This window comes from Rhea americana, unplaced genomic scaffold (assembly GCF_003343005.1).
Source record: "Rhea americana isolate MKP2758 unplaced genomic scaffold, rheAme1 scaffold_259, whole genome shotgun sequence".
Lineage (NCBI taxonomy): Eukaryota > Metazoa > Chordata > Aves > Rheiformes > Rheidae > Rhea > Rhea americana.
In genome coordinates, this window is record NW_028186378.1 from 402,599 (window position 1) to 474,687 (window position 72,089).

The following is a 72,089-nucleotide window of genomic DNA, read 5'->3' on the forward strand; positions in this document are numbered from 1 at the left end:
GGAAAAGCACTTATGAGGGTTCACTCTCCCATCTCACTTATTTCTCTAACATGACAGACAGAAGCCCTGTGTGTTCCCTAGAGAAGCCTGCTCCACAGAAAGCACATGCTGAAGAAGTCACAGGAGAGAAACTTGCATTGAGAGAAAGCTTTTTCCACCCAGGACAGAAAAAACCTCACTAGCTACTAGTCTATAGCATGGGCTACCTGCTCAGCACTACTAGTACATAGTTAATCCATTAAATAGCCTCCAACCACACCCCAGGAGTCCCACCACCCTAGGCATTTGTTGCACGGTCCTAGAGCTCTGCCAGCAGAAAAGGTCCTACATCAATTCAATCCCAGTTCAGACCAGAACCCTGCCTTACTTTTTTCATAAAGCAGATGGGAAGAAAATCCAGCAGAAAATTGCTRCCCTAAGCTCCAGCACCCAACTAACTGCTCCCAAGCCAGCCAGGGCTTTTATAGGCAGCAGCTGGGGCTGCTCAGCCSTGATGCCACACAGAGCACCTGGAGAAGACGCACTCGCCTCTGAAACTGCCTCTTTCCTTGCTGTTATAATAAGGTTTCTGTATCTACTGTCACTGTGAAATGCACATCTTGGAAGAATGCCATTTCTTCCTTAAATAAATAGTAATTCAACAGCCAGCAGACTTCCTAGTGCTCTGGAAAGCCAGACTTGCCCTTTGGCTCCCTATCCAATTTCTACTTTTTTCCCTTGATGTCTCTCCTCCCCCTGTGAAGCTCACCTGGTCCCTCATCTCTGCAGTGGCAACAGGCAGTTTCTGCAGAGAGGCTGTGAGGTGGCACCATCCTCATGCTGGGTTAATGTGATCAAACCTAAAGCCACAAGAAGGACTGATCAGGCTGATCCTATTCGCCATCCTAGCTGTTCCTTCCAGCATGCAGCACACCCAGAGCAGCTTTCCAAGAGCAGCTGCTCAAAAAGSAGTAATTCCCCTGCGTCCTCCTCTCCCATCCTCCCTATGAGTCAAGTCCTTCCTGCCTCCCTCAGCTTGCTTGAGCTCAGCACCTCGGGAAGGCAAGACGTAAATCTGCGGCAATGTCACACTTACGCATGGGTATTTTGAGTCATCAGCATTCGCAACAGGTGCTCCCTGCATGTTGCCGATAGGGCTGAGAACTTGGATCTTCCAGCAGCTGGCACAGAGACGTTAGATGTGAATCTCCGGATGGTAATGGATGGCTCAGAAAGGGCTTTGAGGCTCTTTGTATTTCTCAAGCGTGTCAGTGATATTTTTTTATTTATCCCTCTGAGACCTAGAAGATTGGATCTGTGAAGACTAATACACCAGGCTTCACAGGCAAGCGAGTTTAAAAGGATGACTTCATAGGATTTTTCATAATTCTCAAACCATAACATTTTTTGCAGGACATGCCATGGTATTTGCAATAACACATGATAATGGGGTGTAGCTTGAAGATTTTACTGGCAATAGCTTGGCTCAGTTAGCATTAGTCAGTGTTGCCAGCGTGCAAATAAAGCTCGTAGTCTTGGCTCACATTTTTTGCAGAAACCATCTATTACCAGACAGAGCGCTGTACCCTGCCCGCCAAATCACTGCAGCTAAATTGCCAGCGGGTGCGTGGTCCGGTGGCACTTGCACTCACACATACCATGCCTCAGGGCATCACTCATTAAAAGCAAAGAAAGACTGCAAGTGATAAATGTGTGCTGGGATGTAGGATTCGAGGGCCTCTAATTCCTTCTTTAACTGGGAAACAGAGGGAGAGGAAGAGAACTGGAAGGTAACACCCATTTCCCCACGCTTTCAATCTTTCCCTACAGGAAAAGCAAAATTTTCCAACAGTCACTTTTAGCTAGGAAGGTGAAGGTTTCCCATGACAAATTCCATGGGAAAATCCCTAGTTTTCTGGGAAGCAGTCATAGAACAGCTATTCTGCAAGAGGATGACACATTTTTAGGCCATTGGAGTAGGAGATGGGTGGGCGGCAGCCGAAGAACTGGGCTCAGCTGCGACTGCACCGTTGGGTGACCTTGGAGAATCACCACCATGCTGTTCTCCCATCTGTAAGATGGGTATAAAAAAGTGTCACACACGAGGTAGCTGGATTATTATTAATAGAGGCCTCTGKCTGGCAGTTATTGTATAAAAACAGCTAAAGCAGTGGCCAAAACGAAACATTTTGACTATATGGAATGGAAATGTTTCCACAATTTCCTGTCACAAATGTAGGTGAAATTGATACGTTCTCACAAAATGTTTGGATTTCCTTCAATTGCCATTTTTGGCCAGATCCAAGAGCAGCAGCAGCAGCAGCATGGGTTTGGTTTAAACACTATCAGCTAGTAGTTAGAAGGGATTTTCTCCAGCAYTGCTATAAATTACTTCCTAGGTCCACTGGTAAAACCCTAGTTAGAAAGGCAAACCAGCCTTATGGGGGATTACGTTGCCTTGCTACCGCATGTTAAAGGCTGCAGTTAAAATCCAGGGAGAACAGATTTCTGCTACCCTTAATGTRCAGTACCAAGGCAGTGTGAAAAGGGAGATTATGCTTTGGTGAAGCAAATGAAAGCAGAAGCAAAAAATATGTGATCCCTCTTAGAGGCAGGGGAATGGACCGTAGGAGCTCTTGTCTTCTTCTCCAGCCCTCTTTTTAATAGCGAAATGGATACATCTTGTTCTCATTTTGACTTTTATAAAATCTGATATGGCTGTGCAACATCATTAAAAGGTCATTTGGAAACAAACACACACAAAAAAGCCCWACCAAAAATCTTTGTAAGCTGATTTTTCTCCTGGGAAGTTTTCGTTTTGATAAAGGGGCGTTTACCACAGGGGGAAAAAAAAAAGAAAAAAAAAAGAAAATCATTCCCTTGGAAGGCATTCAAGCAGCTCTCGTGTCCCTTGACTATGGGCTTGCCGCAATCTCGGATGCAGCAGCAGCACAGCGGTGGAAAGCCGATGCTGCACTTTTAACTCACTGCTGTATCAACCCTTTCATCAGGCCCATAGGCCGATGGCTCTGTTCCCCGACCTGTGAGGACAGTATTTGACCTAGGATGGGTGTTGGCCACCTACACTAACGCTACGCCCAAGTTTCCATATGTGCCTTCAGCAGATGTGGTGCTGCATCCTGATCGAAAATCCACAGCTAAGTGGATTTCGTCCAGCCAGAACGGGCAGCAGTGATAATTGTTTCTCGCCTGAGATCATTTTCCTTCTGCAGGCCATTGGGCTGATGTATTGAAAACTCTTAAAAAAAAAAAAAAAAGAGAGAGAGAGAGAGAAAGAAAGAAAGAGGAGGAGACCAAGAGCTCCATTTGCTAGTTTTAGAGAAGCCAAACTGGGATGGATTACTTGCGCTTGGATGGAACATAATTAAAAGGAATTTGTGAAAGGTACACACGGGGAAATTCCTAACAACATAAAAGGGAGGAAGGGATGGCTCATAAAAAAGTGATTCCCTCTGTTTTTTTTGGCAGCCCAGCCAAGCTCCCCAAATGCGTGGCCGTAAAAGGACTCCATGCTGAGCAGAAGACGGTAACAAGCAGGTGTTACGGAAAATGACCCTTCCCTAAGCAAACAGATTTGATATTCCTGCCATCTCCGTGCATCCTACGTCTGCTCCTTAAATCTCTTTCCAATGAGCAGATGCAGCCCTAACCTTGTGTGTGACAAATGCCGGATTCAGCCGTGGCGCATTTGCAGCAGAGCTTGCTTGCGTCCCCGGGCCTGGGCTTCACCGACAGGTCCACCAAGGCCACCAAGATTTAACTGCCACTGCTTGCTTGGACGTACCCATCACCTGGAATAGCTAGGCAGCAGGTAGTGCACCAGTCAAGGGAAGTTTAGCTTCTGAATGCGCACAATTTATAATTAATTTGTAATTTATACCCAAAGGATGGATGAGTTGAGCCTGAAATCCCCAGCTCTAAAAAACACCTTAAAGGTTACAAAGATTTCAGTTATTACATTTAATAGGGGGCTGTATCAGCCCCCAGATCAGCAGGAATATTTTCCTGCCCCGTGTCAATGTAATATGAGTTTAAATGCGTTGGAATTTCTCAGGTAACCTTAGGTAGTGGTTGGWTTTGAGCATAAAAAATGCAAAACTAGTTTTTAATTGGGTCATACTCAGGTGCCTGATACTCAGATCTGATTTTTACGTCTTCAACCTGGTATCAATATGAATTACACTTCAGTATCAGAAAAAAAGGGGGAGGAAGGGGATATCCCATCATTGCATTGCTATGCAAAACTCGGTTATATTACACCACAGTAATGAATGAAATCTTCACAATCTTAATTCATTTTTTCTTATTCCTGAGCATCTATAATTTTAAGCAAAAATGTAAAAATTCAACTAAATAACTAAATGTGACTAAATACGTGTTGCTGCGTCCTTCTCTGCCTGATCTTTCGMTAAGGGTGGAAATGGTACATCCAGCAAGGTTTGGGATTTTTTTTAATATTTTTTTTTCTGCATATAGCTGTACTTCTGTGTTTACACTGAAGAAAGCAGGCTGGAAAACGTGCCTTGCGCTTGGAGCAGACAGTGCGGCAGGTGCTCACCTTTCCCGTTAGTTCCCGTGAGAGTTCATGTCTCTGCCTGGGACAAGAGCGTTTCATTTTCTGCTGCACGGATGAATCTTGCTTTTATTTTAGGAAGTCCTACTGCATCCAGGGACTTTGAAAAGATCTTTAGCCCGAGACTTTCAGATGCACCTGTGGACCGCTGAGCTCCCAGAAAAGGCGGATGCAACTTTTGAATCGGATCAGGAAGTTTGAGGCATTGGCAAAGCCGGTTAAAACGAGCATTACGTGATATATGGGTGGAATTTGCCAGGAAAAAAATGGATTTTTATTAAAAAATAGTGAAGCTTGGAAAAGCTTCRCATTGCTCTGGGTTTCTCGGGCACTCTCAGGAGTGGTCTAAATCTGCCCTGTTCGGTGACAGTCCAGCTATCACCATCCCTGGGAGCGGAGTCAAGCCAAAGCCAAACGCTTCATTTCTCACTTTTCTGGGTTGGGTTTCCATCCGCTTCCTTCCCAGCTTGGGCAGCTTATTGTTTTCCTGCAGTCCGTGGGGGATTTCTCATACGTGTGCAACATCCCTCATTCCACAGCTGAGCGGAGCGGGAGAGAAAAAGAAAGAGAGAAAAACAACACTTCTTGTGGAAATTTGCAGATCTGTTGAAATCAAACCTTTCCCGATGGGTTTCTAAGGAGCCCAGGCAGGTGCCTGCATGACTGGCCTGGGAACCTCGGCAGTCACCAGCTCCGCGGCGGAGAGAGCAGCCCCGGACGGGCACCGCGCCAAACCGAGGTGCCTCCGAGAGCCTCCGCACGGGCGATTTCAAACCGGGGGTGGAGACGGGTGTCAAGCGATGGTGCTGCATGATTTGTGCCGGCGTGGCGCGAACCGAGCTCTTCGGCCTCGATCCTCTTCGAGTTCAGCTTCCGCTCGCAGGGGAAAAACCCAGCGGTTTGGTCTGCATCGGTGTGACTTTCTGCTTAGATTTTAGTTTCTGCGGAGGCAGGAAATCATGTCGGAACAGTATTAGCACTATCTATTTAACATGCACGTGTGGGAATCCCCCAAAGCACCCGCGCCAGCTTCCACTCCAGGGCTCGTAACCCCTTGAGCCTCAGGTGCCTCTTCTGCAAACAGCCCTAAATCTGTCAGCATTTATTTGACGCTGTTGCTCAGATTGCACTGAAGGAAGATTTAAGCATGCGCTTAAGCAACGAATTACAAAAAAACGCATTGCAAAAATTGAATTAAGAAAAAATATATGTAAGGAATTGCACAAGGAGTGTTCACTTGAGGTCCTGCCATTCCTGGGAGTTTGTGTGTCGACAGAGGTTAAATAGATGGAAAAGGGACGATTGGGTCATTGAATCTAGAGCGAACCGATGAAAGCACCTATAAATTAGAGGGGTAAAGAATTTGAACGGCAACTAAAATGCTAACTGCTGTCAGCTAGGCAAAAGCAACTAGATGCAATGATCCCCTCCGCATTCCCCCCAGTAACAAGCATGAATCTTTGTCATTCTAAATTTGCTTTTATCTGAAACGAATAAGAACATTTTACAGGTTTAAAGCGTCGAGATGGTTTTGCTGTGAGTAATCTTGAAAAACGCGGAAAACCAAAATAAACCAAAAGGCCACAGCAAACCTCCACACGAAGCTGAGACGAATCCCTCAGAAATAATTCTCATTGGCTCCTAAAACTCATGGAAATGAGGAAATGTGGGGGGGGGGGAAGTTGAATTGTTAGCCCAAGGTAAGTGGTTAACGAGTGCTAAATATACATGTCAGTGCAAGATACACAAACTGCAAGTGGCACTTTCCTTCTAGGAGATTGTGTAGGGCAGGAATAGTCATAAATGAAATCCCTCACGCCTCCCTCTGGGATAGATTAGCGGACAGAAGAGCCAGCAAACCGGACTCCTGGTCCCATCTGCTTTCCCAATTTCTGCCTCCTTCTYCCTCCCCCGGAGTCTCAGCAAAGCTTCCCTTAAAACTAAAGGACAAACCTGGAATTGCCATGCAGATCGCAGAGGAAAGTCGGCAGCGGGGTGGGGGCTTGGCGGGCATGGGGCCGGCGCCTCTCGCTCCGCGGCTCTGCCGAGGACGGGACAGACCTCGCCACCCGCCACGGTTCGCTTGGAGAYCACGCCAAGTGATTTATTGTTATTTACTGAGCAGGTCCCTGCACGCGCAGCCCCGTCCAAACGCAGGCATGGCCGCAGCGTGAAGCTCCATGCAAGACCACCGCGGACTTCCCGGGAACAGGGACATCTGACACACAAAACCCTTTGCGAGGCAGGTAACAGGGCCGAGCACGGAGGGAGCGGTGCTAGATTTTGAGCTGCCGCTTTCTGCCTCAACCTCAAGCAGCATTTAGGAAATCGTTTCTGGTTGCAGCGTTGACTGATGGACGTGGTAGAAATTGCTCTGTCTGGAAGCAATTCCCAAGCTGGACAGGTTGCCTTCACCACTTAAGGAAGCGCTTTTATTTTTCCATGACTTTTTTCATGGCCAGGCTTGTACAGGGCTAGCTAACCTCGGCTCACGCAGCCATCATTGGGTTGAAGGGGGTTGTTTTTGGAGGAGGAGGGACCTGGTGCAGTGCCACCTCCGACGTGCCTTCCTCCCCGTGCAGCCCATCCGCACCACCGGCTCCCCTCCGCGAGCAGACGGGAAGCACGAGGAATCGGCCACCAAACGAGCCGTCCGCTCCCAGCCCCGAGTTTCGCGGCAGCCCGGCCCCGCACGTCGTCTGCCTGCCAGCACAAGCACGTGGTTTGCTGAGCTTTGCCAGCTCATCAAGCAAATGTAATCGCGCTGGAAGGAAAAGCCTCCAAAGAAATGTTTCCTCCCCAAATATGCAGAGACGTGCCAAAGCACGAAGTCATAACCCCTGGGAAACGGTATCAGAAAGCCCCTCCTGTGCCTTAGAGATTTCAGAAAGAGAAGATGCAACCCGCTACGTTTTACGGCAGGCGCCTTCAGCACTGAGCTTCCCAGCTCTGCTAGCACAGCCCTAAGTATGACCACAGAGTCACGCACACACAGATTTGACTCGCTCTTGCTTCATTTAAAATGCAGCCAAGCAGCCTTGGGAGCATCCTGAGCGGGTTTTCTCTCTCTCTTTTTTTAGCATAGGCATAGGTGGGGAGAAAGCAGAGGTACCCTAAAGCAGAGGAGACATTGGAAACGCGAGAAGAAGGCACCTGGTGGGCAAAGAACCACAAAACACCTAAAAAGTTCTCTCTCACTGGTTTTACTGTGCTTTGCATGGCAGAGCTCTGTCTCTTTTTAAGGAGACCTTATTTACGAAGTTGGTGTGAGATGTCACGCGCAATTTTTCAGGTTTCCACAAACTGGGGTGGAAAAGGGCTTGCCAGCAGGCTGTGCCAGGTCCCTGCCATCGCAAGTGGCAGATGACGCGCGGCCACCACCCAAGGATCTCAGAGCCAGTCTGGCGTGGAGAGCACCAGCATCGGAGGAGCCGGCCGCTGCCATTCTCCCACGGCGCAGTGCGGTTCGCAGCTCAGGCGGCTTGAAAATTATGTCATGTGGCGCCAGTTATGGGGCAAGAAATATGATCAAACCTCACTTCACACTCCTGCCACAGGTTCTCTTCTTTCCCCGTTAAATGAGATTTTGACATAATTACAGTTTTCCTACTGGAACGAGGGAAGCCTTTACCAGAGAAGCCAGATGTGCTTAGAGTTCAAAAACACTAGCTCAGACTCTGAACTTTTAATTTATGAAAGGCGTTTCACCAATTAAATTATATGTATTTTCCTAGCATCCCCTCCAGGTTCAGGATCCCCGGTGTTAGGCTCTGTGTAAACACTGAGTAAGAGGCTGCAAACTCTTCAGAAGTGAGGATTGTGGAGGGGAGGGAGCCACCCCAAGAACGGAAGGAAATAAAGGGTGAGAGAAGGAAAGTATTATCCCAGTGTGGAACTGGGGAGCCTAGCAGCTAGGCATGATTTAAGAATGAGCCTCAGTGCACGAGTAGCTACTTACCTCTTAGGTAAGCAAAACAGGCRCTCCGTTCCTTTGGCCTGGGTGTCCCACGTGCTCCAAAGGGGATAACACTGAAGCGTTTTTGAAAGTTTGCTGGTCCCGACAGCCTTCAGGTGCTCCGTAGGGCCACTGAATTGACTTGGGGCTACCTGCAGGCTTGTAGCGCTTGAAGAGTTATGAAGTGACCTGCCCAGGGTCACAGGAGAGAGTCTGTGGCAGGCACAGAAACAAAAGGAAGATTTCTCCAGGCTGGTGTGAGCTATGAGGATGTCCTCCCTTCCACCTCCTACGTTTGAACAACAAATTAAAGCCAGAGGCAAGTCAGGACCCTCTGGACAGATGCTGAAACATCAAAGTCAGTCAGGCTGAAACATGAACCAAGTAGACAGATTTTCCAGTGAAAAAATATGTGGCCAGGTGAGAAACCAGCTGACAAGATGATTAAAGTGGCTTTGCTTCCAGCCTTTGAAACTGCTCAGGTTTTAAACAAGCAAACATGCAAGACACTCACTTGGTTGGCTGGCACAGCTGGGCAGGCTCAGGCTAGGGACAAGACCAAGCACAGCCTCCCCTTGTGAGGGATATAGGGAAGGGGACTTCCAATGCTAACATACRGGTTCTCCATGCTGGTTAAACTGAGTTACGGCTCTGCTACTGCAACTTTGCTGTGTTCTTCAGGCGTGCTGTCTGCAAAGCCTGGGCCTCAACTCTGATTTGTGTCCAGGTCTCCTGAGGTCCCTCGAGGTGGCCCCAATCCATCTTCTTGTTCTCCCTGTCTCTTCACCATACCAGCCTGAGAAATCATACCTAGGAGCAACTCTGTGGTCACTAGGGCCACCAACAATCTTCCTGAAGTCTCTACAGGCTCRCGTCTCACTCAGCCACATCAAACCCAGCATTGGGCTCCTCTCCTACCAAGTGCTCACCCAAACACTCACCAAGCCACCATGACCACTAATGAACATTTTGCTGTTCAGTAATAAACAGCTCAGCACCGAATCACAGATGGTAACTGGCCTGTGAGCCTCTACCTCCCTTCCAAATAATATCACTGCAGCAAGCAAAGCAAAGCATGCATGGGAAGTGTTGGAGGCAAGCAAATAAAGTCTGCAGACCTTTCATCTTCAAAGACACTGAATTTCCTCCTTGGGGTCACATGGCCCCTGAAACGTTTTGGTGAAGACTGCCATAACAAATAATGTGCTCTGTTTTCCTGGAAGGARCTGCCCAGGTTTCAAGTGAGGATTGAAATTCATTCCATTGGCAGACTGGGTTTTCTCCTCCTGGTTTCTGTTTTGTTGTATAACAACACAGCCCAAAAGAAAAGGAGCCCAAGGGCAGACCGTGACAAACTGAGTCTCCTCTGTCTTTCTTCTGAATCCTCCAGAGATATTATTTCATTCTCATTCATGATATAGAAATAATATTTATCTCAGCTGCTGCCAATATACTGGGTCTGTAGTGTGTGTGTGTGGATGTGGCTGACTCACAGATGGATTCCTGAAATGACAGAGCTGAGTTCAAACACGGCCTTGTAACATGAGTCTAGCAGGATCTGCTGGCCATCACCCAAGGTAAATGGCCAGGACAGTCCATAGTCAGAGTGAAGGCGGTGGTCAGCCACTGATCTAACTACGCTCACACCACTCCTGCCAAAGCAAACTGTCCGTTTTGACCCTGACTGAGATTCCCAGCACAGTGCTCTTTATGCAAGCCACGGCAAATCTGGAACTATCCTGAAATACAAATAAAGATTATGAGATGGGAAATCCCTAAGAAACCATGCTCCGTGCCGAAAATTTCACAGTTCTTCCTCATACTAGCTCCAAGGGAAAAACATGCCCTGGTTCACCTGGGACTCTGCTGCTCCCAGACTTCTTTCCCAAGGACCACAAACATAGCGAAACCTATATACTCCTAATTTCTTCCACTTCCGCACAGGCAGCTTTATAAGATCAGAGTCCTCTCTCAATCACTTCTCCATTCCAACTATTTCTTTTAATTCTGTGAAGCAAACACAGTCTTGGGTTGGTACAAAGAAATTATGAAAAATGCCCTTGTAGACAGACAAAAGGTAGGTACCACCTGAGATTTCCCACTGTTGGTATCCAAGGTCCTCATTTCTCCTTGAAAGCATGGGACCTTACCTTCATTACTACTAGATTTTACTTGCGCGGCCTATGAAGGGCTTTTATTCTTGCAGAAATTTGGGCCTAAGAAGCTGACTTGCCATAAGGGAATTCCCTTACAGCCGGTTGATATATTGAAGCTATCTTATTACCCAGAGTGGTTATTCTGACCTTGTTTGTGGCCAAAAAAAAGAGAAAAGAATGATGTGATAAATCCAGTTAGAGCATTTGGATTGTTAGCTAGATTAGTAACCAACTGCGGACATTTCGTTGTAAATGCGCCTATAGCTTTGATTAAGTGATTTGTGCAGTCAGTAACTTTCTTCCACTAACATAATAATTAATGTGGTTAAGAGACATTTAGAAAATGTATGGGGAAAGTCAGCAAAATGAAGYGTAAATGTTTATGAAGGTGGTAGTTCTCCTGCATCGCCCCCAGGCTATGCTTGCGAGTGCCACACTACCCTGCCAGTGCCTGGCCTTGTGAAGGGTAACAAGGCTGCAAGGTTGCTTTGATTTTAGCAATAAATAACGTTAACTCCAGCTCTTGGGTTTTGCTCAGGCAATCAGTCACTTTTGCTAACAATGTTAGCATGATTTGTCAGAAATAAATCTAGCAAACATTTCTAGCGTTCATTAATCTTCGCTTTCCCGCGGACTGGAACTGCCGCCAAGGACGCACCAAACRCCAAGAGCCAAATGACACGTTGGTTTGTCCTGTGCACGTAAGCTAAAGGAAAATGGTTAAAACACATCCCCTTGAAGACTGTCAGATGTTTGCTAGTGGGAGAGTTTAGGACCACTTGGGAAGAGCTCTAAAAAAGCCCTTAGCGAGGCTTCAGTCACTGTTCGAGAACCACAGAGGTGAACCCAGAAAATAATACGAAGGAAAAGGTGTACACTTCATTTCCTCTAAAAGCAGTTTGTACAACCCCCTCCTCTGCAGATCTCCAAGATGCTTTTAATTTCTCCCATCCAGAGGTCAGAGCGGTTTCATCCGAGCTAGGTAACTACGTCAGTGGGATTTGTTACACCCCAATACGAGGCATACAATGCATTACTGTTGATAAAGACAAACCGATGAATCAAAACCAAAATAGCAAAAGTGGGTTTAGGAGAAGTAAACAGGAAATGCTCATAAAGAGCAGAAAAAATTACATCACAGCTGGCGATTTTTTAATTTAAAAAACTGCTAAAGGAAAGGAAGAGCGGAGACAGAGCTCAGAGTAAATCCACACTAATACCTCACAGCAACTCAATTCCTCAAACCCGTGAATTAGCTATAAAGCAAAATAATGGATCACATATAAACTTTTCTCACTGGACAGCTGTAGCTTAATCTGACTTATATACCCCCTCTTTCCTGAAGATCCTAGTGGGTTTTATCGCATGTTAGAAAAGAACAAGATCCTTAAGATGAGAAATGCTATATAACAAAACGTTCAAAAGTGTCTTTTTCCAAGAAATGAGAGGTGCTTGTCAGTTTAGGTGTAGAAATGTTATATTCTGGGCTATTAATGCTACTCAATACTGTTCTCATCGGAGTTTTCTACTGAAAAATGACATTCTGCAAAGCTACTTTGCTTTTTGAGAGCACTGTGCCAAAACAGTCAGTTTTGCACGAACTTACGTAATTCAGATTAATATACTAAAACATAATTCAAATAATTTTGATCAGTGATTGATTTTTTTTCTCATTAAAAATCCTATTTGCAATCAAATTTGAAATCTGATCGTCCATTTTGATACTGAAGGGAAAAATTTGTTTTAAATTACTTTAGAAATTACAAAATTTCTCAAAAAGGGAACATCTGGTTCCCACATGGCTCTAATTTTTACTGTGCTGAAGCCTTCAATATGGTGTCTCTTCACATCACACAAGATTAACTCAAATTGGCGTGGATGGTAACAGCCCATGAAGGCTACAAGCTAGATGGGAGAAAAAGCAAAAAGGCAACCAACAGAGTATATTGTTGGCAGAGCTGGTGGATTCCATAGGGAGGTCAGTGTTAGGTCTAATTTTTTCCTACATCTTTATTAATGACGTGAAAATGCAACACGATATGGCAGTAAAACATGGAAAGCAAGAAAAAAAACCCCAGTGCCGTCGATAGCAGAAAAATAATAGTTCCATGAAGTTACTGGTTAGATGACACCTGAAACAGCACGTTCCTTTCAGGGCACCCAACACTACAGTTTGGAGGGAGTTCATAGACCAGCAACAGAGATGATGGAGATGAAGGTGTTGAACTTGGCTCAAGGAAAGATTGGACCGAGTAACAGGCTCTGAGTACTTAAAGAAAATAAACACCCAGGGAGAAATCCTGACCTTGTTGAAGTTGATGTCAAGACTCTCATCGACTTCAGYGGAGCCAGGATTTCACATCAAGGAGGAACAGGAATTCTTTAGTGATGGAGCAGGCTGCATGCATAGAATAAGAAGAAGAAAAAAATGTAAGTAAGTTCATTATCAAGGGAAAACAGGGCAAGAGATTTGAGTTTTGTTTAAAGGCAGCAAAATCTAGAACGCCAGCTAACAGATGCAGAAAGAGCCAACTGCAGTTTTGTAACCCTTTAATTAAAACAAGGTTAAATAAAACTGGTGTTACATATTCAGCTCTAACAAGGAAAGAAAATTGGATGCTAACGAAAGCAACRCTACACCCCCTGCAGCCAAACTCCCAACTGCAGCAAAGAGACAGCATCTCCCCAGTTCAAGCGCAGATGGTTTTATATGGGAAAAGTAAATAAGACATTACCATCTGGTTAATAAAATGCGCATCTAAGCCAGATTTGACTACATGTCCCCAGATGTAAACGTTTAAAAATACATTTTTTTAAAATGTTTTAAGGTTTTCATCCAAAATGCCCACGGARGAAGAATTCTCATTGACATCAAAGCCACTGAACAGAACCACAAAATGTCTTATCTGTCTGCCCTATAAATTATACATTTATATTAAAACTTACTGCTATCTGTGCAGAAATATAATCAGGCTTTACTGCCAGAACATACAGTACACTGCTCAAGATCTGATGAAATTAAGAGGCTGTTGGAGAAGTTGGCTTCCAAATGTATTGCATATGTAAAAAAAATAAGGCATTAGGCAAGCTATTTTCAGCAAATGGTAAATCTGCTCAAAAATTCCACTTGGGAAACAGAATCTATTCAAGCTTTTGAGCTGAAATTGCCAACTCATTCTGTCTGGTAAAAATGGAAACACATCCTTGGGAACASTACTTTTGCAAGAGACCTTTTTCTTTCCAAAATGACATATTACTAAAAAAAAAAACCCAAAATATTGACTAATCTTAACAAAAGAGAGTGGCTTACTCCAGGTTACACAGAAAGTTCTGAGTGACTTAAAGGTGTTAATCTTCCTCCTTTTCTTGAAAAGGAAAGCAAAAAATTTCCAATTTGACTTGCCACCAAGTCAGCTAAGTCACCCTCTCCATAGCTCCAGTGAATGATACCTCCAGCTCTGTTGATATCTGCTAGCAACTGGACCGGTGTTCCTCTTGAATTGCTGTTCTACATTAACCATTTTCCCTTGAGAAGTTTGGCATTACAGGAYTGGCATGACAATAAATGATTGAGGTGAAAGATAAGRAGTGGTTTAGATCAAGCATATGTGYATGACCCAACACTCTGAAATCAGAAGAAAGAGTCAAAACGACTGCAGGGAGGTTAAACAAACCTAAGGCAACCAAACAGAAATTTATTTGAACGGGGAGTGCCACAGATTTGCAGGCTGKCAGGGATCATCTTGTTTGACCTTCTGCCTAGCATGTAGTACACGTCCACCCTATTGTCCAAACCAGGAGCTTGTGGTTGAACTCCTTCACAAAGGTATTCTTGCTTGAACAGTGTGGAATGACAGGAAAAGAGAGCCTCAGACTCCCCACGCCTACCACAGCAGCATATTAGCTATTAGAGTGTGCTGCCAAATCTTATCTTTACAAAGGGGCTGAGTTAGCAGGAGGTTTGCCAGAATGCAAATAAAATAAAATAAAATAAAATAAAAAAGGAAGATAGCATCGTTCAAAGTCTCCATGTACATGCTAAGAGGAAATACATTTCAGTAACAATATAAGGAACCTGCCAATATCACATGAGATAAACAACTAGAATTACTCTCCTGTATGTGTGTTTTGGAAGTAACTTTAGTGCTACACCTACCAACATTGCCTACTTGAAGACTTTTCCTGTCTTACTCAAGCTTTGCGTGCCTGTGGTTTTTAATCATCTTTCCAACCATCGTGAGTAGTGAAGCTGTGTAAAAATTGCTTGTCTCATCTGTGCATCTCAAAAGACCTTCACTAAAAATGAAGTGACAACAATTTGTCCATTCAGCTGCACAAAGTAAGAGGAAGGTAAGACCAAGGGACTACAAATGAGCTCTCTAGCAGGGCCGTGATTCAAATCCCGATCTTCTAATCCACAGACCAGGCTACTTGGATGTGTAAGTTTTCTTACTGAGATAATGTTGTCAGGATAGGACAAAATCAGATACTACTGGAGACTTACTAAAAAAACCAAAAAATCAAAACAAAATCAATGTTGGGTAGGCAGGAATCAATGCTAGGTATTTATCACGTTTGTAAACATATCCTCAAGTTTTATTTTCTTTTGCAAATGAACAATTTTAAAGCTAAGAGTAGCACCCTGGCATCAGTCTAGTACCATTAGATACAAGCTCTTCATGTACAAGAGGTATAAAGTCATTTTGGCCAAGTCTTGGTCAACATTGTCATACAGCTTTCTACGCAGACCTTGGAGAGCTCCCATTAATCCTGGCACCCAGGATGCTGGAGCTGGCATTTTAGTTCACTTCTCTCAATACAGTTCCCATCACAACTTTAAGAGGGTATCTCCAAAGAATCTGATGATACCACTCTCCCATCTGGGTCTGCAGTTTATTGTGAAAAGCATGGAAATAAGTTGGAAGAAAACCAATAACATAATGGTTGCCTTGAAGTAGTAAAGTCCAGCTGAAGTGCATCAAACATGAGCATCTGGGTTTCTGGCTGGAACTTTGAAGACCCACTGCAGCATCACTGACTCAGCTTGGATAAGCTGAAATWCTATTGAGAGCTTTCTGCTTTTGACTCCTCGGTGTATTTTAAAGCTAAATCACAGGAGAAAAGGGCGGGGGGGGGGAAGCCTTATTCTTGCAGCCCATGTGGGGTTGCCTTCCTGGTAGAGCAAGCGAAACTTTTTCAAGACAAAACTGCTCTTTGAGCCATTGTACACTTGCAGAAAGATTTTATCTTTGCTTTCAATTTTACAGTTGTTCCATTTGTTTAAAAGGAAGCTGAAAATGTTTACGGACATGAATCAAACTTATTTTGCGCCTTTCCAAGTACTACAGATAYTCCGTTCCAGGCACTCTTTGAAATGTTTTCCTTTTTCCTGAAAGCTTTTTAAGCTTACGTCAAGTTTCCTCAATAAAAAGAAAAGGTGTTTTCTTATCAGCTGCCTGGCATGGTGTGCTTTTCACATTACACAGCAAGATGGATATTATATATTTTATGCAAGTCCTTAAAAGTGATAACAGAGAGGCAAGCTTGGGGCTGGAGAACTAGCCATCACGGGGCACTCTTTTTGCCCTGTTCAGTGACAAGGACACACACATACGAGCTTTGCTTCCCTTTCCCAAAAGAAAAGTTTACTCTACCTTCCTCCCCASGTCTTCTTTTTTTAATGTTACCGAAAAACTGAGTGACACAGGAACCAGGGCTGTATTGGCTACATATTTAGGCTGTCCTTTCCTTTCAAGAACTCAAAGAAATCAGTCTGTTCTAATAAGGGGGATTGCATTCCTCTCTCTAAGCAGTTCCCAAGCCYATTTCCTCTTTTGTCCCCGTTGCTCTTCCCAAAGCTCTTCACCAGCCAGCACCCCACTCACACAGGGCCATTCACCTCTGAGGTCGGCTCGCTCGAGACAGAAGAGCACGACYGGCCACACACTCTGCATGCCACTGGTGGGCTGGTTCCTCCCATCTGCTCTCCTTCACAAATACTACTCCCCCTCATCAAGCCCTACCCCAGRCCAGAGAGCTCTAGGGTCCTTTCTGGGGTCATCCTCCAGCATGCGGAGGTCCACTTTTCACAGGGTGGTGGATGTTTGAGTGGGTGGAAATGACCCAAAGCTTTTTCTAGTTTCCCATTCCTCCAGTAAATTATCTCCAGATTCCTGCTGGCAGGGTGGGAGCAGGAGTAGGAGCAGAAAGTCCTCAGGAAGTCAGTGACTCAGGAAAAAACTTGAGCACCTATGAAAAGAAAGCCAGGAGCTGTTTTCAGAAGAAGAGAGGCAAGCAAAACCTAAGTGAAAACAGAGCGAAACCAGGAGAGAAAAGGAAGGATACCTCCCTTGACTACCAAAACTCTGASTTGGTGAAGAAGAACGATGAAAGTGCACAGAGGGAGAAGAAACAGGCAGTTGCCTCCAATCCGGGAGCAAAGGGTGGGTTCGTGGAGCTTTTCCCAGTGTTGGGGAATGAAAGGAGCTCCATTTTTTCTGCCTTATGGCTGGCCGTGGTATGCCTTGCCCTGACCGAGCGACTGGAAAACGCTCGCATGAAAGCGATGAAAAGTTTTCAGTGGTACAGCTTGTGTTTTAAATAGCCTRGTGTGGGGCTAAGAATAAAGACCAGGGGGCCTTCTGCTAAATTTATGGGACTAATACCCCAGGTGCAGACAAGCTGCAGCGGAAACAGGGTGAATCTGAAAAAACAATTAAGGGGGGAAATGGACTGTTCTTTCCTTCRTTAGGGAGGGACAGGGGAGGCTTTATGGTGAAAGCGGTAGTTAATATGGAAACCAGTTAAAACCCARCCGCCTCCTGTTCCTGGAAATCAGCACAGTATAAGGATCCTTGGTAGCATCGTGGATTTCATATGGGGCCTGCACATCGCCTCAATTTCCTGGAGGAGTTCAAACCAGCCTCCAAGTGTTATTTTAACACAGTTTCTTGTGTATAAATATTTACAAGACTCTTGCTTCAAATACTCCTTTAAAAATAATAAAATAAAATAACCTTTCAAACCCTGCTACTTCTTATTGCATCTTTGACAAAATATTTTCTTAACCTTTCCTATCTTCAACCCTGGGGCTTTTGCTAGCTGAGCAAACCTCTCTCCTCTCCCTATCCCAGTCCGCCTGTTCTCCTGCAGGGCATCAGACTGCTTTCTTAGTGGTTAATAAAGTTACACAGTACCATAGGAATGTCAAAATTTGGGGGCAGAAGGAGGTAGAGGGAATGAAAGAAGCTTTGCAAATTCAAAGAGCTATCACAAGCACTTGGTTTTCATCCACATGGGTCAGCGGGAGCAGGAGAAAGTTCACAGAGCAAGATGGGTTACGGACATGCGGCATATTTGGCTTCTGAGGCTTGGGACCTACAGCAGGACGGAAAAGCTGTTCTGCATGGCCTGAGCAGAGACCTCACTTGTCCATAAATCTGGCTGCAGAGACAGTTATCAGCCAACGCTSTGTTTGGAACAAGATGGATGTCACAATAGAAAAACCCTCTTCTGCTGTATCATGGGGAAAGAGCAGTGGGTGAGGAGAAGCCTCCAGAGCTTGACTTCTGGGAGGCTTACAGGACCTAGAAACACGGTGACCTGTATGACGCTGGAGGAGGACACAGCCCCTCTCAGGGATGGAGAGCAAAGGATGCACAGATTGAGTGAAAGAGGATCAGGGGGTGGAAGTGGCAGGACCTCACTCCCATGGGCAGATGAGGGTCAGCATGCCCCCAGAGAGAGGGGTGGCCTGCCTGCTGGATGCACTCCTGTCAGGCATGACCCCCCCCACCCTGAGCCATCCCTAGAGCCATCCAAAGTATCTTTGCCATGGGGTGTCTCTSCCCAGCTCTTTCCAGCTGTGAACTGCTCCCCCCAGCCACATTTGGGGCCCTCCTGTTCAGAGTCCAAATAACTGAGTTAGGAAAGAACCAGAGATGTCCAGCTGGGGTTTGGGAACACTGGTGTAAGCTGCCCTTGCCTGGATGGGTCCAGCTCCAGGGGTGCTAGCCGAACGGTGGGTTTCAAAGCTGACAGCTCTGCCGCCCTGACTGAGGTTGCCATTGCTCGTTGTTCAAGGCCCTTCTGACAGTCAGCATCGGCTTTTGACAACCCATCATCGTGGTTGCACTATGTCCTCCTCCACTTCTCCCCATGTCRGCCACCACTCAGCACAGCCCTTGACATCCAAACCTTTGTCATCTGCTTTAAAGTCAGCTCCAACCACCCTGAAAATGACCAGGCTCCATCCACAGTCCACCAAAGCTGTTACACCAAGCTCATTTCGTTGACACTAAGACATATCCCACCACCTTAATGCACCCCACAAAAGAGGGTCCTACTAGGAAACAGTCTGCAGATGGTGTGTCTGCTTCCAGAGACTGATTTTGCTTCTGCTTCAGGTTGTTTAAGAGAGAGAAATGGAGCGGCAGAAGGAAGAGGAAATATGAAATGTGAAATTGCCTGAGGCCACAGCCTGCAGCTCAAGTCAGTACCATCCACCAAAGGAGAGGCTTGGCAGGTGGGGAGAGAAGCTCAGATGGGAGGCCACTGTATGGGAGGCATTCGAGCATCCCAGGAGCCGGGCTTAAAATTTACAGCATGGACAATCAGCATAGACCTAGCTGCAAAGACCTAGCTGCAACCCCCTTTTGGAGGCACTGGCAGACCTCTTCAGTGCAAAATCCTGAGCGGGGATCTTTTCCCTTTTTCTCCTGTGTCCTTGGCCTGGTTTGTCTGGTTTGGCAAACACCTGCTTCTTCCCAAACTGACCYTAAGCTCATCCAGGGCAGAAGAGCCACAGCCTGTGGCCAGCAAGACTCAACACTTGGAAATGAATCAGGCCATTTCTTAAGCCATCATGTAAGCTGGGATAACATAACTCATTTTATGTCTGCAGTATTTGGCCCCTTTTGTTCCTAAAATTGTCTGGTTAGCAAATCCCAAGACAGAGCTGTCAGTCTGCCCCCAGCCATCTCTGCTGTGGCACAGGAACGGGGACAGACTCATTTTGAAGTATTCCTGGGGTAAGTGTGACCTACTTTTATGGCTGCGGTAGCGTTCATTATGAATTCCTAATGATCTCACTGTTCCATTAAATGAAGGTTGCCACTTGTCCYGAAGACTTTAGATCAAGCTGGGATTAACATATCTGCTGACCCATTTCTCCCTTTTGTAGGACACAACCCCATGATCAATAGGTTTTTCAGACTATCTAGGGCTGATCTTCTGTTAGAGTTAATAGATGCCATGAACCAATTCACTCATTTGCAAACATACCGGGTCTGATTAGGAAGGGGTGCTGAGAGGCCAGCCGCAGCCGGGCTTCTTCTGGGGTTGGGCATTTTGGAAAATCCTGCCCATCTGATTTTGACATAACATTCCTCCCGTCTCAATCCCATTAGGAAGAAGTTCAAACACTATGAATAAAAAAAAAAAAAAAAAAAAAAAAAAAAAAAAAAAAAAAAAAAAAAGTGAAGGGAATTGCTGAGGTTGCATTTAGAGCAAATGAAACGCTTCCAATTTAAAAGAGAGACTATAAGAGACTCTATTAAGGGCCTGAAGGCTGCCTGCGTTTCTCCTCTGGCTAGTTATACTTCTGCAGCAACAAAAATACCCAGGTTAGCATCCACCAGCCCATTCTGTTGGTGTTACAAACTGTTACAAAGCCCCAGTAAGACTCACATGGGYATTTGTTCAGCTGGTCTGGTGGAGGGATGAGACAACTTTGATGTTACTAATATGAAAAATGAAGTCCAGAGCTCGTTTCCGTACAGACATATGTCTGTGCTGAGCAGAAAAGCCTACTGCCGGAGGTCCCCACATGGTGCTAATTTTCCCATGTTTTGTGCCTCTCCCATTGCTGTCACCAAAGCGAAGGCTGCTCTGTACGTGCAAGAGAACACTCTGATATTGCGAATGCCATTTCAGTTCATCCCTGTCTAGGCCAGGCCTAGGAGAGACGTCCAGGAGAGGAGAGACTTGCCTGCAAAGCCTACTCAGCTCGCCCAAGGACAGATCCAGCGGCTGAGAGCCCTGGAGAYGGCAGGTTGGAAGCACAAGCTGTACAGCACGAGGAATAAAATAAATAAAGGGAGAGGAATAAATTCCCATGGACAAGCTCAGCGAACACGCTGCAGCCAAATGACCTCAAGTGCACCGCTTTCTTCTCTTGCTGGAGGAAGGCAGAAGTACAGCTGCATTTTTCATAAATAGGAACACCCTAGCTTGATGTTTTTTAAAGCTGTCTAGACAGTAGAGCGAGACCTTATTTCAAGGCACATAATCACTTTCCCATTTTTCTTTGCAGCAGAGGACATTTTCCAAGATTAGATAGAAGCTGGTGGAGCAACGTGTTATTAACCTTGGGTGTGCCTCCCTGCTTTAGGCTCTCCTTGTCCGAGCTGGAGGTGCCTTTCTGTCTGATCACGTCTCCCTTTCATTCATGCTTTCCCCCTTGACAGAAAAGCTTCTTCTTTCATTAGCTGGCAAAGGTTAGATAAAATTATGCATGGGTTGCTGACAGCTTGGAGTGCAGAGGGTGGCGTGGAAGAAGGCTGGCTGCCCTTAACAAAAGGCAAATATTATTTTGTGCTTTCCAACATGGCACTGACTGCTCTGCCTGGAAAGCGCTGAACTTATTCCAGGTGTGAGGTAGTTGCCTGACAATAGCTTGGAGGGAAATGTGGAAATGGCTCATCCTCACTGCCTGGGGACAGGACCCACTGTGGAGACGTTGCACCAGGGGCTTCTGCTGCCAAGGAAATTCCTGCAGGCCCAAGGCCGGGGCTGTCCGAGTGCGAACGGCATGGCACGGGTGTGCAGAGAGCATCCTGTCCCTGACACGGTGCCCTGGCCCCCAGCCTCCCAGAGCAGGCTGCTGTGCCATGACCTATCGCTCAGGTTATCCAAAGGGAACAGCATCCAGCTCAGCTTGTTGCGTTGAATTAAGCCAGCAAAAGCTGAAGACAAATAGACCTTCGCAAACGAGGCCGGCGTGGTGTAGAGAGCGCCGATAAGAGGCTCGCTCGGCTGCCAGGGAAGCCGCGGGTTGACAGGGCAGCATGTCAGCATCCTCTGGGAACGCAGGGAAGTGTTTATGGCTGATGTGACGGGCGCGCTCGCCCGCCTGGTGTTACCGGACTGATGCTGACCCTCTGCCTGGACACTGTTTACGTGGGGTCACTCGGCAGAAGGAAAACAGGCAGGCTGGGAAAAGAGGGGTTTTCTACCGGCACTCTCCATCAACGCCCTGGCAACGCTTCGTTTGCCTGAAACGAGGCCAGCCAAGCCCAGGACACCATCAGCATATCCATCAGCTTCCCTAAACGGGAGAACTGGGGCCCTGCTCCCCACCGCATTCTCCAAGCTGTATTTTTTCCATTTTCTTTCCCATCMCCTATCTCAGAAAAGTGACCAGAAAACCTGGCCAACAAAAATGCTTTGAAAAAGTGTCATCCCAGTACAGGACTGCCACGTCTCCGAGTAGCTGTTAAAATAATTAGCCGTGCACAGTAGCAAGCAGAAGCAGCACTCTTGCTTTTTGCATGCTCAGCATTTTGCTTTAGAGGATGCAGAACCTGACTTGGGGAATAATTTCTGCYCTATATCATCTGGTATTTCCCTGCTCCCTAAAGAAGGCAGTTAAAACCAGCCAGGGGAACTGCCTTTCCTTGTACGAATTCTCCACTGCTAAACAGAAAGTAAATACATGAGGTACCTGATATTAATGCTTTACTTCACAATTTACACATCAAGTACTTTAATGAATTGTTTTCACTATCATTCTCTCGGCAATGAATAAGCTTAAAAGTAACGGACTTGTAATTAATTAAACTTTAATTACAATAATTTGTCATTTTATTATTTGCAATTATTACCTTAAAGGTAATAAAAATTGCGGGATATCACAACTGAATACAAATCCCTAATCAGAAGTAATCAGCTCCCATCATAACCTTGAACAAGGGTGACTTTATTAACGCATCTCCCCTGGAGCCCGAGCCCCTGCCTTCCCCAGCGCCGCTGCAGATGCGGCAGTGCAGGCAGTGGCTGCGGTAACCTCAGTCCGGGCCCGGGTCTGCCCAGCTCCTCTACATTCCCCTGCTTAAGCGCACTTTGATTTACTAAAGCAGTTATCCTCCATAATTCCTATTTAATTATTAGCTATAGTTTCTTCTGGCTCCTATGGATAGGTTTTCCAGCTCTATCGAGTTTACAGATCTACAGTTTAGTATAAAAGRTGATGTAGAGATCTAAATTCAACGCAAACAATTGTTTTGAGTAACACGAAAACGCATTCCTATACCACTGAAGTACTACACCTCCAAATTGGTGACACTCGCAGGAGAAGCTCCTTGTGTCTGAAATGCGAAGTAGAAAAGGGCCAGGGTTAAGTTTTATCTGCTTGTTGCTCCTTTCCCCGTGACTATTTCCAGGACCCTGGATATCCATATTCACATGCAGTTAATTCTCGCTACTTGAAGGAACAAGATATGCATTTCCTCGTCCCTGCATCTTGATASGCTCCAATCAGACGCACGACTCCATGGCATATTTCCTTTGGCTTGGCCCTATGTCTTAAAAAAACATGTTTTAGAACAGTTTTCCACAGACCAGTCTCAAGACATCTTCAAAAGGCATGAGAACAGCATCCACAGCAGCAATTAGGCCATAATTAAGCARAGACTTTCCAAGGGAATGCCCGCAAGGGGCTATTTTTGCAGTGTGGGAGGGGTCTTCAGGTTGGCTTGTTCCATCATACTAAAATTACCCTTTCTCACCATCCTTGGCCAATCCCCTTCCACAAAACAAGACATCAGTCGGTTTTGTTCTTTGAAGTCCATAAAGTTAATTGATCGGGAAGGAACAATTCTATTTTTAGCCTTGTTTCCTCGGGAAACGGTATATGCATTTGTCTATCCTCCCTTAATCTCTTGTGAATGTATTGGCCAACTTCATGCAAATCTGACAGAAGGAGAGAGGGCTCACAGCCACAACGTGCCCACGAGTTACAGGAAAACCAGCCAGCTGGGAAGAGCAGAGAGAAATCCAGTAAATGACGGCGAATCACAAGATGAATTTCACTTGTCGCATTGCTCCTGGGGTGACCTGTCATAGCTGGAGCCACCGCGCTGCTGGATTGCAGCTGCTACACACTGTAAGAAAGATGATCCGTCACAACAGAGAGAGTGAGCCTCCTCGGATTTGCGGTTGTGCAGAGTTACAACATTGCTGTGCCAGTCCAAACTGTGGGTGCTTCTTTCCAACACATCCCACCCGGTTTGCATTGATCCTCTTGGAGAGAAGCTAGGGGCCATCATACGCCACTGGTTTTTCATTCGACTTTCTTGCTGTGCCTGGCAGAGACCTGAAATCTCCAGCACAGGTGAGGGACACCCATCTGGCCAAGTGCTACTCCATGGGCAGTGCTGGTACGTCTGCCTCTGCAAGGAGCCCTGTCCATGCTCTGGCACTGCACTGGAGGACTGGTGGAGCTGAGATCCGCCAGCTACCTTAGAGCAAAAGGCTGTTTTATGCATTAAACTGAGGCTTGAGAAAYCTAATGCCTCCCTGACTCCTGTTCCCACCGGCACATGAGGAGCCAGCGTGTAGCAGCACTGCAGGGGGCTGGAGAGACCCCAGGCAGACCACAAGCCTCTCTGGACTTTCATATTTCAAATACAGCATGTTTCTCCTGCTCCTGGTCAGCAACTCAGCTACCACTTCATAAATCAACACCCCACTATCGTGTTTGTTCTGCAACTAGACAGTTTGACATGAAACAATACAGTCCTGGAGGCGTCAGCTTCCTTGGGTTATCTCAGTGGAAGGCTAACATCAGAGACTCACTTTATCCACCAAGACGGTTGCACTTTCAAGTTATATGCCTCAGACTAAAATTCCCTTGCTCAAAGCCTTSAGAGGTCTAAACAGTCCCTATTTTTAAGCTATGATACAGCAGCGTTTTCAACAGGCTTAAGACCACTCATATCTTAGCACCTCAGTCTTACAGAGGTTTGCAGATATGGTTCAACCCTAGACATGCAGTCATTCAAAGGACCTCACCATGAGCTGAGAGTTAAATGTAGCTAGAAAACCTGTGGGATCAGGGCCTGAAGTTAGGTGAACCTTAGAGAACAAAAAAAAGACCACGGTCCTATGATATTTGCATTTCTTGTAAACATGCTTGCAAAACCACTTAGCGAATGAATGCTAATTGTTGTGCGGAAAGCCCACCCTCTTCACRGCAGAAAAAAAGAAATACCCAAGGCAGATGTTGCCAAATTCTCCTTTGACCGCCAAATAAAATGCAGGTGATCTCATCCACATTGATTGGCAGTAACCGAGTAAGAAAATAAAAAGGAAATTACTTCATTTTAAATGTCTCTTAACTGATGGTAAGCGATAAAAAAGCTACATTCAACAGCAAAAATCCGTGTGACGAGCACACGAATGCCAGAACAAGTTCAATATGACTTGAGCTGTCAGGAGGGCTGTTAAGAGGGTGCAACTGCAAACCTTTAAACCAATTTAAGTGCCTTCGGCTAGGTTTGCAAGACAATCATGCTGCAAACAAACATTTACATGAAAAAGGCTGCAGGCCTCCACTTGTGTTGCTTTTCCAGGAGCAGGCTGGCAGAGACCAGGGTATTTTACACATGTTGCAGCTGCTWGGGGAGCAGAAATAGATAAAACTTGACAAACAGCATAGGCCAAGCAGAAAAAAAAAGAGAGAAAAAAAAAAGAGCAACCTCGATCTTGCAAGAACCCATGGCCCCAGCTAACTTCAGAGCAACGGGCTTGACAGGCAAGTCGAGCTGCAAGTCAGTACCAGCCTCCTGACACAAGCCCGAAGCAACCCAGAACTGCCTCTCCCAGGGCCACATGTTTATGACATTACCTAACCTTGGGCAGATTTGATCAGCTCCCTCTAGGAGATTGCTGCTGTTTTTTTTTTTTTTTTTTTTTTCCCCACTTTGTCCTTGATTTTGTGATATTAAGACATCTCCAAGAGGCTACCGCTGCCAAGAGCTGGGACTCTCCGTGCATGAAACGCAGCAGCTACTCTGCCTGAGAGGCCAGGATCAGGGACAGATTTCAGCATTATCCTACCTGGGGCCAAAAGCCCARCAAGCCTCCAGAGATAAGGCGCATCTCCTGGGATTCACTATCCAGATGATTCAGAAAARCCACACTCCAGAAACGGCCTTACCTGAGCACTTTTGCAGTTGTTTCAGGCATGTTTCCGCAGAGCAAAATAATTATGCTGTGTAAAAACAGCCCAGAACAATCAGCCTGAGCCAACGTGTATGGAAGAACCTCTGACGCAAAGGTAGGTTTGCCGAAGTTCGGCACAAGCAGTCATTCCAGGGAGAGTTCAGGCACATGCGACTTAAAGACTGAACTTGGTTTGACCTACTGATGACACAGACTGACGGACTGTCAAACTAGCCTACCYTGAGAGCAAACACCCCTTGGGCTGCTTCTTCTCTCCTTGAGCCTTGCTATGTGGGCTCACCTCATTTTCTCAAAGCCTTCCTCTGGAAAGATGACTTCTGCCTATCTTTTGCCTTGCCCGGTAACGCCACTTCAAATATTTTTTAGGTGGGAGGTAAACCTCTTCCTCCCTCATTTTTCCAGGGCTTTCTGTGCCTGTAAAATATTAGTTAATCCATTGTTAAAGCCGTAACCTTGGTTCTTATTGTGGAATAAACAGGAACTGGAGAGGCTTGACAGTGCCGCCGCTTTTTTTGCTCCTGATTTAGACCTTCATAAACGACTTTGTCAACGTTATGTCTTCTCATGCCACAACACTAATTGCTTGCAGCATAGATTGATGAGACTGTATTAAAGCCACTTGGCAGGGATAACATTTCACTTTGTGTGTTCARGGCTCCGTTGAAACTGCAACGTGGAAACCTCAGCGAAAAGGGCCTCACTTGGCCTCTGCCCATAGTTGGCCACCAGCGCTTTCGCAAGCAAGYGTCTTTGTGGTTAAGCATGTGGTATCATCTAAGGGTACCCCAGAAAATGGAACTGTCCTCCTTCCTGGAAACAGCAAAGCAAACCTGCTCCTTCAGACTCTCTTCTTTATATGGAAATACTCATCAAGCTCCTTAAAAAAAAAAAAAAAAAGGAACGAACAGGATAATCTTTATATGACACTACAATAGATTCCAAATCCTCACTAGGTTGCCATCAAGGCAAACAAAATATGGAATATGCGAAAAACTACTTGCAGATCTCACCAAATAACTCAAAAACTTAAGTCAAATAGTCTAAGCTTTCCTTGTTTTGCCCTTGATTGCTTTTAATGAAAATTTGAATGTACTTTGTGGCAGTTCTAAGCTGAAGCTCAGTTTCATGCTTGACCCTTACTTTGAGCCTGAAGATGCCAGATTTGGAGACTCTAGCACTGGATCAGGAGTCAGATGTGTCCCATTTTCAAGAAAGGAACCAAAATGACAGGGTCTTCTTTYTTAAAAGCAAGTTTCATTACATTTTTTAAAATGACAAATTCCCTTTTGTTCCAAAATATATCTGTATGATATACATATATCATTCATATCACATTTTACATATATATGTATGTGTGTACATATATATGTATATATAAATAAAACATAATATTCAGTTTTCASCCAGTAAAAGCTAAAAAGAGAAGCTATAAGCACGTAACTTTTCACTGGTATTTTCCACATTGAGAAAGTACAAATAGGAGGGATCACGCACGCTGCTCTTGTGCGGATGGAGGTGACGTGCTGGATGCAGAGCCTGGCAGGGTCTGGGGAACAKCTCTTCCACATGTCCTGTTACATCTCTCAACACTAAACACTTCCATTGCCTGGTGGTCACGCTGTGAGGTCTAGACTGGTTCACGCACTGAGGACTCCACTGAGGGTTATGAAATACAGAGGGACTCCATCCAGCTTAGGAGGAATACCAGGAGGGAGATATCATACATACTTGCCCAGCTCTTACAGTCATCTACATAGTAGACATCTATTTCTGGTTACTCTTAGAGAGAGGATCCTTGGCTAGCTGCACTTTTGTTTGACTCAGCATAGCTCGTGTTGTGAATTGAGACTTTAAAAGTGACAGCACCCTTTCAGAGTCCTACCTCGCCTAAGTCCTACCAACGTCAGCAGGAATAGTGTAAACTGAGGCTGAGGGTTTGTGAGACCCCTTCGCTCCCCTGACTGGTGTCATCAGAACTCCATATAGASTTTCTTCTGTCTTTCTTTTAAGTCTCATTCACCAGAAGTAAGTGAGATTTTACTTTCTTTCCATAGGGAAATTTGGAGACCTACACCGATTCCCTCGCACCACCCTGGCAGAGAGATAGTGGTGAATAAGTGATCTAGATTCCTCCTGTCAAGCATGCCAAAGGAAGCACGGAAAGTATTAATATTCTGGAAGAACGTTCATTACAGAAGCTCAGCTTGCACACAGTGGTCCCACCAGTCAACACAAGATAAGCACTCTTGGGAGTATGAATTATTGCAGATAATAAGGCAGAAATTCCCCTTAAACAGCTCTGTATGTGTGTTCCCAAGATTGACTCCAGAGATGCTTGTCATCGGTTGTCAAACAAGAAGCTAAAAAATTATGGTGAATTAATTTCCTGTATTTCTTCTTGTAAGCAAACGACATGTTCTCTCCTGTTTAGATTAACTGAATGATTTCAAATCCTCACAAGACGTGGCTACATGATGGGACCTGGGAACCAAAACCAGTGCCCAACTAGCAACATTCAGTTACCCAACTGCTATTCAGCAGGCAGCAAGACCTAGCCCGCTCCATCATGGCTGGAGTAACATGGGCTGGTTTTTAAGCTTTAGGAATAAGATAAATTACAGATGCCAATTGCTAGGGTTTTTGTTGCGACTATCTCTTTTACAAGCTGCATATAAACAGGAAACCATGGCCACATGGCAGGGAACTGACTAAATCCTGGCAAATACTGATAAAAATCAGGTCATATTGACATCCTTTGTTTATTCATTGCTTTGTTAACACTGTTTATCCTTTATAGTTTAGATAGTGTCTTGGCCACATATTTGGAAAAACTCCCACTTTGCCATCCATTTGCCCTCCGAGAACCACGTCACTGCAAATCTCTTATTTTTAACCAGCATCAGGAGCAGCTGCTGCACACAGAGCTATAAGGAGACGCATACTATAGGAGTACACATTGACCTCCACTCTTTCAGGAAGGTTTTTCCCTGATTCCCAGGAGCATGCTGTCAGCTTTTGCCTGGACACACGAGTTTTTCCTCTTACTTAGGAGTCAAATCTATTTTAGGTGTGGATACAGCACATGGCAAGAGAACACCACAGCCTAACTGTGCATTGCACAGCAAAGAATAGCCTACGTTTGGGTGCCAGTTGTTTATCATTACCTGGTCATTTATCCCAAGCCTGAATCCATCTTAACAGAATGAGGAATTTATGCRCATTATAAATGTCTTCCAATGCTATTAATATCCAAACATATGCACTATTGCTAGAATACTCTGATTTAATTTGCAATGTTCTCCATTTTAAAACTGCAGTTCATCTACTGCTAATGCTTTCCCTCCCAGTCCAGATATGCCAGAAATATCAAGGTAGCATTCCCACCATCAGCTCCAGGTCATTAAAAATGGGTGACATGAAAAGAGCCTTGAATTCCTACACTCATTTTTTAGAGATTTCTTTACCTTGCTGGGGCTGCAGCAGATCACAGGCCTCTGCTAGCTGTTTGCTTTTTCACATAGCTTTTAACCAGGGAGGAGGAAGACCTTTGCAAAAAGCCAAACCTTTTCAGCTACTCAGTTGAGAGGAGGAAAAAGACTGCAGGTGTAATCTGTAAACTGTCATTAATTCCACCCCAATCAACAGAGCCGTGACAGATGTTACTAGCTAAAGAACCACTGCTCTACTCCCAGATTTCTTCTGTATTGCATTAGCTCTTGTTCTTTGCAATCTAACCTGATACGTTTTTAAGCGCTGCCTCTATCAAGGGAGTTCCTGTTAACCACACAGCATGCCAAGTTTAACCTTTACTGTGGGTTAGCTCTACTCTGAAACCTCTCTGCACATCTGTTCCTCTTGTCTGCATTTGCCACAGGTTGTTGAGGTTCAGCTCTGGGTATTTGTCCACCTGGACCCTTTGCAGATGGGCAATGTGCTAAGTGTGCCTGCACCTGGTTGTTGCTTGAGAGGTCACCGAGACCAGCCCAAAGCAGAGAGCTTGGGACTACGCCTCAGGGTTGGAGGGAGGGATGGAGGAAGAGGATGGAGGCCAGGGRGTGTTTAACTAGCCAATGTCCTACTAAATCAGTCAGCTTGATTTATGGGGTTTGTGCAGAGAACAGGCTTCATTTAAAGGAAACACTCTCTGGACAAGCTCCTACGTCTGTCTCCCCATATTTAAGATAGAGGAAACACACGGAGTCTAGCTGGCCATGGCAGGGTGCTATGACTACCCTGCTGGGCTTTGCGAGTGGGCTTTCAAAAGATGAAAAGCCAGCCGAATTCAGAAGGTGAGTGCAAAGACTTCTGACCTTGGATGTTCAAAAAGATCATCTCAGGCTGGAGGGCTTAATAACATGGGAAATATCCCACTGGTTCCTGYCAGCCCATTGAGCCCAGTGATCGGTCTCCCACAGGCAATAGGAGATGCTGTTTGGGGATGGTCCATGAGCCTGGCCTCCCTCTGCTGCCCATTCCCTCGGTTTTGCAATGCTTCTAACAGCACAGCAGCTTGGGCTTTTCCCTCTCCCCAGGCCACACCACTCTGTCCCCTTTGCTCAAATCGCATGTTTCCCATTCACACAGGAAAAGAAACCTTATTATAACCCTGAGCCGACGTTGYTGGGGCAGGGTCTTCCCAGTTCTCATGGCCAACCACACACAGTTAAAAATACTGCAGATGGTCGGAACAGCCAGATGTTATCGCTGCACATTTCCTCAGCCAGTGCTCCTTCAGTGCGGGAAAACTCTGGCTTGAGATGCAGCCTTAATAGGAGCTGCTAAAGACACAGGGTGGATTTTGTTTTGTGTTCCTTCGAGCCTTACTGGCAAGATCAGCTCTGCAGATGCTTAGATATTCCCAGCCGCACCCCAGCCAATCCACTGCAAACTGGAAAGCAGGTCCCAGCAAGGCTGCTTCAAGTCTGTATCTCAAGCAGCCAGAAAGGTTAAGAAAGGCCGTGCCACCGCGACGGGCAGGATTTCGTCGTGTCCTTAACTTGCCTGTGGGATCTGAATGGAATTTTTTCCTATTTCTCTGCCAGGCAGGAAAAAATTCTTTGTTGTTGTTTATACTGGAAGGGATTAAAGTTTTCAATATTTGTTATATTTAGACGTCTTTAGGACCCAGATGATTCAGGGAAATGTTGCATGTGAGCCATGTTTTGTTTATCCTTATTCCATTCCCTTGCTTTTATTATTCACCCCCTTCCTATTTAGGTTGGCTTTCCAGAGGACCCCAGGATGAGCGAGCATCACTGAGCATCAGCACAGCGTTCTCAGGGCCTGAGTGACTTCCCAACCCCAGCAACACAACCCAAAATTTCTCAGGGAAACCGGGATCTCTCAGTAGCCTCGGTCTTGTAGCTCCAACCGCACCATCACTGGCCACACTCAAGCCTGAGCTATGCATGCTTGTTTTCCAGCAAGTCATTCGCTTCAATCTAGCTGAAAACCTTATTTTTTTGAACTTAGCATATGATACGGTTTTCTGAAGCAAACATRTTTTGTTGCACTCTTCCTCTACCCTTCCCTTGCATGCAAAGCAGGACAAAGCTAGTGATACCTGATCTCTCTGTTGAGGGCTGTGTCCTGGGTTTGAGCGTAGTAATGGAAAAAAGCTACTAACGCTGGAGCTGCTCTGATTTATTCACTAATAATCTCTCCTGTGGGGAGTCTCTGACCTCCCTGCGTAGGATCCATTAAAACTGAGCCTCGTAGCTGAGTAGAGACAGGTAGTTWTTTTTTTCCGGATTGCTGTTGTGTGGATAGGGGCAACAGGTACCATCTGCACTCTGTAATCTGCCGTTTCTGCACATTGTCTTTGCGTTAAATATAAAGGCGGCCATCAGGGCAGATTTTTTTATTATTATTATTAGATTTTGGAGCAAGATCTGGTCCAGAACCTGTCATTTGTCTTAGTTCAAACCCTATGAACTGATCCTGGAAGCACTTGTGTGTGTTTAATTTGAAGAGCATGGACTATTCGCTTGCTTAAAACGGAGCTTGCACAGAACTGGTCAGAGAAGTAGGAGGTAAAAGGCACTTTAACTCCAGCTTTATCTGACCTATAGATTTTGGCTGAGGGTAACCAACTGAAATATTTTCGGTGCTGGGATCTTTGTCCCAAAATCTCTCTGATGTTTAATTCACATTTTACTGGTTCATTGTCACCATCCATCGCACAAAAGAGAGTAGGCCATCGGGTTGGAGGGAGGTGGAGAAGGCACCCAACAGCTTTTCCCCTCCTTTCTAAACAAGACTTCAGAAAACCTTTAGTTTCATAAGTGATGGGCAATATTTCAAATGCAAGTATCCGCTTGGAAGCCTCTTTTACCTTTAGCATTTAAGGCAGTGTTATTGTAGGCTGAACGGGCTAACGCTGAGCGTTTACAGAGGGACGTACATCGTTCATTAGCCCAAAGGATGTCAGTGGGGAAAATAACCAGATGAGCTTTCAAGCACAAAAGCCCTTCTACAGGCCTTATGTCTGAAGCAGGACTTGGTTGCCCCAAGTTCACCTGAGCTTTTGGGCTCCTCTCCCTCAAGCCTTGCACTGCTTGCAGTAATTAAGTGGGTTTCGATTAGATGAGATTTTTGTTAGAGGTTTATCATCGCTTTTGACACAAAAGCACACTAGAAGGAGTCTCTACAGTGAATGTGGTGAACTTCAAGGCTTCCCACCAGCATTGCCTGATTTATTTCCCCGGCGTGAAAGCCCACCTCTGAGCAGGCAGGTGATTTTTAAGGTGTAGGGTTGRGTTTGCTCCTTTTTCATCTAGAAGGGAGGGCTGGCTGCATGCATTACCAGCTACAAAATAAAGACAGACAATCCAATTAAAAGACAAATGATGCGCAGGAAATCTCTTAGGTGACCAAATATTTACTGCATGGGTAAAAACTCCACAGAAAGCTCCCACTTAAAAATACTTAAAGGCCTTGTGCTTTTTTCCTCCAGTTTTTCTACACATGGTCAACTTTGTCCTCTAGGAAGACCTGACAGAGCTGCAGCTGTGTCTTCCTCCAGCCAAACTGCCAGGAGCATCTGCTGGACGACTCGGTCTGTTATAGCTGTCACCAGCTACAGCTCTGGGAGGAGATACCACACGAGGGCACGTGCCCGTGGCTGGGGGTGAGGGGGGAGGATTAAGCCCCTGATCTCCCTCCTTCCACACAGAAAATCTGTCCCGCGATAGAYCTGCAGCAGGTCAGTCCTTCTAGGGTAATTAAGACCTAAGACCTTTAGCTACAAGTTTCCTGGTGGGTTTTATTTTCCCCTCAAAAAGCTGCATTTCAAAGCGATTCCTCCTGCCTGTGCCWGTCTTGCTACAAAATCGAGTGCTGATGCCATTTAACAACCTTTCCCGTTTCTTGACATTAGCTAAAACTTCACTGCCAAATTAAGCAGACCAGCTGCCTAGCGTATGCTGTATCTCATCTTTTTCTCCTCTTTCCTTAACCACTGCCACTACTATCCCTCAAAGGGACCGAGCACAAATAATTCAGCCTCTGCCACTTGGACTGGTTTTAATCAAAGGATTTGCTGGGCTTCTACCGCGTGGGRCACCTCATTAACAACTTCTCACCTTTCGGCGGAGGAGGAAAAAAAAAAAAAAGAAAAACAACAAAAAAAATCCCCCGCGCTTTTCAGCATTGCCTTGCTTAATGGCAGTACGCTGTGTTTCGCACAGGGGTCCCACGATGCGTTTTGCAGGCRGGCCCCTCCCGGGCCAAGTTTTCGGTGGGAACAAAACAACACCGACAAAGTAGCGTTGCTGGGCTGAAARGGCTTAGAGACCGGCGGGAGCGTATTTGTCAGAAAGGAGCTGCCCATCGGAGATTAGAAGCCTAATGAAATTTGTCTTTGTGCGTGTGGCTGTTTCCCTTTATTTTATTTTTTTTGGGGGGGAGGAGGGCTTTTGTAAAAAGCCGGGCTTATTAAAATTCAGGGAGAACCCCACACAAAAGACACTTCTTAGGGTCCAAAGGCACGCTTATTAATGCAGAGGTTTTGATTCAAACCGCGCAGAGCAGGCCAGTTTCAGGAGATTTTCGGTATTGTTTGGGGAGAAGAAAGCAAGGCTCACTGATCATTTTCTTTTCCAGTTTTAATCACAGCGGCTGAAGCAAGCATTTRCTGTGATTCAGGGTCCCTCTTAAAAGGCTAGGAGATGAGGGAAAGGGAGGTTTGGAAGAAGGGAAACATCACGGGCAGAAACTCATCTGCATGATGGATTTTACCGTTTGGGCTCATTAAATTGTAGCACAGCGGTGCTCATCCACACTCCTCGTTTCCTCCGCGMCAGTGGCATTGCACGGGCACATAGCTAGAAGGCAAAGCAGTGGGTCATCACGCCTAGCCGGCGATTACAACCGAGGCATCTCTTTTCCCGTGACAATACCAGTGTTGATGAAGCCAGGCGTCGGGGTGGAAAGGAAGGTCGAGACGTTGGTGCAGCACGTAACTGTGATTGCTTCCGTGCGTTTCAAGGACACCTTGAGATCAAAACCCTGCTAGCAGCAAACAAGTGTCAACACCAGCTTGGCAGCCCCCACAGAGCATGCCTACCTGGGCATGGTTTATCTTAACAAGGTCTTACGAAGAGGAAAACACGCTGGCAGCCCTCCGCCCGTGGAGCGTTTGCCCGTGGCGGCTGYGCTCACCGAGGCCGGCGCTGTGACGGTGGCAGCAGATCCTGCGAATAAGCAGTTTTGGTCATGGCTGTAGCTAACATGACTTGTTTGTCACTGGCAGCGGAGCCCTTGGGAGCATTTGCTCAAGRAGAGGAACAGTAGGAGCTTTTACAAACCAGTTTTTGACACTTTATTTAACAACAGCGTGAGGTCCACGCAGCTGGCTTTTCTTCCCTGCAYGCCAGCCGGAGCTGCATGTTCCCATCTGCCGTGCTACGAAAACTATAAGAAAATCTTGTCTGTTCTCTTATGAAATTTTTGTTCTGAGAAAACGTGGGAAGCAGTCCCGTGCTGGCTGAGCTGTGAGAGGAGGCTACTGAGGCCTGCCTACAAGCTCCCTCATCCCTAATTTTGCTCGTTGTGCTTGTCCTAAGCTAGTTGCAAGGAAAAACAACAGTGAGCCTGAGGACAAAATACTGCTAGCCACCACTATTATTAAATCTACGTACGCAAGTACGGATACACATGCACACATTCATATGCAGGACATCACCGGGCTAGTTCTGGAGAACCGCAGAGCAACCCACAGAGCCTGCTCAGCGTGAACACCCTCAACAGGGTTAAGAAGACGTTAAGCTGTAATAAACTTGTTAATTATATTCCCCCAGGCCCCTTATTGCTCCAGTCAGGCTTGTGCCAAAATCCACTCCTCTCTTTCTGCCAAAAGGATCTTGAAGAAGCCCAAGTGAGGGACAAGGGGAGAAACTGGAAAGAGAGGCACCTCCTTGGACCCTGGCCAGCAGGAAGAGGAGAGAAGAAATCCTTGATAAGGAAGAGAAGGGAGAGGGTGGTGGAGSCACGAGGCAGCACAGACCTCCACAAACCTGTTTGCTGGCAGAGCCCGTAATCACCCATTCGTTCCTGCCATGAGCCCGTCTGATAACTCAGGTCGGAGCTGACCCGGCGGAGATGGATGGCTRCACCCTGACATAAGCAGAGAGCCATAGCTGTGCTAAAATCACTTAATAAGGTTTTTTACCTTTTCTTGGGGAACGGTTTAATGGCAATCAGAGGGACCTCTCGGAGTCTGGGGATAAGAGTTCGACTCGGAGAAGCAAGAGTGTCTTCCCCCCCCCCACCCCGAGGCCGTCTGCCTCACAAGACGGCAGCAAATCTTTATAGCTGTTGTGCTTTTCATAGCACGGCAGTGCTCAAGCGCCCCGATCGAGCTGAGGCCCCGCTTTGCATCAAATTGCATGAGCATGCAGAAAGCCGTGCTCCCCAACAGCTCACGCTCTATGSAGGAAACACTCTGATGGAGCAAAATTTGCTGGCATTATTTATATTTTTATAGTGCAAAAAGCCCCAGGGCTGGGTGCTGTAAAGGGGGAACCTTTCTGGCAGATCCGCAGCCCTGACTGGGGCTGGCCAAGAAGTGTCTCTGACTTGTTCTCCCACATGTAAAAGGAGGACCAGCTTCTTGGCAAAAGCATATCATGTTTTAGAGGATACCTCCCACCTCTAAGCATTCAGGGATTAGGGGTTGCCCTGAAGGTTCAATAAAAAAAAAAAAGAGAGAGAGAGAGAGAGAGAGCTTTTTAAAAAATGTGCATGATTTGCATTTGGCTTGTGGTACTGTTTGAAGGTTACCTTTTCTAGTTTTCATCCAGCACAGCAAATTCAGAGCCTATGCCAGTATTAACAGGATATCCTAGGGCTCTAGACAAAACCATGATATCGTGGCTGGTCCGAAACAGCTTGCTCAGGCACGGCAAAGTCCCTCTCTCACAGTGGAAGGGGAAGGTTGCCGTTGGTTACACTGAAAATCAGGCAACTTGAACTGGAGAGGAACATTTATACATATTATAGCTATTTAATCACGAACCTGTGGGACTCATTGCCACATTATAATTGATTTTAAGATTTTATCAGCCTGCAAAAAAAGGGATGGATATTTACGGTTGGGTTCGAGCTAAGCCCTCCCAGCTAGGGATTTTTCCAAGCAGTTTTGGGAGGATCCGGTATACAGCTTCATGCTTCAAGGAGCGCATCAAGCTCCAGCTGTCAGAAGGCAGGAAGAAACTTGGTTTTCTAATTGCCTACATGGGGATTATTTCCACCTTTTCCTTGCAGTTGCCAATTGTTGGTACAGGAAGCTGGACTAGATGGGCCATGTCCACTTGATGCACCCGACCAGATGCAATTCTGGGTCGCTTTCAGGACAACCTCCCCGGTTCCTGGCTCCAAACCACTCACTCTCCTGGCCAGAGCCGCAGCCCACCAGATGGTGCTCTCGGTATTAACTATCCACCTATTCTGCTTCCACTGAAAACTCCTGCACAGGTGGTATCTGGAGGTAYGCCACCAAGGAGGAACAGATTTTTGTGCTTCCTAGAGCTTTTCCTAGAGGAACAACCAAATTTTGCTCAATCCCAGGCATGGTCCAAAAATCTAATGGAGATACTTTCTCAAAGCACCTGGAGGCCATGATGGCTTATGGKCACTAGCATACTCCATCTAGTTCAAGCACATTTAAGAGCGTGACCCTGTGGTTAAGCCATGACTGAACCAAAATGCTGGGTGAGAGGGGCAGCATGGCAGCACAAGGCAGTGTTGAGGGTAAGGCCAGTCTTCAGGCCATCGCACCACACACCAATGGACTTGTAAGCTTACTGGAAACCTCTGGGACAGCATTTCTCAGGGCTTCCTCCACAGGAGCCTTTTTGGGGAGCTTTTCTGGTGTGATACCACACAGTCAAGAGAGCAGGCTGGGACCTGAGTATTTCTGCTTGCTAGAGATATGAAATATTTTCTATTTGAGGGTAAGTGCTCTACTATAAAGGGATTGTGCAGGGCAGCTGAGGGATCTCCATCACCTAAGGTTTTTAAGATCAACTCGGACAGACATCCATCAGTTGCAAGTTTGAGGGACGACCTAATGAATCCCTGAGGTCCCTTCCAGCCKTAGTTTCTCCCTGATTTTTTACAAATGGAAGGTGAATTGCAGTCTGCAGCCCRCAGAAGGCAGTGACAGAAAGCAGGTGACCGCAGCGATCACAGCTATATCAAGTCCAGGCATTCGATTTAATGTCTTAGGGCTCATCCCGAGGGTGTTTCTTGGGATCAGCAGGACATATTTCCTATGCAGTTAAATAAAAAGACAGAAAGTGTACCATACTGACTCGATTCCTAAAAAATAAGTGTATTTTTTTGCTCATTCATGAGATAGCAACAGCAAAATAAAACCTCAAGCACAGAACACTGGCTGTGGAGCAAACCAGCAGCAAACCCTGCTGCTTTTGTTTTTTAAGAGTAATGTGTTTTCTCCTTTTGGTTGCTCAGAAGCCGGAAAAGTCAGAGTATTAAAGGTTGCCTGTGCGTGTATGTGGGAGTGCTCTGGCCGTTTACGCCCGTAATGAGTTCTGGTGCTTCTGAACAGAGCACAGGTAATAGCAGATCATAAAGTGGGTTTACCGTCCGAATTGCCAGTCTCTGAAGGTTGCTAAAAGCCTGGTCAAATGAGCACAGTCATATCTGCCTGACTGTTTCAAAAACACCACTTTCTTAATGCTTTCATGGTAACCTGTGTTTCTCCACTCCCTTAAACTGGTTAAAATTGGGAGTCAGTGGAGCAACTGGTGTAAAACTGGTGCAAGCGTGAGAAAGGTTGCAAGAGGAAGGACTGAACTTTGCAGCTGGARTCTCCTTTCTGCCAACCACCACACCAGGGAGAAGACCTGTGGACACTAGGGCGGAGGAGCTACACCCCATCTCTGTGCTTGCTGCACCTACGTGACACATTGCAGAATGGTGCTGCCTGCCTCCAAGTGTCCTCTTTCACTGCGAGCTTGGATTTTCACAGCGAGGACATGTCCACATGCTATTACAGCACAAATACTCCAGACAGGGGATTGGTGAGGTTAATACCAYGCTGTATTCACGCTTAACCTTGTCTGCCTCGCTTCACAAGAAAAAGAGCTTTTTCCTTGCCTGCATTGGGATTTTATGGCATGACTGATGGAGTGAAAAACATCTTCTTTGCTCTTTTAGGGAAGACCAAATATCTTGCGCAAAGGCAAGGAGACATCCTTCCTATAATCTGCATTGCTGGCTTCCTGCAGAGGAGACATATAAATATTAAAGCTGCTGAGGTTACAACTTTGTCGTGGGATTAATGCACCAGTAATCCTTTGTATCTCTGAAAGAAACCCTTTGTCTCACATTAATAAGGACATTTGATGGTGCCCAGTGACATGAATCGCCTCCGTAGCATCCCAAAGTCTTCTCAAAGCAGGATACAGTGTGTTTTTCTGTGCATTTTATTTGAGAACAATTTCATGTTTTGGAGAAATAAAATCCATTTTGTGCACATGCATTTTCATTTACAGCCAAAAAAAAATGAATTTCAATTGTTCAGTTAGCACTTTGATTTCCCTCCATTTTCCTTGCCTTTGTGGGAACATTCTGGGAATATGCATTTGTYAGAACGTGTGATATGTTTTCATGTTTTCTGCAGTTACTTAGTGGGTCCCTTTCTGAAGCCTTATGGACCACCATGGGCTGAGAAACATGGATGGAAGATCCAGAGAGAGGGTCTCATGTAAATCCAGTGTCATCCCTTTGAAGTCCTTGGGGCTTCCACAGCAGCCAGAAGTAATTAGTGAAAGAATGGGATTGCAAGGACTGTGCTGGCTTGCAGTCAAYGGCTCCCGCTGACTTTGAATAAAACCAAGCTGGGCCAGTACTGAGCACGGTTGAAGCTACGACACCAAACGTCCAACCCATTTATCCAATTCACTGACTTGGAGATGGCTTTCTGCTGCAGGATTCACACTGCTGACCTCATGCTTTTTTTAGTGCCTGTGTCCAAATGCCAAAATATGCCACGTGTTCGGGTGCTGTGGCTGAACTAGCTACAGTGTCACTCCTAATCCACCTTYCCTTTAGATCGGGAGTGGCCGCAGGCTCCTTCAAAGTCTATTTGACTTGAGGGAAAATTTTGATTTCTACAGAACTGGACAGCAAAACATCAGAAACACTTGAGTTTGAAGCCAAAAGTTTCATTTCARCTTCTTCATGTTGATTATAGTCTAGGCTTTCCTTTCATTCTGATGTCCGTATTTTATATTACTATAAACTGCATTTAGATTGAAACTATCTGAACAGACCATTTCAGGAGGGTTACTTCCATGTTTCTGAATCTAAATTTCATCAGAACTTCAACTCAGTGAAAAAGTTTGACTTTTCCTCCTGATTTGGAACAAAAGCAAATTGAAAAATGTTAGAAAATGTCATTCCATGCGATGGGAATTCCATTTTCTTTCACTGTTGTCAAGAAAAAGGATGGCCAGCTGAGACAGCTCATGAAAACTTTGAAAATTAATACAAAGACTCAGAGCTGGCAACGCATCTACCAATCCTCGCAGCTACTGCCAATATCATGTGGATGGGATTTTTCAGGGTCCCCTCAAAGAATTGAGTATATAGCTCCCAAGACAACTGAGGACTCTAGTTCTGCAAGGCTCCTTTTGAAGAGTCTSAGCTTTTCTTTCTGCTTTGGATAACCAGACTGGGCCTCCTGCTCATGGGAAGCRTTGTTAATGTGTCACCTCCCACTAAGAGAAGGGAAGAGGAGGGAAAAAAGGTCCAGGAAAATATTAAAACAAGAAACTGGAATGTCTACAAACTGCTTGGAGAGTTCATTCTTAATTCTCATATCCCTATTTACTGTTGAAAATGGCTATTTAGCTATTTATGGCATCGTAAGCAATCACTCTTGGTTTCCTCTTAGCTTCAGATGGATAGTTGGTCCATATGTCTCCTGCTGAACTTAAATAACGAAAAAAAAAGAAAGAAAAAGAAAAAAAGAAACGAGGTAAGAAGCAAACAGACCTTTTTGGACAGCCACATCTGGTCCCCATGTGTAAGCCCAGACTCACGAGAAGCCCGCTGACAGAGAAAAGCTGCATGCTGTGGTTCTAGACAAGCTGCTTCTACACATGTATTATTTATACACACACATAAATATATATATGTACATATGAAGCAGATAGACAGATAGTGAGAAAGACAGARCTTTCAGATTTTTTCCCTTCTGAATTGCGCAAAGCCCACCTGGCCAAATGCAGACCGTTGGGCAGCCACGATTTATTGTACTCCGTTGGATGGCAAAAACTTGGAGGAAGCTGGCGGACAGGAGAAAGTCTGAATGTCCCCTGAGTCTGGAAGGGAAGGACTCAGGACAGAGACGGGAAGGCAAGATAGACAGGAGGATCTGCCCGTGCATGAGAGGTTTATGTGACTGCTGCCATGCCAGGGCTTTGGCAGGCGCTGCAGGTCATCGCTGCGGCAGACTCGTACGCGACGGCGCAGATGATTCATGTGCAACGGCACGTCCACAGGACAGCGTCCACGGAAGCCTTTCTAACCYGCAACCTAGGCCACTAGCTCTCACTCACTTCTTCTTAAGACCACATCCAGGCCACTTGAACACTGACAACCGTTTTCTTTAGACCAGAAGCCTCTCCTTCTTGCATGCCTGTGTCAGTGTTCGCGTCTTCTTCCCTTAGCACACCAGGACCCTGAGCTCAACTGCGGCAGAACAAATAGCGCCGCTGCGATGTTATGGCTGATCAGCAGGACATCTTTAACCTATTATTAATTTGGACGGCAAGCAAAACAAACAGGAACAAAACCAACTTGTCTCCTTACTCCAAACACTCGTCTCCCAAGGACTCACTCTCAATACGGTATTAACACAGTGTGCTGTAAGTGCACGAGCACTGCTGATGACCTGGTGCTAGGCTGAACCAGGGCCAGCAGCCTCCTAAGAAGAGGAGAGATTGCTGCTGGGACTGCAATAKCCTCCAACAGGATAAACTGGAGCATGAAACGGGCATTTGAAGGAATATTTTCACTTGGCAAGAGCTTAAATTTGTACAATGAAAGGCCAAAAATAACGCACGTATTTCTGTACATTGCAATTTTTGCAGCAGTCCTGGGGCGAGCAGAATAAAGCATTCATTTCCCTTTTCACTTCCATGTCAGAGGTGGGTGTCTAATGTCCCTGTGTCTTTCTGAAAACCCTCATCCRAGGGGGACCTTCTGCACGGCCTCATCCAGTGACCCCTACAGCAGCGWATTAATCTTCCCTGCCATACAGATGCACGCAGCGAAACCCAATAAACCAGCTCCGAGCTAGCGATTACGTTTGGAAGAACGCATCAAGCACTGAGCCAAGCAATCTTGGCTGAGGGAGCAGCCTCCATCGCCCAGGGAAGCTGACTCAGGGGCTACGTACGCTCACGCTAGCAGAAAAGTTGCATCTCATGTTGCAGCTCCCTGGTCGCCGTGGCCTGGAGGAGGTGACAGCGGGCAGCCAGCTCTCTCCGGTAACCCTCTTCTTGGACTTAGGGGAGAGCCACTGTTTTGGCCGATATGTTGGAAGCTGGACCAGTTAGTTCCAGAGCGAAAAGCATCAGCATGAGCTTGCATTTCTGCGGCCTTTCTGGAAGCTGTTTGAAGCGAGTTCAGCTGCTTATTTTGACATTTCATTATAACTGTCTTACCTTTACATGCATCGAAGGGCTGGCCCGCCTGCAAGGCATTTTCTGCATGCTCCGGAGCACTTTCAGGCTCCTTAGCTATTCTGCTCCGCTAACTAGGTCAGGACTTCACATCAGCGAGGACGCAGGCATAGCCGTCGCTCGCTTTTGGGCGAAYGCTGCTCACGCTACTGCTTTGTTCCCTATCGGAGCAAAAGGACTCGCAACCAACCYGCCTTTCACTGCTGGGAGATTTTCACATCTTCTTGTGAAAAGCTGCCACTATGAGGGCCCAATTTAAACCAGAAATCTGAAGCCCTGTGTCTGGAAATCATATTCTTTTCTTTTTTAAGGTCCCTGAAGATGATCCCTCAAAGAAGCAATCGCAAACATGAGCAAATCTCGAATATTTTCATTAGAAGTCGCCATTTCTAGTAGAAACAGAAAAATCCCAAGTCTGCCTGCAGCCTGTATTTCCAACTGACAAAACCCAGAACAGTTTTCGACATTTTGTTGAAGTTTTACAAGTCAAATGATTCCAGTGCGAAGAGACATTTTTCTGCAGCATCTACCAGTACTGAACATGCTGTTTAAATAAACTCGTTCATACTTATATAAGTGAGCAACTTATATTAATTGCTGCTGGCTTTTTCCTAGGAGAAGAGCACAGTTCCAAAAGGGCATTAAAGCAAACATCTTCTGAGCGTTTGCTCTTTTTTATGCTACAGAACACCAAGTAAACGACCAAAAACATGCTRTTAAGAAGTTATGCAAGTATTACATTTTCTTTTCTTTAGATCACACCGTAAGTCTTGCAGCAGGGGGAAATTTCTGTGGCTAAAAAATGATAATGAGAAGCAGGGTTTGAATACATGGTCCTTACTCTCATCTTGGATTTGTTTGCTTGCAAYGCGCTGAGGGCCCTCTGCTTGGAAACGGAGTGCTTTTCTGCCAGTWAATAAGAAATGGGCTCCGTCAATTTGCAAGTTGCTTTGTATTTCCAAAGAATATAATGCAACTTCTTTCACTTTTMTCTAATAGCACATTGGATTCAGCTGAAAGCAGAAGCAATTAGACTATGAAGAACATACTTAAGAGCTTAAAAAAATGTCAAGTTTTGGTCCTGTTCTGTACTATGCACAATTCTGGAAATCAGCATTTTGTAAAAGAGAGAAATTCCTGGGTTCTTCCAAAATAAAAGTTATTCTCCTGTTATAAGTGGACTGAAACTAGAGCCACAAATCTAACCCTYTTAAAATCTAAGCTGTGGTTTGGATGGGACACGATGAATCCTGCTCAACTGACTTCCATTTTGATGTAGGAACCAAAATCAGATCAGTGTCTTAATACCGTATCAGATGAGGCTGAAAACTCACACAAGCAACAGATCTTCCAACATTTTTCCTGCTTGCCAAGTAGCTGAAGCTCTGTTTTGAGCCCAGGAGCATGAGTGCCATCAGCAAAATCTAGTATCCTCAAGTCTGGGACCATTTTTTCAAGTAAGTTATGAGCCTGAACCCAAATCTTTTCTGAAACCTAATATCCAACCAAACCGCACCTCAGCAGCTCTCCATAGCTTTCCTAGAGGTAGCTCAAGGATTAGCTGAGGATGTCAGTAAGTCACGCAAAACTATAGTATATTTAAGAAGATTGGAAATCATTTCCTTGCAGGAAGGAGCTATACTAATTTGCCTTCTCTTCCTTTTGATTATACTGGTCAAATTAGAGATAGCCAGGAAATTACATCGCCCTCAAAAAAAGGTGGGGGGGTGGGGAGAAAAATATCAAGGAAAAGGAAATTTTTTCATTTCCTGCCAAAAACAATCCCACAACTTTGAGRTTTCAAAGGCTTGCTTACATTTCCTTCTTTCTTTCTTTCTTTTGTAAAGTTTTAACATAACAAACACCACTTTGGAAACACTCTTTGTTTTGTTTTGTTTTGTTTTTTAAAAAGCAAAGTCTTCATAATATCCTGCATCCAGTCTTTTCCAAGTGATTTTTTTTTTTTAATATTAAGGAAGGAAGATGTTAAAGGAGATGAAGGCATGCTACAATCTAAGATGCCTGGACACATCTGTACCACTGCAGAGCTGCATCTGCCCCRGAGGTATTACCAACACCTTCCAAATTAAAACTCAGCTATCATCCACACCTTTTCCCCAGGTGCTTCTGGTTCAGCCGGCAGGCACACACAGAGCCGCTGAAAGCCCCCATGGGGACCTCAGTCCCCTCCCAGAAAATCAGAGGTGCAGGCAATAAAACCCACCGCAGAGCCCAGGATCCAGGTTTTCCACGACTCCCTAGCAGGTAACTGCGGGTTCACACATTAGGCAACGCTACCTTACTGCATTTATTCTATGTGCCCCCTCGCAGGCTCCTTTGACCATCTCGACCAGAGGCAGTAGGGCGAGCGCCAGATCCACGTGTGTCCACCCTCCACGCTCACTCTTTTTACAAGCATAGGTCAAATCAACAGCTGTTACTGTTTGTTTGGTTTTTTTTCTTCTTCTCCATGCTGCACCAAAAACTYTGACTTTACGTACATCTCCATCTTCCACTGAAGCTCCTTTACATCTAAGGACTAAATTTGGCCTGGTGCTTTTATGACTGGATGGAAAAGAATTTTTGGCTTCTGTAACGAGAAGTTTTCCCCAGTGCTTTTTGGGTAAAATTGCTGACCTAGTGAAAAGCACAGTCTGCAACCTTTTCTTTTTTAAACCTGAATGCAAAGACAGTGGTGAGCCACGCGCTTGAGCAAAGGCAAAACCTTGCAGRGGAATGATGGAGGGAGAGAGGAGCGGCCACGAAACGTACTGCTGCTAAGTTTCCCAAGGGCTTGGAGCGGTTCCTGGTTAGCTTTCCTCCCTGCCATGCTCTTTGATTTCAGGAAATTGTCTAGGTCTGTGAAAGATGAGAGAAATAACAGAATCGATACGAAGTTGGCTTTCGCTTCTGGGAAGCTCTGGAAATCAAAACTGCATTGGATACTCTTGATTTTAGAGGGAATCGAGAATGCTATCGGGGACAAACGTGCATGAGAGCAGCTACCACGGATCAGCGCGTCTGCAGGGACGGGACGCAGCTTAGCCGGGAGCCCCACTGCAGCCCAGAGCTGGCTCAAGCTGCTCATAGCTCCGCACCTTGGTTCAACCGAATTGGCAGTTCACGAGGAAATCAGTCAATCAGCACCGACAGACGTCTTGCCTCACCCCCAGTCCTGACAAAAGCAGGTCTGAAAGAGTGAGAGAGCAGAGCTTCGCAAAGGACAACGACAAAACACAGCTGAATTATTTACTTCCAGTATTACATTTACCATAGTATTGGAACGATAGGCCSAGGTGGCTAAAATACTTTCATCGAAATGATTTATGTTTAGCTTTTGTAAGAAGATGCTACATGGCAGGCTATACCACACTTAGTTTAACTTGACCTGAACAGTCTTAGCATTGCTGATTTCCTGTAGTTTATATATATGATCTTTCTTCTGTGCTAATCTGCATAGAAATCAAGTCACCTGCATGCTTGGGCACGACAGATCTCTCGGGTCTCTGAGCTCTCTCCGTCACCACTCATAATAATTTACAACCCATCTCACTCACAGGCCTGTGAAATCTGCTCRCCGGTCTATCACCCAAATACTTCTTCGCTCCGAGTGCGGCACAGGCAAACCCCGAGCTGGCCTGCAGAAACTGCAGAGAGGCAGGACGAGCCCGGCGCGGAAAATGAAATGAATGCAAGCTGTCAAGACCGAGCTGGAGAAGAAAGAAATCTTCCTTACAGAGATAATCAGATCAGTCTCATCTGACAGCAGCGGTGAACACGTCGGCATCAGTACCGATCGCTTCATTCCTGGAAACATAGTGAGGCGCTTCCCCACTGGCGACTCAAGTTTTAGCGGGGGGGATCAAAGCCCAGCATTAACTCCCTGATGGGCCTACGCACAGTGTTTGGCTTCAGACCTTTCCCTCCTAGCATTAACCATKTGTCTGTCATAAGCCCTGTTTACTCCCAGTCTTGAGTAAAYGCACTGACAGGTCACAGGAATTAATTGGGGATGCCCAGCTTGCAAAGGGGACACCTTTATCCTGGAGGGTTGAAACCTCTCTGATTGAGGCTGGACACCACACTGGTCAAAAACAGCTTATGGATAGCCAAAARTGTTGCTGAGACATTTCTCCGGGATGCAGCCACTTTCCCCTGAGCGAGGCAGTGAATTTATCTGATATAAATTACTATTTCTTTTAAGAGCAAGTTTCTGCTGTTAGTTGCATCTCCCTTTGGGCAGCCATTGCAAGAAAGCAGAAAGCCCTTCACGAGCTCGGCCAGCTCCCAACTGCAGGCTGTTGAAGCAGAACAGGAATGAGGAATTCCCCAAATTTCCAGTCAACTTTCCTGGTCTAACCATTTGCAGCTGTGTTATACTTTGAAAATACACACCCCAAGCCTTTGATGTTACTGCTGCCATGCCCTTCTGAGGGCAGAGATGGTCTGAGCATCACAGTCCCGTGGAAGAGTGCCCTATCTCACAGCACTAAGGCATTTATCTAAAATGCATGGGCAATTCCGCTTGCTATAGCCTTGGTAATGATTTTTTTTTGGTGTTTCTCTGCAAAGCAAACAATGCAGGCACCTGAGATTACAGATGGTGTTTGCTTGGAAGAGCACCCAGGGTTGATTTGGGGATGCAGCTGGCCAGAGAGGCCAGCTGGTGGCTGAGATGTGATCCCTGGCTGGCTCCTCTCTGCAAAGCACTCCTGCTTGTTCCTCCAGCAGGAACTTCAGCATCACTTGTATCTGGAGGGGAGGAGGGCAGGCTGTGACCACAGAAAGACTTTTCCTCATGGAGCAAATGGGAGCCAGCCGGCCATGGTGCAGGAAAGGGCAAGAAGCGCTGGGAAGGGGGAGAGGGAGGGATTTCACTCTCGGGAGCTGCTGGGGAACCGCTCAGGACGCAGGATCATGAGCTCCTAAGGTCTGCTCTAACCCTGTTGCCTTTTGCACTGCGTGCAGCAGCCCCTGCCCTTCCAGACAGCAGCCCATGCTCTCTAATCCTGCCCTCATGTTATGGGGCTTCGAATTAAGCCTCTGCAATCTAAAAAACATCTGATTTGGCACAGATGGTGATTTCCCAGAGGGGAAAACACACTGCTTCACGTCATGCCTGCTCCTGGCCCCACCGGAGAGCCTTGGTGCAGCCCAGGACCAGTGCGGAGCCAAGGACGAGCAGCCAGGGAGGGGGATGCTGGTCCCAGCCCTGCCCCATCTCGCTCCTGGAGGGGATGGCTGCCACATGCTAGCTCAGTGGGTCTCTTAGCCCCACATTCAGCTCCTTACAAAGCCCGCRGAGAGATGGGGTGCGTCTCAAGATAGCAGATCGGAGAGATGGTCCTCTTCTCCGAGGGCCATTCTCCACTCCCGGCCTCACTGCGGCGACCCACCTCGGCTCAGACCAAACAAACATATTTGAGAAGTGCCTGTTTATTCATTTTAAATATCCCTCCCCAGGGAGCGGTCATTAGTGAGCTGCCTTGATAGGAATCTTAGAGCAACAACGAGCTAATTCTTTGTGAGCTTCACCGCGCCRGCTTTGGAGATGGCTCAGAGAAAAACCCGTCTTTCATCCCCAATGTAACGAGCAGCTTCAGAAGGGGACAAATGCCGTGCACGAGAGGCGTCAATTTATTTTCTTTCGTTATTACCGAAGATCAAAACAAAGCCAGCAGCGTGGCAGGGAAATCGGATGGGATTAAGGCAGCTGAAGTGGGGCGGCATCATTAGCAGGGCAAGGTGCAACACGCAGCCTGCCGCGTCCGAATGCAATGACCTGGTCTAGGATGTTCCTCRCTCCCTATCACCTCCGAGAAGAGCCCGCGGGGATCCTAACTCAGTCCCAGAGCTGCCAGGACCTTCGCAGCTCTGCGGCAGCCCCGACGCTGTTGGAAAGAGCCGTGCTGATCATGGCTGAGGGGAGCGCAGGTCGCCGTACTGCCCCCATCTCACAGCTCTTTGCAGAGCCCTTTGCCTTACCGTATTGCAATAACGCTTCAGCCTGGAGAGAAAAATACGCTTTCATCGAATGTTCTAACACAGCAAATATTTTCTCAGACTAATTTGCTTTGTGCCTGGTTACTACACGGGCATGCTTCCAAAAAGCGCTCTGCTGGATTTGAACTTGCTGGATTTCTCCCTTTTTTCTTTCACAAACGTAAAGAGTTGGCTAGATCTTCAGTGGGGGTAAGTCAGCACAGTTTATAAGTGTCAATGGAGCAGCGGGGTTGTTTCTGACCAGGTAAAACAGCTTGTCCTAACTGCATTTGTCTCTTTGAAACGTATCACCATCATACAATAAATCATGCTACGTAGCATATAGTGCTAACCACCACTTCATCTCTTGACAGCCACAGAAACAAGGCAGTTTTACTTAGCAAATATGTGGCCTTCCAGCTAGGAAAGCTATTAATACAAATAACACATCACTATCCCTTCATCTGCTGCAGCAGCAGTGAGGCAGTCTCTTCCAACCCGTTCATTATTTCAGTGTAATGAATTCACTCTTGGTCAGCAGCCTGCCAGTGGCCAGAGCCTCATGGGCCACTGCAGACACAAGCGGGGAGCTAGACCCCTTGTTTCTGCAGGCCAAACCACCATCAGGCAGGGCAGCGTCAGCTAAGACCAGGGCATTCATTTAGGAAGGTGAAGGCATCTCAGAAATCCTTTCACCTTGCTCATGTTAGAGGCAGAAAACACATCCTGAATGCTCATGCCAAGACCTGGGCATGCTTAGTGCTAGCATCACCACCATCTTTTTGCCTCAAGATCAGCTGGAGCAGCAACATGCTTTCACAGCACCTTGTTTTCCAGCTTAAAGATTTCATTTAATATTCCCCACCCGCCTCTAGCAGCATCAGGGGTCCTGCAAAATACACGAGCTGGTAAATAGGAGTGGTTGCTTGATCTCTGCACCACTCACTCTTTCATAAACCTCATCAAGTCACCTCTTACTCCTCTCCTCACTAAATTAAACAGCCCTAATCTGTTTAACCTCCTCCTCCTCCTGTGGAAGACTTTCCAAGCTCCTAATTATTTTCACTCCCCTTTGCTGGCCCTGTTCCAGTCACTTTTTTCCTCCAGTTTTGATGCCAAGAAGCTGCTCAAGGTGATAGTGCTCCTGCCAATTTAGAGGATGTCATTCAGAGAGTCTCAGGGTTGCTTTCCAACCATGTATAAAAATAGTTAAATGCCTCTAGTACTTCTGACCTCAGCTGGGCATCTTGCAGGTGACCATTGCACTGAAACAGGAGCTTGGTGCTTTTCCCCTCTTTTGATAAGAAATTCCTTTTAATGCGGTTTATGCCAGGCTCAATGTCCACACAAGCTCTCCAAACCTCCCTGTTCACCTCCATGCTTAGCAAGGTGCCGTACGATGAAGGAAAGCTTATGGAATGCTGGCCAGGCAAAATGCATTGGCAGGAGATAGATTTTTAAATTCTTCACATTGAGTGCAACTTCAAAAAGCAAAGGCTTTAAATTTAGCYTCCTCCTCCCCTTGGGATGGGCACCAGGCACCACTGCTCCCAGTGTAACCTAGCACAGTGGGGCCCCGTCATCTCTGCAACATTTGGAAATAACCACTGCCAGGACCAGAGCGACCAAGTCACTAGGAGCTGCAGTTAGAAGACATTAAATTAGCTTACCTGATTATTTCGGAAAGGCATGTTTCCACCTAGAGGACCTAAGCTGGACGTTTCCATCATGGGAGGAGGCAGTGAGAGAGTTAGCGCTGCCTCTGGGATAAAGATTTTGAGGTTTAGCATTAAAGACAGATGAATTAATTCCCACCTGCCTGAAGCCCTCATTCATCTAAACCAGAAATAGCCCCTTTTCCTCATTTTTGGTACCTTTCGGACATTTTGCATTATGCAGTCATAGGGCTAGAATTAAAATGATAAATTCATAAAGCCAGCATCAATGCACTCTGCAGCCTCTGTGTGCAGTGCTGGTTGTTCCTACCAGACAGGGTGAGGGCAGTGTCTGGGGGAGGGACATGGCGCAGACATCAGGTTCAGGAAAAGGATGGGTTTGGCAACCATTTAAATCTCCACCAGTTTCTCTGTCAAAAGTATTTTGCCATGAAGTATCCCTACAGTTGAGGGGAAAAGAATATTTTCCTTTTCCACACTAATTTTCTCTGGTTTTCAACCACAAAAACAAATCAGTTCCTAAAAAATGAAAGGAAACCAAAAGCAAGAAGGATTTTGCTTTTCCACATCCCCTTCTTCCCTGTTACCTGGCGAGAGACAGAAAAAAAATATGGGAGGTGGAATTAAGGAGAAAAAAGAGCGGTACTTAGAACAACATTCACCCATGGAAAACTGAAATATTAATCAAAAAGAACTGAATCACCTCATTCATCTAAGCCTCTCGCCCTGTGATGATGCAGATATGTGCATGCCAGCTCAGCATGCTGTCCTTCCACCAGGCCTACTTGGTTTCAAATGAGCAGACAGCGGTTGCGGACAGCGGGAGGGGAGGAAAGAGTGAATTACACCCCTCCATAGCTAAATAGTGCCTGATGGAAATTCAGAGGGCTGTAGGCCTCTCACAGCTCATTGTTCCAGATAAAATGAGCTGGTGGTCTCTGTCCAACAGTGGGCAAATATCCAGGCCGCAGACCCTGCATCTCAAAATACCAGCAGCTGTTGAAATTCCTGTACTGCTCCTGCACTGTTCACCTCCCCAGATACTGCTGTATCTCTTGGACTGCGAGAGTACCAGAGATGGGACACTTATAAAAGTCCTCTCCATTCTTGAGGGGGAGTGGAAAAGGCCAGCACTATTTTGGTGGTTATCAGTAGCCTACAGCATCGTGAAGATGGTCCCCTGGATAAGTGCCAGGCGTTCCCTTGATGAACTGCTGGTTTTCTTTAAGGGGTAACACAGCTTCTCAAGAAAAGAGCATACGAAATAAATTAAGGACTGAGTCCAAGACCAGGCAGGATCTAATCAGCCCTGTTTAGATGTTCATGTCGCATCCAATTGGACTTCATCCCAAGATGGGATGTGCCACAAGATCAAGTTAAGCTTTGGCTGTCCTGCTGCAGACAAGCCAATACCCCACCATCTTGCACTGCCAGCAGATGAGTTAGCACTGCCGTTGGATCTCAGGCCAAACTGGTTATCACAGAATCACAGAATAGTTGAGGTTAGAAGGCCCCTCTGGAGACCATCTAGTCCAACTCTCCTGTTCAAGCAGGGTCACCTAAAGCTTGTTAGACAGGGTTGCAGCCAGGCGGGTTTTGACCGTCTCCAGAGAAGAAGACCCCCACAACCTCTCTGGGCAAGCGGTTCCAGTGCCCTGTCACTGTGAGAGTGAAGACATTCCTCCCCGTCTTCAGGCAGCACTTCCCGTGGTTTCAAGTTGTGCCCGTTGCCTCTAGTCCTTTGGCATGGGGCTACCAAAAAGAGTTTAGCCCCCATCCCCTTGACACCCTCCTTTCAGATACTTAGACACATTGATAGGGTTCCCCTCTCAGTCTTGTCTTCTCCAGGCTAAAGAGGCCCAGCTCTYGCAGCCGTTCCTCAGGGGGCGGATGTTCCAGTCGTCTGATCATTCTTGTAGCGCTACGCTGGACTCTCTCCAGTAGCTCCATGTCTCTCTCATACTGGGGAGCCTGGAACTGGACGCAGTACTCGAGATGTGGCCTCAGCAGGGCCAAGTAGAGCAGCAGGATCTCTTCCCTYGACCTGCTGGCAGCACGCTTCCTAATGCATTCCATTGATCTCCTTAGCCCCAAGGGCACATTGATGCCTCATAGTCAACTTGTTGCCCACCAGCACTCCCAGGTCCTTCGCTGCAGAGCTGCTTTGCAGCAGGTCAGCCCCCAGCCTGTACTCGTGCATGGAGTTATTCCTGCCCAGGCACAGGACCCTGCACTTACCTTTGTTGAACCTAACGAGGTTCCTGTCTGCCCAGCTCTGCAGCCTGTCCCGGTCTCTCTGCATGGCAGCACAGCCCTCAGGGGTATCAGCYMCTCCTCCCAGCTTGGTATCATCAGCAAACTTGCTGAGTAGGCACTCTATGCCTTCATCCAGGTCACTGATGAATAAATTGAACAAGACTGGACCCAGTACYGAGGCCTGGGGCACACCACTAGCCACAGGCCTCCAACTAGAYTCTGCGCCACTGATGACGACCCTCTGAGCAATGCCATTCAGCCAGTTCTCAAGCCACTCATCCACTCACTAATCCACTCATCTAACGCACACCTCCTGAGCTATGTAGGASGATGTTATGGGAGACAGTGTCAAAAGCCTTGCTAAAGTCAARGTAGACGACATCTGCTTCTCTCCCCTCACCTACCCAGCCAGTCATTCCATCACAGAAGGCTATCAGATTGGTTAAGCATGATTTYCCCTTGGTGAATCCATGCTGACTACTCCTGATCACCTTCTTTTCCTCCACATTCTTAGAGATGACATCCAGGATGAGCTGTTCYGTCACCTTTCCAGGATGGAGGTAAGGCATGAGGCTGACTGGCCTTTAATTTCCTGGGTCCTCCTTCTTGCCCTTTCTGAAGACTGAAGTGACATTGGCWTTCTTCTAGTCTTCAGGCACCTCTCCTGTTGTCCATGACCTTTCAAAATGATGGAGAGTGGCCAGTGGTTATAGCTGCTGCAGCCTCCCTTGAGATGTCAACTCCACTAGCCAAAGACCAGAGTTATTTTTTCCAACCTGTCACTAATTTATTTCTCATTGCATGGGGAGTTCCATAACTTTTCACGCATATGGAGATTTTATTTTTTCCTTCTTTTTCAATTACATGTTTCATTAACTGTCTGCACCTCCCGATTTGCTGATGACTAGCTGAGGTTTCCAGACTGAAGAAATGAAGAGGGAAATAAAGCAGTGATCTATTTACCAATTATTGCTGCCACGGGATGCTGCCAAAYTTAATCAGTTGTTTGTAAAATGCTTTCAGTAGCAGGGAAAAAAACCTACAAAAGATAGCAATCCCTTGCTGAAAACAATTTCCACCCCACCTCTCTCTCCATCCTCTTTTAAAGAAATGCCTGGGGAAGTGAAAGTCCTTGAAGTGTGTCCCACTGATGAGACAGATCCAAGGTTTCTGCTGTAGATGGCTCTCACARACTCCCTGCTGCAATGCCACGGCCTGGCCTGTCCCACCACTCACCAGGCAGAGGCAATGGGCTCACTTCTCTTCTGGACACATGCAACCTCACCTCAGGCAAAAGAGTCATCCCTGAGTACTAGAGAGATCTCCCTCTGGCTTTTCCCAGCAAGGAAGCAATAGCTACATCAGACTCTCTCCAAGACATGTTATTYGCACTGGCGACTCTGCTCTGAAGTCAATCCCTTTTGTTCTCCTCTTGATTCGCCTCAGAGTCAAATGTCCTCCCTGGTTAGCTCTGTCCATGAGAGGCAGCTCCTCCAAATATAGGCTAGAACAGTTTGTTTCAGTAAAATAGGCTGGAGCAAGTGACAACTTTAGTGGTATTCTCCAGCAGAGGATGAATACCTTCAGATCCAACCCTAAACCCCAGGGGTGTGAATCAGCAGGGTCAGCAAGCTGCCTCCTTGAAAGGGGTTTCTAGAGGACAAAGCCATCAGCCCTGTTTTTCACAACAGAGTCCAGAGAGATTTCTGACCTGAGGCAATGCTGCCGGGACTGACAGCTCAAGTCGCTTTCTCAAAGAAGGAGAGACAACAGATAGATAGATAGATAGAGGCCTCTTAACATGACAGCCCCTTCCAGTTCACCTCAGCTGAACCGTGCGAGGAGCAGCTCCAGTCCCCTCTGAGCTATCTCTGAGCAGCGTTAGAGGCATTAGGCTGGTCCCACACTTTGACGTCTGACCGTGACAATACAGCTCCACTCCCCAAGTCAGCCCACATTAATTGTATACAGTGTCTTAGAGACCACCCAGCTTGAGCTGCAAAGCAATTCAGAGATGGATAAAAATAACAATTGCATTGAGAAAGGCTCAGTTCCATGCCAAAAAGATTAGCAGTGGGAAAATTCCTCCTTTAGGGAGCTTTGTAGCCAAGGGCAGGCCCGGCGGGTTCATGACCAGCACCATGCCCAACACATATACAGCAGCTATGGGTAAAATGTAGGAAGAATTGTAAGTCTAGCGACTTCCATTAAATCTCATCTTCATCCTCATTCCTAAGGAGAGAGTGTGGTCGGGTCAGTGATCCCTGCAGGGCGTTAGGCAACCGGCACTGAATTTCATTTATCAAAGACGCTACAGAGGGAACCTGTGACAGCACGGGAAGGCAGTACCAACTTAAGCGTTATCTTTCTCTCCCGTCCACGCATTCAGAAAGCCTGCGAGGAGGTCAGAGAAGGAAGAATTGCTTCATTTTTTTGTCAAGTAGATTTCCACTGGTTCCCGGATAGCCACCCCTCTGTGCCAGTGAAAAGCACGCTATAAAATGAGGAGCTATGAAAAGGGCAGGAGACACAAACTACAGATTACAGAGAAAAATACAGTAAGCTGATAAGGCACAAAAGGTTCAATTAGGCTTTGTTCCAGCAACTGTAGTACCACAAACAAGTTTGAGTTGTCTCCTTCTGTCATGCCAAGGGAGACACAAGCACGAAAAGGAAAGCTTCAGTCTACAAGAGTGGTTTTTTGCCATCTAACATCAAAAAGCATTAACTTTTTGCCTTGATTTTTGTGGAAAATTTGAGACGTTCTACAAAAATTKTAGTGCAGTTGCTCACAGTGAAACACAGAAAAAATAAACTTATAAGCAGGAACTGGGCCTTATCTAGCCTGCAAATGAAGCTCTGTGGCATCCCACCGGGGCACACTGTGTCCAGTGGAAGGATTCAGGGTRAGCACAGCGAAGCTTGTCCCCTCCACGTCCAATTCTCCATTGCTAAAAATGCCTTGTCTTGCTTGAATGATTTACCCATCGTTCAACTTGCTCAAACCATTTCACACAGCTGTCCTCAAAATAATTCAGAGAAGACTTTGATATGGTCTTATACCTATTTTTGCAAAGAAAGAGCACTTCAGCCTGGACACGCTACAGAGGACTTTGCACATTATGCACAGAATTGGATTTATTCGGTCCCCTGCTGTCCTTTAAATCTAATCAGAGGTTACATGGCTAATTTGGATACTTTTACAGTGCATTGTGGACATTACCTTTATGTTATACAYGGAATGGAAAAAAAGGAAAGTCACATTAAAAAGAAATATATCAGGATCTCACAGAATTGGTAGCTTAAGACAACGAAGTCCTTCTTTAGTCTCCACACATGCATGAACTACTCATATTTCTTGTTTTGTTTTCTCCTTTTCATAGATAACAGATTTCCCTTTCCCCATCTCTAGCTATTTTCTAATCACTGTCAAGATGAAGCTAGTGTATAATTTACAGATCAGGATAGGAAAGGATCAGATGCTGTTCAACCAGCAAAACCAAGGCAGCTTTGACACCTGGCAAAGGAACAGCAAAATGCTGGGGCAGGAGAGCAGACAACCATAATTTTTATTGATTAAAACTGTTTCTGAGCCTTAGTCTATTAGGAATCTGCCAAAAAGTCTTCCAAGTGAATTAAGAATTGCACAAGATGACAACTGCATATAGGTGGCCATGACAATAAAAAGCTTCTCAACACCTTCCAAATTAATTAATAAATTCCCCTCCACACATCAAGTCTGTCTCTGAAAGCCTGAGGGCCAAGTTTTCCTACTTTTGATAGGTTTAATTTAATCGCAGAGCTTGTTAGTCCCTAGCAAGCTCCCTGAATTAACGGGGTTGCTGCATCATGTTTGACCTCCCTTGGATTCCACATTTGGGATTTACTGATGGTGCCACCCAGCCAGATGTTTGCAGCATTTTCCTAAAGAAATAGATCTTTTCTTTTATTAGACACTGTAGCAGGCAAACCCACATGGAATGTAAACCCTGCGTGTGGAGATATATATTTTCTCTCACTGTTTATAAACACATGGAGCCCCATTCTCCTCCCGCAGGGGTTATACAAGCCTAGAATTTATCATCAATGGAGAACGTMCTCCTGATTATACCAAAGTAAGTGAGCAAATTGTTTGCAGGAGAAAAAGTAGAGCAGGCAAGCAATTGCCGCTTTGCATATAGGTTTGAATATACATGCATCACAATATTTAGATTAGCTGCAATAAACAAACTTGCCTAAACACCCWCAAGAGCAAACCTCAGATCCATGGAGGACATCAGGCAAACAGAGCCCCAATGAGAGGAGAGGCTGCTCAGATGTGAAAAATGCCCTTTGCAACACCTCATTTGCTAAATTCTGGACAGGATAACACATACAGATACATAGATAGAATATATATATATTTGTAGAATAGACATATGCACCTCTGCAACATTTTTTTCTTACCAWATTTGAATCAGTGGCAGCTCAACACTTCTTGCATTGCCACAGTGCTCCATGCCTGTAGAAGCATCTGTTGCACATCATTGAATTGCAACACAGTTATCAGTCACTTCAGTGGACATCTTCTGATGCAAGCCACCATTTTTAAGCAATTCTAACAATTTATTTTCCCTTTGCCAGCCAAGATCAGCAAATACCGAATAGAGTCTAGGGCATCCAGCAAAATCTGCTACTTGGAAGGTGAGAAAACAAAAAAAGGAGGAGAAAGACATTCAAAGAAGAATCAAAATATTTTAGCTAGATTTTGCCCTCTTAATGCTTCTGGTACAGAGAAACAACATAAAAACACCATTAAAATTAATGCAGTTATTTGTACGGGTGGACGCCGCAAACTTGCTAGGCTGTCRGTAACTTGTTGACTTTATATTACTGTGAGTAGTCCAGCAGTGATGACACCTAGGAAACGGAGATCAGAGYGTGGCCTTCAGGTCCTGGATACACACCCATAAAATGAATAACACCGCAAGATCTCACGTCCAAGTAAATAAGAAATCTCCCATAAACTTCTCCCCCTTTGTCAGATAAGAAAGTGAGGCGCAGAGTGATCAAACACCAGAAAATCCAAGGCAGAGCTTAGAAGCGATACTCTGGCCACTGTCTAAAGTCCTAAGTCTTGCTTCCCCTCCTTTAAGCAGCACCTTCACCACAGATTTTAAGTCCTTTTGCCTGCTGCAAGAGGCAGCAACTCGAACACCCTCAGTTAGAGGCAGCTTGTGTAGTYCCTAATCCCACACCCAGGCAGGACAGGACACCCGGGAGGGGGGTCTGCGGAGAGCGCCCCATCCCTTGCTGGTGCTTCTTTGGTAAAACAATACTGCAAATACTACTTGTTACACAGACCGAAACCAACAGGGCTTTTAGGAGCCTTCCTCTAAGGCTTGGGTTAGCTTCTCCAATAAACGCAGATCTGTATAATAAAGGCATCTGCATAGTGGTTTCTCCAGTATAAGCAGGCATATGGTTTCTGTTAATAGACTACCAAAAGCATTAAAGTCAAAGTACGTTAATTTGATATTTGGAGCGCGTATGGATGAGGTAATAAGGATGGTTAGCATCAAGTGTCCTTATAAGACATTAGAGAAGCCACTAATGGTTTGATGCCAAAAATCTTAAGAGGCTCACAGGCTGAGATAATATTGCACTACTTGGCCCTAGTACTGCCCTTATTGTTGAAATGACATGAAAGTAGTGGTAACAGAATAAAACATCCTATATATTTGTATACACATATATAGAGAGATGTACACACATACACGTAGAAGGGGATACATAAACATCTATAGCTCACAAATGAGCACAGTTTTAGGAAACTAAAGGACACGAGGGAGGATTTTGTTTAGGGAACTGTTTCCCCCTTCCTCCCTCCYAGAAGAGATCTTTAACATCTGCCATTTATCTTGCTCCAGACAAGCCAAATGGGTCCTGAGCACAAAGAGGAACTGTACTGAGGGGTCGCGCTTTGGTAGCACGTTCGCTYGACTTCAAATAGACAAAGAGTGCTAAATGTGGCTATCTGGGTGCAACTTCTGACTGTGAGGGCTGCAAAGATACGCCAGGGCGTTGGCCTCTCCTCCTTCGCCGTGCTGATTTAAAGAGTCAGGGGCTGTAAGAAGAATTTCTTACAGCCRAAGCAGGCCAGAGGTAAGCTTTGTCCCCAGCACTGGATCTAGCTCCCTCCAGCCTCAGGCACCATTACATGACAGTGTCTGAATATGGTGGAAGAACYTCACCCCAAATATCCATTTTTTTAAACACACCCTTAAGGAGGGAAGCAAGGATCAGTCAGCTTAATAAAGCTCGAYATGTTTAGAAAAGCAGAGAAGGGCAGTAAGAGGGCAGGCAATAGATAAATAAACATACATACATATATATAAAATACCAGGAGGAAAAGGAAGGGAAAGGTAGYATTGCAGTGAAGGAGCTGTGATAGCACAAGAGAGGGGTTCACACGTTGTCAGGAGCAGATTGTAACATGTGAGCTCCCAAGCGCTGTGCAAAAACTTTCTTGTATAGCCTCCCCSTAGGAGCAGGAAGAAAAAACCCAAACTGCTTAAAATGGGGAACTGGGTCCTACTGACTTCTCAAAGGGCTCTGGAGGAGGAACAGSGAGAGGGACTCCACAGCCCAGCGATGGACATCGAGATCTGGTCCTTGACAACGCACGTTATTTAATTGTTGGCTCTCTGCCTGGCTTTCTCCAGGACCAAGCCTGGACACGGATCAGCACAAGATCAACTCCCAAAAGACGCTATGGACAAGACCACACAAAGCTGGCTTACTCTGTTTGACACAGCCCTCTTAGAGTTCAATATCTATGTCCTCACACCATAGGAGACACAACTGTCACCCTTGCATATGAAATCACAGGTCCAGTGGGCTGCACACAGCCCTCACACTATTCCAGCAATCTTGAGGGCTACAATAAACAAAAACAAAAGTCATAAAAATTCTTTTTTTCTTCTTTTTAGGGGCACAAAGGCCCAAAGAAGCACCAAGGTCAAGTACCTTGTGGTGGAGCTGTGGGGATGCAAGGCTCTCCACACCATTTGGGCTGGAATTCTTGGCCCTTTTGTTAATTATTTGCATTCAGCATTTGAAAAACACTCAATGGGCAGTACCAGTCTGTCTGAGAACACCAAGCTATAGACAGCATCAGACCAACACTGGGACAGGGAAAAGTCAACAGAGACGAAGTGGATGGCTGAAGGCTTTTCTTTGCTCACTCACCTTCATTCAGCAGAACCTTTTGGTGCCCACAGGACCATAAGGCTGGGGGTCTCACTGCAAACTTCCAGACTGCTCACTGCCAGGAGATGCAGGAGTGAAGCCATTCAGCATGGGGGGGTTGGAGGCAGTAACATCACCAACCCCAGATAACTCTTCCCCACTCACCAGTTGCAGCCTTTCAACCCTGTGCTAGTGCACTACCTGAACCTGTCCACATCAGCAGGTCCACAAACAGTATGACCAATGCATCCTACATTGGACATGTGCATAGATATGGATGATTTGTGTAGGAGCTGCAAATGTCTGGAATAACTCAGCATCTGATGAGTCGTGTTGCTATGCGATAGGAAAACTTGATGGCCGTCACCCAAAGGGACAGGGTCACCACCAGAAGCAGAGATTTAACTAGCAAAGGCAGGTAATGCACTGCACCCACAAAAGCAGAGAGCTATCATTCTGACTTCAAGCCTCACCACTCCTTCAGGAGATTGGATCCTCATGGTCATAGGGAGAAATTCATATCAAACATTTTTTTCTGCTCTGGGATACTCTTTAGGAAGGTAATGCCAAGCCATATGGAAGCACATCCTTCCTTCACATCAAACTATCTGTGACAGCCTCCAGCACCATAATGGTTCCTCAAAAGCCCCTGCCAGAGCTAGAAGCCAATCTGAACTCTGAATCATATATGCTTTGCAAATTCTTATTTCAAATGTCTGGCATTTGAACTTATATTGGGCTTCTGCAGAATGTGTCAAAAATAGAGTCAAATGAGGCTCTTTCTGTCTTCCATTATCCCTATGAGGAGAGTTTGACTAAGTATCTAAGGGAGGTTTGAGCCTTCTCATTCAGTCCTGAACAGTCTGAAGGCATATGATACGATGAAGATGTAGACTGAAAATACTATCTATATTTATGATATTCGTTCTCTGTAGCTAATTCTCTTGATCCTAGCTTGAGACCCATTTTGCTTTTAACTCAACAGTACCATCATGATGAACTCACAGTGGCCAGTCTGTTAGGACAGCACAAACTAGAAGATGATCTGAACAACACAGTAGCTGCTATCACAACCACTTTTCCTATAAATCTGGTTATTCTCTAGTGTCTTCCCACAGCTCTTCATCAGTGCCCAGAAAGAACAGAAATTATCTCATAATACATTGCAATGTGTCACAAGACTTTGTGACCAGGAATAGTGGGGATGGACACTACAGCTACAGTTATTTTGAGGTATGTTTGCTTTCACAAACTAGCTAGGCTGATCTGAGGCCAGCAACCAGAGCAAAGCTAGCATCAGTGAGCCAGGGTGGCTCACAGAAGCACTGCCAAATGCCCCTAGAGAGGAGGTGAGAGTATATTTGCCGTGAAAGCCAGTGAGAAATGTTCTGCAGGACAATTTTTCCAACTTAAAAAGCATAAAATAGAAATCTTTTCCAGGACAATATCCCTTTTGCTTAAGGGAAAAAGTAGTCTTGAAAAAGCCAAGTGCTTTTCTATTGGAAAAATTGAATTGCTGATCCCTGGGACATTGTTGAACACACTTTCTGCAGCCATCAGTAAAAAGGCAAATTGAAATATCATCCAGGATAAGCGTAACCCCCCTCATTCAAACTCTCTGACCATCATTGCAGCAAAACTGGTAAACAGCAAAGAGGAAAAGAAAGCAAAATGGAATGATGCAATTAGCTTCCTCGTGTTCAAGAAAAGTCCTCAGAGGTGTTTCCACGAACTGCAGAGAACTGGAGCACCCAGCCACCAGCAATGCACACAATGTTTTCAGCATTATATGTAAGATTTGGGGATATTTTTCCATGTGATGAAACTGAAACAGCACCAGCCAAAACCATGATGGTTAGAAAACCAACCAACCAAACAAACAAACAAAAAACCCCACACCTTTCTTGTTTGACTCAAGGTGGAGCTGGAGACATAGAGCACCATAAACTGTATTTCTTCTCCCAGTCAAACACAAGTCTCCCAGCACATAACCTTGAAAATGTTTTCATTAAATCCAACTGCAAAAGTTCAAGGGGTGTGGATTTTACTAGAAGGGATTCGGGAAGGCCAGGGAAGACGGTGATTGAACAGTTTAGCCTCCTTGTCTTTCACCACTGGAAGAAGCTGGGTGTTTTGTTGTGAAACCGAGCATTACATGGCTGCTGTTGACATAAACCTCTTGTCTGCTTTAGGGCCGCATGTCACGAGGAACAGCCCAAGGCTAAACAGGCCTCTAAGGCTCAAATCCCAGGGCAGACAGGCCTCTCATCCCATAATCCCTGCTAAATAGGAGCAGAAGAACAGGTGTCATGGGAGGGAGGGAGGGAGGGAAAGAGAAGGGGAACAAAGAAAGGGAAATGATCAGAGACTGATGTGAGCGCAAAAGCATCTACCCCACCAAAGCTCTTATGCACTCGCTGAACCAGGCTTCAGCCCAAGCGTCATTTCTTCAGTGACACTTGCTGTAAAGTTGGTCCAGCTTATTCAGGGCAGCTAAAGGACATGTATCAGGGGTCCTGATCTGGGTCTACTCCCTTTCGAAATCAGCAGGACTTTTGCCAGCAATGCAAATAGCAAAAGGCTCAAGAGATGGGCTTCTTGTCCAGACACTCAGAGCTGTTTTAACTCACAAAGCCAGTAGAAAGGCATTTACTGTTTTTTTTTGGATCCCTTTTTAGCCAGGTTAGTGAGCTAAATCAGAGTCTGACAGACCCTGAAGCCAGCACTTGATAAACAGAGGGAGAGCAGGACTAGAGCATGGAGGATAAGAAAGGGAAACCTCCTTTCTTCAAAAGCAACTCATTGATAGATTGCCTCCAGCTGTCTCCCAAACCCAGACCCCGGGAGCCTCCAAAAAAACAAGGAGAAAGAAGGAAGCCACAGGTGAATAGACAGGAAAATTGGAGTTTTCTGCTGGATTTCTGTGAGTCACTGGGTGCTTCACACCCCCCCATGAAAACAGCAGACCTTCTCGCAAGGGTGAGGCAAGGCAGTTCGAGGAACTAACTACTGCCAAGCATAAAAATGGCCACACTTTTCAATACTTTACTGTGGAAGCAGTCGGAGATCAGAGAACACACAGGTGCCTCTGGCCAGCCAGTTCCACAATAGCAAGATACAGCCAGTTGCTCTCAAAAATGCTGGCCAGTAATGCAAGGATTAAGGAAGAAAGGAAAGAGAGAAAAATACAACCTTCCCAGGAATCAAACTGTGGCTTGGGCATGCTAACAGCTTGATGGACCAGCTAGGAGAGACAGCTGACGTAGACACGTCCATAAAAAAGGGGCTCTCTGCAAACGTCACAGCTGGCCTCGAGATCTGAATTCCAGCATGAAAGTCTGCCTCAGTCCCTGTGGGAGGAAGAAAGCAACCGGCCAACAGCAGAAGGTGGAACGCTCTTTGCATTTTTCACATTGACCCTCCAAAACTGAAAATAGAAAACCSTAAAATGTCCCTCTCAAAATGTCTGCAGGCACCTGCTCACAAGTTCCTGAGAGCTGTTACCTGATGATAATGTCAGAGACAGCATTTTGCAGGCTTCCAGGCAAGAGGAGGAGTAATGAATCCAGCAGCTCTCAGCTGTTCTCATTCCAGGCCTGTGGCAGCAGTACATGTGAWAGATAACAGAGCACAGTAAGCCTTTCCAAGGCAAGGTAGGCAAGATGCTCTCTTCCTGTGTTTCCCATTCTCCTAGGGGTTACACACACAGAGAGAGAAAAAAAACAACAAGCTGCACTGAAAGTTTCAACCTATTCATGGTTGAAACTTTAGGTGGGTGGACCAGGGGAGAGGCAAAATAAAATGACTGAGGGGATTAAATAGTGAATTAACCTCAGAATTAAAGCAGAAAAAAGTGTAAGAAAAATGTTCTTGGATAGAAAAGGAGCAGATTTCAGGAGCTGTCTCAGCTGTGGACAGGAGCACTTTTACTACCTGTCGCCTACTGGTTTCATCAAGTGCCCCTTGCTCTTGCATGCTAGGGTTGGTGAACAACAGGACCACCTTTGCCTTTCCTGTTACCTTTGTGAATTTTTGAAAGCCTGATCATCTCCCTGCTTCCTCTTACCTCTCCACATGGAGCAAACCTGGCAATTCTGGTCTCTACTTGGATAGCTAAATCCCTTCCGCTAGTTTAGCTGCACCTAGCTCCTCTATGCTCCTTTCAAGAGGCAAGACCTCAGTACTCAAGTACTCAGTAGGTTCCCCTCTAATGAAGATTACTGCTCTCTTCCCCTACTCTATGTTCATTAAGCTAATCAGGAAAAAGTGACATTTAGCCTAGCTGAGACCAGTACAGCTGAGCTAGCGTGGAGAGAGACAGAGGAAGGGAAAGAAGCAAGCTGATCTGATGCCCTTAGAAGCCCTGCATTGAGGCAAACAGCCCTAAAATCCCTCTTGCTGTCTCCATTCAGAGTCCTTGCAGCTGGCTCAGCTCTTGCCTTATATAATCTCCAAGGCCAGCCCAGCCCCATCACACCCCTTTCAAGGGGCAGCCCCATAGCAAGCACTCAGTGCTGGCTCAGCTCAGCCACCCTGCTCCCCAAAGCTCACAGCCTCACGTAGCCCAGCGCAGGCCAGGGCAAGATTGCTGGGTCACGTCCCTTCCCTTGGGGCAGCGCTAGCTATCACGCGTGTTTTGGGCTAGTCACGTGCATTGGGGTATTTTTCCAGTAGGTAATGCTGTCTCCTGAGCAGTGCCACAGGCTGAGATTAATTGCAGTAAGTCCCACATTTTGTACTGCTGTTTGCAAGATTCAGCGCTTACATTATCACAGGGCCTCTTGAAAGCTCAGAAGGGCAGAGTATGTCCATAACATACAGCCTTTCCCTAGGAACCCTGAAGTGCCATGTAAGAAAGACCATCATTGCTTTCATTTCAGCAAATGAGGAAACCGAGGCACGAACAGCGGCGCGACTTGTTCCTGCTCATCCAGCTGGCCCATGGCGGAGAGCCCATCTCTCCAGAATTACGGTCCAATCTGCGCATTCAGGTGCAATGCTGAGACGAGGGCCCAAGATAGAGCCATGATGACTTCTCTTTGCCCTGTGTTCCCACGGAGAGGGAAGCTGTGACTTATCTCTTGCAATTGGTACAAAGCTCAAAGAAACTCAAAACTTCTGTTTGAGATCTAAGGCACAAAACAGATACACTTCAATCAAAATGAAGGGTGAAAAAAGAAAACGTAGAGAGCCCTTTATCGGTATTTGACGTAAGCGATGTGTTAAAACAGTTCTCAGCCCAGACTGCCGGCTTGGCGAGCTCTGGTGTTAACAGAGAGTTAACGGATGAGTTTTTGTCCCAGAGGTCCCTGTAAGGGGGGCTGCAGTGCTCCCGCGTGAGCCACAGCGGCAAGCCCAGCCACCAGCTGCTCTCCCAGCACTGCTAGACTCGCAGGGGCTCAACATAGGTGATTCACATTTCATCCAGGAGAAAGGTGAAAAGCTAAACGTCTCACTCCTGGGCAGAGCAGATACACTGCCCTGGAATTTGTGTTTACAAAACTGCAATCAGTGCAAACGCAAATGAGGTAGAATCAGTCAAAAGTAGGAAACTGCTGTCAGATTTTTTTTWWWAAAAAAAAGCAATTTAAAACCTCTCTGCTTGCTGAGCTTTCATAAAAGCTTTCCAAGCCTGCATTTCTATGTTGCATGTCACCACGGAAGACACCCGAGATGCAGTGAATTCCTGCAAGTTAATTTGAATTATGCCACAAAACAGATGTGCTCTTTGGTGCACAGAAAACCTTTTTCTTTTAATTTCAAAATGACTGCTGCTGCATCAGATCAGATCTCATTAATTACAGCACATCGTCCAACATGACATAATGAGTCATGACACCCTCGTATATCATCAAGAGTCACAGTAGCAACTGCACTCGAGTTAAGAAGAGTAGCGACAGCACGGTTGCGTATAGGAACAGGTTTGACGGAAAGTTAGGGCTACCATCTTGACAGCAGAAGGCATCTGGAAAAGGAGGGATTCCTCCTTCCGCACAGAGAGGCCAGAGCAAGGCATCTGTACCAATTAAGACCTCTCAACTAAGTAGAGCACAGGAATGGAGGTGGAATTAATCGGAGAATCGTATGGAATTTCACCCTCCGGGCTCTGTTCTCAACTTGTGGGAAACAAAATAGATTTAATCAGAAGCTCTGAAAGCAGGAAGAAATCATTAGAAACACTCAGGCTGGCCTCCTCTGTTAGAGCAGGTTGTGCTATTCACCCAGAAATTCCTACATCAAGTCCAATAGCCCTAAGCTGAGGAGAAATCCATCTCTGCATGACACATGTAAGTTTGAGACAAAGCTGCAAGAAAATGCACAAGATCATGTGGACATCTATTCTAACGGATAAGACTCTTTTATCTTTAAAAGCATTCATTTAATACCCATTTTCTGGCTTTAGCTCTCAGTCATTGGACCTGGTTATGTCTTTTCCTGCTTGGTTGCAGAGGTCTCTACAGGCAACGCTCAGTTATGCGTGAGCAGCTAACGCAGGCTGTAGATTTCTGAGGTTACGAGCACAGAGGCATCCAGCGCAATTTTCCAAGAGCCCTGCTGAGCCAGAAGCTGTCCTGTGTCCTCCTGCAACATCCTCCTCTAAGATCGTACCATCTCCAAGTTACAGTTCAAGGACTGCCCTTCGACTGACCATCCTTTTCTGATACTTTTGCCTGTGTGTCCCTAGTGCCTTGTTTACATGCATCTTATGTTTGGTGACTTTGCCATGTCCAATTACCCCATTTCCAACCTTCTCTGTGACTCTAGATATCACCGTTGTAAAACCAAAGTTCCTCTTCTCTTGTAAATTCTTAAAAGTCATGACTGTGCTGCAGTCAGAAAGTTTTAATCTAACCAAGTTGGGTATAGACAACCATGACCATGGGAAGCAGGCACTTTGCCCTGAGCTAGCGATGATTTCACCAGTTCTCCCCGACTAGAGCCTACAGAGTCTCCGCAAAAGCCCGTATCTCTCCATTTTTTGCTATTACCGTGACTTGAACTAACCCTAAGTAAACAAGAGCATGCTTGCATACCTGCCCTTGCAAGGCAGTGATGCCCACAGGCTCACATCTGATTTTTCTTTTAGAAGTTTCTGTAAGGAGTGCTCGAGGCTGAGCAGTAAGGTAAATTTTCCAGACATGAGTCATTCCTTGCATCACAAACAGGGAAAAAATCCAATTTTACAGCACTTACGGTTACGGAATGCAGAGAATATATTGTAAACCCTCCCCCTATGAAAACACACGCTGAACTGAGCCATGAACCACTGTATTTTGGGGAGCTGGTGGGAACAATTTGGAATTTAGAGGCTCTTTCAGCCAAACCATTTGTTCTTCCCATTCCTCAATTTCATTTTGCTGCATTCGAGCTGATCAGAAAAGTTTTCCTCTGCCTTACTCTCTTGTGGGATCCTACTGGTTACTAATAAGAAGGCTACCAGAGCTGGGAGACAAGAAATGATTTTTGTTGTTGTTGTTAYTGGCATTCTCCACTGCTCCACTGGCACTCTGCTCACAGGAAAAAGATAAATCAAATGCAACACCAAAGTCCATTCATAATCCATTGGTWCCACGGAAAAAAAGGAACCTTTGCTTGTCCTGAGCTCTACAGCACCAGCCCTCATGGTCACATCTACCAGACTGCTTTGCTGAATGTTGCCTCGGACTCGGTGTCAAACAAGGAGAGCACTATAGCCCAGCGCACCCAAGGAGCGTACGTGCTCTGCCGTACCCCATGCCTTTCGCAGGAGGAAAGCAAGGTGTCCTCGTGSCCAACAGCCTGCAGCTGTCCCCAGTCAGATCTATTTACCGGAGGCGATAGTTTTGAGACTTCGGCCACAGGACAACCTGTTGAAAGGCACACCCTTGGGGAATCAGGTTTTCCAAACAAGGACCCCYGTGGGCTTCGGCCAGATACTTTTGAGAACCACCATTGCTCCTCTGGGAAGTTGCACAACAAACAGGGCCAAGTGGCTGCACTGAATAGCACCTCCTCAGATGTCAAATGGAAGATGGTGTTTTCCCACCATGGAAAGATCTTTATCCAGAACCAAGCAAACAAACCAACYGGCCAGCAACCTTTCTTCATCAAGCAAAAATATTTTAACTATTCCAGATAAAAGAGCCAAGCTTGACACAGCATTACATATGCTTTTCATGAATTTTTGCAAGAGTGGTTTCTGGCCTCCCTTATGGAATGCACTTAGCATGCTGTTTCCCTTATATAAAACACTAAATTAATTTTTCTCCTCCTGATTCTCAGTGTGATTCTGCTACACACAGAGAACGATATAAGGTCTCCACTCTGGATAACTAAAAACCCATAAAAAGRCCCTCATAAAACTGTACAGTGCTTGGTATTGTTTTGTTAATCCCTTGACTTCATCAATTTTTCTATCTACTGATAGGAATAAGGGTCTCCTCCACAACACTTTTATGAAGGCAAAGCTTATCAGAAATCTCTGCATGTACACACACACACATGCACGTATGAACCTGAGCTCAGTCAGTCTCTCCCTGTAGTAACCGACGCCTTGTAGACCTTGTGCAACCCAAACCAGAACGACTGATGCTCTGCAGCCCCACTCCCTGTATTCAGAAGAGCCAAAACATTAGTGGAATAAGCGACTGAAAGGGCATACGGGCAGCTCAGCTAGCTGAAAACAYCAGTCCTACTGCTATCTGGAGACACTACCCTTGCTCGGCTTAAGCCAGGATCATAAACAGGGTTGGAAGAGGAAGACAGGACCCCCTTTGGACTCAGTGGGCAAGCAGATCAAATGAGAACTAGGCAGCTTTAACAAGGAAAGCATAAACATGTTGTGCTTTTATGGGAGGCCTAAGGATGTCAGCTGGGAGYCGATCTTTGGGGTACATCCAATTATTCCTTAAAAGCATTTTAATTTGCAGCTGGTTCTGTTCTTCTTTAGTACCTGGCGTCTAATTTATGGGGTAATGTTTCTTTAAGACTGGCATTAACATGCAGAAGTAACAATTTAGGGTTGAGAAGGTTAGGCATTATGTCCAGATTAGTATTATCAGATGACCCGAAGCAGGGGTTATATTAAAAAATGCCTTAATTAAAAAATACAGGTCAAAACCAGTTTAAGCTCCAAACCTCCGGTTATATTCACTAATTAGAAGGCTTGGACACATGCCTCAGAGTGATGGATGAGCTCTATCTACCTCATGGCGTCACATGAAGAGATGGGACATGGCTCCCCAGGCAGAGGGCTCAGGCAAGAGTGCACTAGTTTTCCTCATTTCAATCTACCTCTATTTTTTTCAGAAATTAATAGACTGAAAGCATTTGGGAATCAGAGATCAGTAAGGTAATAACGCTCCTTGGTCCCTTAATTCTGAACTTTGAGCTATTCACTGAAGCCAGGGCAGCCAATTTCTCTTGAAAACCAGGGAGAGCCTGCTGCTTACCGTACTGTTAGGTTACTGCCGAGGCACAGTGCTCCTATGCGGAAGTCAAAAGATGCATTTTCCTACTTGCGTCCAAGTAGGAGAGTTTTGTATCCTGGAGAATGCCCTAAACCTCTTGGGTCTTCTAAAGGTCTTGCTTTATTAGAGGTCTATGCCTCATGTACAGGAAAAATTTTGTTAGGAGACAGATCACAACCAACCGCATCCAAAGCGCATGAGTTGAGCAATCCTGAGCAAAAGGTAGGTGTTCAGGCTCTGTTCCAATAAATATCTGTCTCATTATTTTCACCAAACCCAAGGAGAAGATGCAATGCTGATTGTCTACACCCCATCCATAGACACATCTGCAAAATAGGTACTCTATCTGGTTCAGGTGCAGGTAGCAAGTTTGTAGTCAAGGTTTAGGTTTTCTCTTTATTCATCACCTGGGGACTGCCATGCTCTTGAGACTCACACTAGAATTGCCCAGGACACAGTCTTGGGCTGCATGTAACYCCACACCCCAAATCCAGCAGATTTCATCATACGAAACCAAACTTCATCTCCCAAGCCCATCAAAATTGCACTTGGGGGGCAAGCAAGCCTTCCCCACAAACCTCAGAGGACTGCCACTCAAAATGTTCACTTAACATTTGGACCAAACTGCTTTCTCTGTCAGAAAAAACCTGCCCTGCTATTTATACGACAGAAATGGAGAAGGCCATAGAGAAGCATCAGGAGATAGGGTGAGGAGCTGAGCAAGCCTAGCCTGGGAGGTGAGAGACCTAACAACACCAGACAGGAAGGAAAGCTAGCTGTTCGCCAGCCTSTGAGCTAAAAGCTGYAATTTTTCCTTTTCGCTTTAAAAGTTTGGATGCCGGAAACCAGAAGGTGTACTTGGTGAGAAGYTTGYATAAAATCTTCCGTTTTTTTCYGCTACAGTTTATTTCAACCCATTGAAAATTAAAATAACTTGAAATTGTTTATCTGCTCCCCTAAGTAGAGCAGAAGCTACTTACAGAGCATGTAATTCCTTTGGGAAAGCAAACTGGTAATCTGACAGAGGAAGCCATAAACTGGAGGTCTCCCAGCTCAGAGAAAAAAGCATTTCCTTGAAGAAAAAGGTTCATTACTCRGTTACTTTAGCATACAAGCAAATTTAGCGAGTGGTTGGTAGGTATTTTCAGTAAAACGGGAAAAGGAATGGTCACAGCAACAATTGATTTGTTTGGCATTAGTTCTGCTATGCTCTGTCAGTGCGTTTTTTCCATTAAAGGACGTTAACACTATCTCCCTGTTTCATTTACATAATGAAAATAGACGAGTTGTCAAGGCACGAATAGCGAGGCACCTCACCTCATCTCGTTTCTGAACTGATGTGTGGTGGAAGGAGAAGGCAAGGTGGTCTCCATGCCACTACCCTGCAAACCTATTGGGGGTTCAAGTCGAGCCCCAGGAGGATGACAACATGCAGCTGATGGACAGTACAGTTATTAGGCGCAGCGTCAGGAAGCACTAGGCAATCAACCCTAAACTGGTCCTCTCCACGATTTCCGTCACCCGTATTTACGTAACATGAGGGCTAAGTCAGTAAATACCCCATGCCCTCAACAGCAGTGGCATAAATGACACAGAGCCCCCACGGTGAAACGAACAGCCAAGCACCATGAGATCCACGAGGCAAAGACGGTCTCCAGCGGTAGCAATTTGTACAGCCCCGCGCACCGTGTGGCTCTAATCGCTGATCAGAGCCACATGGTCTCAGGCTTGACAGATACTACATTTCTTTGTAATCCYTCTTCCTTTGTAATCCCCGTGCACTCCAGCCCCGTGCCTGGGGAGCTCTACATGCAAGTGCTCATGCGTGACGGAGAGGGAATGCCATTTGGTGAGAGCTGCTGACAGCTGAATACGTTAGGAGACTGTCAAGTCAACAGCTTCTTCTGGCCAACACAGTAATAAGACTCCAGTCTTCCAAAGAGCTGCAGAGAAAAGAAACAAAGAGGCGAGTCTCTTTTTGAAGAGCGACGGCTGGATGTTCGGTCCCTTTCCTACTGCAAAAGCATCCTACCAGAGCACGCATAGAGTATCAGAGCAGGCTTCCTCCATCGGAGATTTATTACCAGGGAAGGCAACTCTTAGGAAGCCTGTGGGGTTTCTGGTTCTCATCTCCTCCTCCCTGCAGCTGCCACATTGCTCAGCTCCGCAAATTGCATAAATCAGTGGTAACAGCCAGGAGATGAAAGCGTAAATAGGCCATCAGAGAAGTTATTGACACTGAAGGGCAAATTCTGCCCTGACAGACACTCTGCAACCTCCCATCCATTATGAGGGCTGCAGAAGGGCTGTACGTCAAGGCGAAAGGCAGCCCTGAGGATGCACGTTTCATTTATGACAGGTCAAACGACGCGGGATCCTGCAGGGCAGATCCTCAGCTCGGCCAGAGAAGATGCTTCGGAGCCATCTGCTTTACAGCAGCCAAGATTTGCTTTCACATGCTCGAGTGCCGATAGCAGCTACCCACGTTTTTATCACCTCCAATCCCACTGCCATATCCTAAGTCCCAGTGATTAATATGCTGGCAGAACTGTAAAGACAGTGTTTGCAGCTGGCTGGCAGGAATAAGCCAAAGAAAGCCTCTGATTTTAGAGAGAGGCTGAGAAATTCCTAATGTCTTGCCTGAAACTAGAGAGAAGTAGGAGAGGGAAAGAAAAGTTGTGAGCCCTTTAACTCAAAAATCATCTACGAAACTTGTGYGTAGATATTTGGAGTATCTTAAAATCTGTTCCTGACTTGTGTGCGAGAAGCCCAGCTTTCTCTGTGAACGGAAAACAAAAATTCTTGCTAAAATAGCTCCTTAAAAGCTATGAACTGAAAGAAAAGCGCTCGCGTGTTCAATTCACGTTTCAAACTCCAGGATTTTGGACACTGGTCCTAACCCTGAAGGGTGGGGAGGGCAGGAGAGTCCCCATGGGGAAGCTAACGCCCAATCTTTCACAGCTGGGCTTTAGCATGCTGCAAATTAAAAAAATCCCTGACTCAGAACCAGCAGGAATATCCAAAATTTGTGCTGGAGTAGAGCACAACCTAGGCATGTCTGCAGGACACAAAGCTATTGGAGTTCTAGGGGAAAAAAAAAACTTCCTTCAGAGGCATCGAGCAAAGGCAGACATTTCTAGAGGCTTGGGGCAATACACAAGCACAGTTTATCATTAAGAAATGTGAAGGGCTTTGCCAATAAGACCTTTTCCACCAACGGCGATGCTGGCAACAGACAGTTATTTKCAGACCTCTCTCCCCTCTAACCCTGAACCTCTTCCAAGAGCTTCACTAGAGCATCTGCACATTGCTGTAGAAGGCACTCGAAATTACTACCAATGGGAATGGCAGT

The 72,089-nt window shown here is 45.9% G+C and overlaps 1 long non-coding RNA gene across 1 annotated transcript; it reads right to left on the reverse strand.

Annotated features, from left to right (window-relative positions):
- Positions 1 to 4,420: 4,420 nt before the first annotated feature.
- Positions 4,421 to 34,571, reverse strand: LOC146594467 (uncharacterized). The gene is made up of 3 exons (XR_014896174.1): positions 34,494 to 34,571; positions 8,532 to 8,817; positions 4,421 to 5,514 (listed from the first exon to the last, which is right to left on the reverse strand). It is a non-coding gene; the product is annotated as an uncharacterized LOC146594467 (long non-coding RNA).
- Positions 34,572 to 72,089: the final 37,518 nt, after the last annotated feature.